Source organism: Phyllostomus discolor, chromosome X, assembly GCF_004126475.2.
Source record: "Phyllostomus discolor isolate MPI-MPIP mPhyDis1 chromosome X, mPhyDis1.pri.v3, whole genome shotgun sequence".
Lineage (NCBI taxonomy): Eukaryota > Metazoa > Chordata > Mammalia > Chiroptera > Phyllostomidae > Phyllostomus > Phyllostomus discolor.
The window spans coordinates 26754197-26826285 of NC_050198.1; the positions used below are offsets into that span (position 1 = coordinate 26754197).

The 72089-nt window shown below is 36.9% G+C and overlaps 1 protein-coding gene and 2 long non-coding RNA genes across 3 annotated transcripts in view; 2 read left to right on the forward strand and 1 right to left on the reverse strand.

The window, feature by feature from the left end:
• Positions 1-2320, forward strand: part of LOC118498426 — a 12905-nt gene extending 10585 nt beyond the window's left edge. Inside the window, exon 4 of the long non-coding RNA XR_004900919.1 lies at positions 2190-2320. This is a non-coding gene — a long non-coding RNA (uncharacterized LOC118498426). The remainder of the gene's footprint in view (positions 1-2189) is intronic.
• A 32130-nt stretch (positions 2321-34450) lies between these two features.
• Positions 34451-35056, reverse strand: PPP1R2C (PPP1R2C family member C). Its single transcript, XM_028523456.1, has one exon. The coding sequence runs from the start codon at positions 35054-35056 to the stop codon at positions 34451-34453; it is 606 nt and encodes a 201-aa protein (XP_028379257.1).
• A 31916-nt stretch (positions 35057-66972) lies between these two features.
• LOC118498486 overlaps positions 66973-72089 on the forward strand; it is a 13792-nt gene continuing 8675 nt past the window's right edge. Inside the window, exons 1-2 of the long non-coding RNA XR_004900971.1 lie at positions 66973-66983; positions 70258-70260. This is a non-coding gene — a long non-coding RNA (uncharacterized LOC118498486). The remainder of the gene's footprint in view (positions 66984-70257; positions 70261-72089) is intronic.

Sequence of the window (72089 nt, forward strand, 5' to 3'; positions counted from 1 at the left end):
CCAGAGCTCTGCAAGTGAGCTGCATTGTTGCCTCTCTGACGCCTCCTCCACAGACAGTACCACATTGTAGCAAAGAGGGTTGCCTCACCCTGTCAAATACCTAAGGCTCTACACCCTTCCAACAAAACAGGTTCACTGAGACAAAGAAATATGGCCCAAATGAAAGAATATATAAAAACTCCAGAAAAGGGGCTGATGAGGAGAAAGCCAACATATCTGATGCAGAGTTCAAAACACTGGTAATCAGTTTGCTCACAGAGCTGGCTGAGCTCAGTTGCAAAATGAAGGAACAAATGAAGGCTACCCAAAGTGAAATAAAGCAAAATATACAGGGAACCAACAGTGAAGGGAAGGAAATCGGGACTCAAATCAATGATTTGGAACAAAAGGAAGAAATAAACATACAACCAGAACAGAATGAAGAAATAAGAATTCAAAAAATGAGGAGAAGCGTAGGAAACTCTAGGACAGCTTGAAATGTTCTAACATCTGAATCATAAGGGTGTCAGAAGGAGAAGAACAAGAGCAAGAAGCTGAAAACTTGTTTGAACAAGTAATAAAGGAAAACTTCCTCAGTCTGGCAAAGGAAATAGACTTCAGGAAGTCCAGGAAGCCCAGACAGTCCCAAAGAAATTGGACCCAAAGAGGAACACACTAAGGCACATCAGCATTAAATTACCCAAGATTGAAGGAGAAAATCTTAAAAGTAGCAAGAGGAAAGGAGACAGTTACCTACAAAGGCATTCCCATAAGACTATCAGCTGATTTCTCAAAAGGAATCTTACAGGCAAGAAGAGGCTAGGAAGAAGTACTCCAAGTCATAAAAGGCAAGGACCTATATCCAAGATTACTCTACCCAGCAAAGGTATTATTTAGAATGGAAGGGCAGATAAAGTGCTTCTTGGATAAGGTCAAGTTAAAGGAGTTCATCATCACCAAGCCCTTATTATAGGAAATATTAGAGGGACTCACTATGAAATAGAAGAATATAAAAATAAAACTATGCACAGTAAAATGACAACAAACTCACAACTATCAACAACTGATCCTAAAAAATGAAAACAAAATCTTAGCAATGAACTATAACAGGAACAGAATCAGAGAAATGGACATCACATGGAGGGTTTTCAGTGGGGATGAATTGAGGGGTAAAGGCAGAGGGAACAAGAAGCATAATTGGTAAGCATAAAATAGATGGAGAGAGGTTAAGAATGGTATAGGAAATAGAGGAGTCAGAGAACTTATATGTACAACCCATGGACATAAAATAAGAAGGAGAATGCTGGAGGGTTGGGAGTTCAGGGCAGAGGAGGGTTAAAGGGGGGACATTGGGGAAAATGTAATAGCATAAACAATATAATATACTTTTAAAAAGTGCTTTGATGGTGTTATCTCAGTGCTTCAGATACTTGACATAGACACTGGCCCGCAGTGTCAACGGCGTTATGGATGAGATACGAGACAAGTTCACATGGACTACCAAGCCCTGTGTAGGAAAAGGGACAGCACGGCTACCCTCTCAAGGGGAGGGTGCCTCAGAGTGGCCTGGACACTCTCTCTAGGGGAGAGTGCCCCAATCCTTTCCTTCACAGGTTTTTTATTGGCTTTTAATTTGCACAAGAATACAGGTAAAGTTCATTATTCATTGTCAGTCAGTAAGGATCAAACAATAGATAGCATACAAAGAACTACAAGGGCTTATTCTGAGTCAGAGTCTGTTAGTTAAAGGTCTACAAAACTTCAGGAAACAAACTTATTTCCTGCCTGGGCCTTTATCATTTAATTAAGAGCATTCTTAGCAAAACTGGTTTCACAAGAGTTTATGTACTCTTTCTCAGGCCCGATCACCGGGGGAAACCTGCCCTTTCCAGCACAGGGCTGCACCACCCTTTGTCATTGTTTAGGATTAAGTCAGGCAGAGGAACCAAGGCAGCCAAGAGATTAGGAGACTTCTCACATGCAGACTGAGGACTCAGGCTTTGTCAAAGCTGAAGGGTGAGGGTCCATCACCTCCTTTTGCTGTAGCCCTCCAAGTCCTTTCCTGGGGCCTCCACATGATCATGCCTGTCTTAGATCGTTCCCCACTTGGGGACTCTTTCCTGTCATTGGCTAACTGATCAAACATTTGGAGGCCAGTTATGGAAAAAGGAGCAGAGGGAGGCCAGTTATGGAAAAAGGAGCAGAAGCAGCACTCCTGCCAGGGAGGTAAGCTTTCTCTCCTTAGTGGCTTAAGGTCCGTAGGTCACTCACTCAGCCTTAGCCAAGGGGTGGGGTGCGGGGAGGGGGTTGTTACAGCTCCTGAAACCAAGCAGGGCAGCTCCCAACAGATACTTGCTAAGCTCTTTTTTTAGCTTTTTTTTTTAAATTCTAGAAGGCCTAAGACAGTGATTTCAAATATAGAAGGAACTCTATACTACATTTTTCGACCATAAGACACAGCTAGGTTTTAGAGGAGGAAAATAGGAAAAAAAAATTTGAAGCAAAAAAATGTGGTAAAATATTTAATAATATAAATAACATAATATTTCACCAATGTAAATGTAAACAGAACTCAAAAGCAGCATTAACAACCATTATTCCTCCCAAATTTGGGGGGAAAATAGTACATCTTATAGTCTGAAAAATATGGTAATTTTTAAAGCATTTTAAAAACAGTTTCTTCCAGCCTCAGTCTTAGAAGTAGGTATAAAATATTTTATTCTGTGGTTTAGAATACCCCTCTTTAGCCCGCTTCCTAGCCTTAATATCAACCATGGATATGACATATGGTAGTCCTTAATTTCCTTATTTAGCTACCAAACAACAACTAATTTGTGGATTATAATTTTCAGTTTTGTGTGTAGGAAATATAACCATCACAAATGGCAGGGGGGAAAAAAAGGAAGATGCTTTAGCCTATATGTAGGAACTAAGGGTTATAGACGGAGAAATTCCCCTTTCTTTCCTTTTCCTTTGAACACACATGATATCTATTGCTACCGGATTCTGTGGCTAAAGGAAGCTTGAAAAAGAAATTCCCTCATGATCCTGACCACCTTACCACATCTTCCTGAGACCAGAGATTCACACTTTAATGTATGAATTATTTTACTACTGCATGAAAAGCAGAGAAATAATTGTAACTATTACTTCTTTTCAGGACTGTAATGTTGGGTCCCATGTGTTCGGTCTGTTTTCTATCTTCTCTTCCTTCAAGAGCTCTCCAGAACAGGTAGCAAGCATAGAGTTTACCTTTACTACTGCTTTCCATTTTTTCTGTGTCTCTTAGAGGGTGTGAGCTTTGAGAAAGCTTTGTCTGTTTTACTTAACATCCAGCTCAGCTACATCATTATTATAACCATACAATCACTTATAGCAAAGAGACATGAACAAGTCAAAACCATCTGTGGAAGTCCTACTATGTGTAAAATTTTGTATTAACATGATTTTTCTTCAATTACTAACAAGCTCTGACATAGGAACAGATTCTCATTGAACATTCTTGTTGTTGAGCACTTCAAACTGCAATATCCTAAAAATGTTTTATACTTGGCAGTAGCATTTCAAGACCCTTCTTGTTGCCCAAAATAATCATATTTGTATCTGATATCCAGCTTGCTTCATTCTCCAGGTATTTTTTTTTAATTTTACACTATTACTTTCTAACACTTACAAGGTGGGGCATTTTGTCCCTTAATCAACCCTCTTAGCTGTGCTTCCTCCTAGGATGCTATATTAGTTATCTACTCACATTGCTGTATAAAAATATTACCACAAACTTAGTGGCTTAAAAAAACACACACATTTATTGTCTCACTTTCTATAAGTCAGGAATCCAGCATGACTTAGTTGGGTCTTATGCATCAGGGTCTTTCATGAGGCCTGGGTATTGGCCAGGGCTAGAGCCTAAATTGAGGTTCAAATGTGGAAGAGTCTGCCTCTGAGTGCACACAATTGTGACAGGATTCAGTTCCTTGGGAGCTGTTGGCTGTAGACCACCTTCACCTTGGACCATTTCAACATGGCTTATTTCCTCAAAACCAGCAAGGGAGAAAATCTGTTAGGAAGACAGAATTCACTATTGTATGTGTCATAATTGTGGAAATAATATCCCATCAATTAATCTATTAGTTGGAAGAAAGTCACAGTTCCCTCCCACACTAGAGTGGAGGGGAACACACAAAGATGTTAATATAAGGAGGCAGGGAAAGTTGAGGACCAGCCTAGAGTCTGTCCACAACCAAAAATGATCTTTCAAACTTTACTTATAAAAATTAAAAAGTAACACATGTACAAAATTAGTCCAGTTGATACAGAAAGATCTGTTCAGATTACTGGGGAGGAATATGGGGAGGTTTCCTGAGGCAGTGGTAAACAGTATAAGATGGGATTGGGTGAGAAGCTGAATGTCACCGGTGCACATGGCATTATGGGCCAGAAGATTTAAATTGAAGGAGGGCAGAGGCTGGTTCTCTTTCTCTCCCTCAAGGATGCTCATATGTCATGTTATAGCCACCTGTGTTTCCAAAGGACAGTATTTCAAATGGTAGAAGGAACTCTGTGCACAACCTAGGATTGGTCTGGCCTAGCAGAGGGTGGAAGGGTTATTTTCCTTTGGGTGTTTTAGAGGGAACAGGCCCTGAGGCACAAGCCTGCCATTCTTCCAATTGTGTAGCTTTTAAACTTATGTTGTTTTAAACTTATGTATGTATGTTTGTAAACTAACATTATAGAAATAAGATAATTAAAACTTAACAGGGGAAAGGAAGATAGGGAAACTCAAGAGTTAAATATTTTAGCCTTAATTGATAGGCTTAAGTAATTAAAGCTGAAATTCAAGAGTTAAAAGGGTTTCAGCCTTAGCTCATAAGTTTAAGTAACTAATGCAAATGGAAAGCTGTTATCCCCAAATTGTGTAGCTTTTAAATAGGCTCCTTTCCTTTTTCAACAAACCTTTGCCCCTAGAATTTTCCTTAGAGGGTGGTAGTGGGCAGCAAGACCTCACTTGCTGAAGAAAATATTGGTAATATCTTCTTCATATTCTCCTAGGTTCAACCAATTTTTGTGCATCCTGGTTTGACTTTCAACTGCTGGCATCTGTATCTCTGTGTTTGAGTCTGTTGAGAAGGAAGACATTTTGCTGTACCATTCCAGGTTCTTTTAGCTTGCCTAAGAATTAAATTGACAAGCCACAGATTAACAGGAGAAAATCCATATTAATTTTGTATGTACAAAGGTTCCACCAGAATATAGAAGAGTTCAAAGACAAATGGGGCAATTGAGGTTTATATGCCCTCTTGAGCTAAAGAGAAGGGTAGTGATTTGTAACTCAAAGAGGAAGAAAGTAATTCACATGGAGATGGGAAAGAAAATGATTAGTAAAAAAAAATGTTTGCTGGGCCACCCAGAGACAAGGAGATATGGAACTACTCTAATCTCCAGGACTTGCTGAGTCCTCCCCACTCCATCTAGCTCAAGTTCTTTTTAGATCTCTTCGGTGATAGCTCTATTGTTGGAACAAGTCCTTTATCTAAATTCTTTTACGCAGTTTAGGAGATATTAAACATAAAATTTCCTGTCTTTTCTTCTTAAAATTTATCAGCTTAATTAATCCTCAAAATGTGTCAAAGTGACATGTTTTGGGCTGGCAAATTTTGCTCCCCTATCAAACCTTCTCTCATGCAGGAACCTGCTCTGTACAGAAGGCACATTTTTCTTTTTCCCACCATGATGGACTGTTGTTAGACATACAAGTTCATACAGCCTTTCTGTAGATGCCTCATAAGACTGGGCAGGCAACTGGCTACACTTGTTGCACAGTGGTGGCCAGCGTGAAAACATATCCTCTAATATTTTCCTCCTGCCTTCCCTACATCATTATTCCATTTCTCTTCATTCCTGCTTGCTTGGACTTCATCTTCCCAATTAAGTTTGTCATGTAAGCTTTTTGCTTAAAACTCTGGTTTCCAGGTAACCCAGGCTAAGCCCTGTAAAATTGAATATTTAAAATTTAGCATGGACCTTGCATAAGATTAGGATGCTGGAGCATTCAAGGGAATAAGGACATGTTCTTTCTATCTTCCTATTTCCAAACCCAGAGCATTTTTAAATATACTCCTCCCTTTCCTCTAGGTATCTATCAAGTTTAAACTCTGCCCTGAGGTTACTGTGAAATATTAATACTTCTGTCCTTCTTGATCCCATTTTCTCACAAACAAGATAGAATGTATGTCCTTCTTCCTGAGTCCCTGTTTCAGTTCTGGGAAGCATATTTATTATATATGATACTTTTTTCATTTACCCTCAGGGTATTCCTGTTTATCTTTTATAGTCAAGATTCACCCTGTGAGTTATAAAACTATCAAGGGAGAAAGGGTAGTTCTAGCCAAGATACAATTTTAAGGAGGCACACAAAACAAATGGAGAAAAAGGAGCCCCAGGCTGCTCTGCACTTCTAAAGTAAAGCTCCAAAAAATAAAATAAGCAGGCCACACACAAAGAATAAGGAAAACTTTGTTTTGCTGAGAGGGCTCTTTTCTTTGGGTTAATTCCAAAAGGAAACATGTGCTGAGTGAGTCACAGAATAAGTAGGGCAGAGTTTGCTTTGGGGGGAATGCAATAGTGTGGACATACCCATGGCCCCTTGAAGATGTTCAGCAGGCACTACTTCCTGAATCCCAGACTATGTCAGAAAGAAACATGCCATGCAGAATTCTCACATCCTCATAAACTTGCTCTGGTTCTATTTCTGTGCCTACCACAAACTGAGTTTTCAGAGGGAGCTCATCTGTTTGCATAATCTGCCCTCTTAGTGAAAACATTGGGTGGGGCAGAGTTATATCTGTGGTCGATAAGAGATTCCCCCATCCTGGAGGTGTGCTAAGCCTTGGGGCAGACAAAGTAGAAATTTGTGCAATGAGGATTGAGAGCTACTTAGTGGAATGTTATAGCAAAGAGACCCAAAGTGGGTCCTGAGATCAGTGTAGAGAACCAAGGGTTGGATGTGCTAGAGGAGGAATTCCAGGAGGAGAAGATTCTAATGATTAAAGGAAAGTGGTCCTGTATAGTACCAGTTTCAGAATGCTGCTGTCCATGGCTGGGCATTTATGCAACTAGTTCCATGTGATTCAAAGGACCAAAGGCAGCAGAGACACTGCTCTAAAATCAACCAGTACATCTAGATTTCAATGTGAAAGATAGGCTCACAATCTAATAACTCATGACTTATCAGTTATTCTGTGGCAGTTGTTTCCCCGCTAGAAGCAAACTCTTTCTTCAAATGCAAGCTGGCAGGAAAATGTAATAAGTGCAGCAGATAACAAAGAAACTGCTCTAGTTAAGAATGAGTTAGTAGAGATGGATGAATTAAATGTTTTCCCACCCTCTCCAAAATCTGAACCTCTAAATTTCTTTTATGCCATTTCTAGTACTCCATGGGATATTATAGGAAATAAAAATTCTATGTCACCTGAGATCAGAAGAGTAAGGAATTTAAATTAGAGCATTTGTGAGGGCCCAGGAAGAGTTGAAGCAGACAGTTCTGATTTTTCCTGCCACTGATGAGTTTGAGTTGAATATTCTAGAGTGAAATTTCTACCTCCACAATGCTCATCAAGAACATGTTTGAGTGTTCAGAGCTCTAGTCATTGTTTAGAAAACACTGACAGTCCTCATTAACCAACTGTGAATGCATGTGTGTGTGTTCCATAAAATAGATTTTTTTCTTGCCTTTTATGTCCCAGATAAATTACTCAATACTTTCATGCCTCATCAGCATAAGACATTCAGAATACATGATCCTAGAATTTCTTCTTCTGCATCTGGCTTTAGTGCTTTAGTGCTATTGAATTTGGCTTTAGTGCTAAGTGAATTTTATTATATATCATTTCATTTTAAAAATATTTTATTTATTTACTTTAGTGAGACAGAGAAGGGTGGGAGAAAGAGAGGGAGAGAAACATTAATGTGTGAGAGAAATATCAACTGGTTGCCTCTCGCAGGCCCCCAGGTGGGGACTTGGCCCATAACCCAGGCATGTGACCTGAGAATTGAATCAGCAACCTTTCAGTTTGTAGGACAACACTGCATCCACCAAGCCACACCAGCCAGTGCTATTATATAGCATTTCTTTTAAATGACTTGGTCAATATTTATGAGGTACAGGTAGTAACAGTCTATTTCTATCTAGTGGCCATTAAGTTCTCAATATTTTAAATGAAAGAAAATGTAATAGCACTTTTTAGAACACTACCACTTCATAGGTCTTAATCTCTCCTCTAAAACACCCCTAACCCTTCTGCCTTCATCAATTTTATTACCTTATTTGGTAAAATTTACATCACATTTTATTTTACTTTCTTGCTTTGACTAAGTTTTTTTTATTGTTTATCCCCAACCTCACCCCATGGGATTTTTAATTGATGATTTTTTCTCCTTTTTAAATAAATGAAGCATATGCTATCACCTAATTGCCAAGACCACCTACTTCAAAATCATACATTTTTAAAAAATGAGTCCATATCTTTAAAGAAATTCTTTATAAAGCCCATATATATCTGTGTTTAATGCTGGAATTTCTTTTTATTTAGGTGTGTCTTGACTCTCATGTTATCCTTATTTTCCTCATTCTTGGATTGCTCTGTTTTTGGTTTTGCAGAATCACATTTTTAAGTAACTAATTTGTCTTCAGAAGTGTGTGTAGTTATTGAACTTTCTCAATCTTTACCTGTCCAAAAATGTCTTTCTTTTAATTATAGACCTTGTTAAAGACTTCCCTGGATATAAAATACTGTGTTGAAAAGAATGTTCCCAGATACAAAAGGAAAAATGGCAATGAATAAATATCTTTCAGTTGTAACATTAAATGTGAGTGGATTAAACACTGCAATCAAAAGACATAGGATAGTTGAATGGATAAGGAGACATAAACCAGTCTATGAGAGACCTACCTCAGAACATATATGTTGTCTACAAGAGACCCACCTCAGAACAAGAGACCTACACAGACTGAAAGTGAAGGGCTGGAAAAAATATTCCAAGGAAATGGACAGGAAAAAAAAGTCGGGCTACCAACACCTGTATCAGACAAAATAGATTTCAAAACAAAAGCCATAAAAAGAGACAAAGGCCATTTTATAATTCTAAAGGGGGGAATCCACAAGGAAGCTATAAACATTGTAAACATATATACATCCAACATAGGAGAACCCAAATAGATAAGGAAAACCTTGGAGGACTTCAAGAAAGATACAGACCACAACATACTCATAGTATGGGATTTTAACAACCCACTGTCAACAATGAAGAGATCTTCCAAACAAAGAATCAACAAGGATGTTGTGGCACCAAACAACACACTAGATCAAATGGCTTAACTGGTATATACAGAACTTTTCACCCCAAAGAAGCAAAATGTACATTCTTTACAAATGCACATGGAACATTTTCAAAGATAGACCACATGATAGGACAGAAAAAAAAAGCCTCAAAAAATTCAAGAAAGTTGAAATCATATCAAGCATTTTTTTTTTTTTTGGATCACAAGGGCTTGAAACTAGAAACCAACCTCAAGGAAAAAAGTCAAAAATAGTCAAATACATGGAAACTGAATAGCATGCTATTAAACAATGAATGGGTTAATAATGAGATCAAGGAAGAAATCAAACCATTTCTAGAAACAAATGAAAACAAACACACAACAAACCAAAACCTTTGGGGCACAGTGAAGACACTCCTGAAAGGAAAGTTCATACCAATACAGGCCTACCTAAAAAAGATGGAAACATTTCAAACAAACAACCTAACCTTACATATAGAATAGCTAGAGGAACAACAACAATCAAAGCCAAGAACAAATAGAAGGAAGGAAATAATCAAGATTGGAGCAGAATTAAAGGACATAGAGACTAAAAGTACAATCAAAGGATCAATAAATCCAGGAGCTGGTTATTTGAAAGGATAAACAAAATTGACAAGCCTTTAAGCAGACTCATCAAGAAAAAAGAGAGAGGACCCAAATAAATAAAATCAGAAATGAAATGGTGAAATTACAAGTGATGCCACAGAAATGCAAAGGATCATAAGAAATTACTACAAACAACTATATGCCAAGAAATTAGAAATCCTGGGCAAATTGGACACATTTCTGGAAACATATAATCCTCCAAAACTGAGTCTAGAAGAATCGTAAAGCCTGAATAGACTGATATCAGCTAGTGAAATTGAAACAGTAATCAAATAATTCTCACCACACAAAAGCCCTGGGCTGGATGGATTCACAGGAGAATTTTACCAAACATTTAAGGAAGAGGTAACTCTTGCCCTGTTCAAACTACTCCAAAAATTCAAGAAGTGGGAAGACTACCAAACTCTTTTCATGAGGCCAGTATTATCCTAATTCCAAAACCAGATAAAAACACAACAAAGAAAGAAAACTACAGGCCAATATCGCTAATGAACATAGATGCTAAAATCCTCAACAAAATATTGGCAAACAGCATCCAACAATACAGTACAAAGATCATATGCCATGATCAAATAAGATTCATTCCAGGGATGCAAGGATAGTACAATATACACAAATCAATAAATGTAATACACCACATAAACAAAAGGAAAGAGAAAAATCACATGATTATATCAATAGATCCAGAAAAAGCATTTGATAGGGTACAGCACCCACTTATGATGAAAACATTCAGCAAACTGAATAGAGGGAGCATTCATTAACATGATAAAGGCTGTATATGTGAAACCTACAGCCAACATCATACATAATCAATGGGCAAAAACGAAAAGATTTCCCCTTAAGATCAGGAGTAAGACAAGGGTGTCTGTTTTCACCACTTCTATTCAATATAGCATTCGAAGTCCTAGCTAGAAATCAGAGAAGAAAAAGAAATAAAAGGCATCTAAATTGGAAAGGAGGAAGCAAAACTATCATTGCTTGCAGATGACATGATAGTGTACATAGAACATCCTATAGACTCCCCCCAAAAAAACTACTCAACTCATAAGTGAATTTGGCAAAATTGTGGGATACAAAGTCAACATTCAGAAATAGAAGGAATTTTTGTACATCAACAATAAAATATCAAAAACAGAAATTAGTGGAAAATCCCATTTACTATAGCAACAAAACAAATAAAATACTTGGGAATAAATTTAACCAAGGAGGTAAAAGACCTGTGCTCAGAAAACTACACAACATTGAGGAAAGAAATTAAGGAAGACACAAATAAATGGAAGCATATACTGTGCTCATGGATTGAAAGAATTAACATCATTAACATGTCCATACTACCCAAAGTGATCTACAGATACAAGGCAATCCTTGTCAAAATGCCAATGACATATTTCACAGATATAGAATAAATATTTCAAAAATTTATATGGGGCCATAAACAACCCCAAATAGCCTTAGCAATTTTGAGAAAGAACATAGTTGGAGCAATCACAATATCAGATATCAAACTATATTACAAGGCCACTGTAAAACAGGCTGGTACTGGCATAAGAACAGACACATAGGCCAATGGAACAGAATAGAGAGTCCAGAAATAAACTTGTGTCAATACGGTCAGTAAATATTTGACAAAGGGGGCAGCAACATAAAATGGAGTAAAAATAGCCTTTTCAATAAATGACATTGGGAAATATGGACAAATACATGCAAAAATGTGAAACTAGACCACCAACTTACACCATACACCAAAATAAACTCTAGATGGATAAAAGACTTAAATATGAATTGTGGCACCATAAAAGTCCTGAAGGAAAACATAAGCAGGAAAATTTCAGATATCCCATGCAACAACATTTTCACTAACATATCTCCTGGGGCAAGGAATATAAAGCAAAGAATAAATAAATGGGGCTACATCAAACTAAAAAGCTTCTGCATAGCTAAAGAAAACAACAAAATGAAAAGAGAGCCAACCATATGGGAAAATGTATTTACCAATGATACCTTGGACAAGGGGTTTGATCTCCAAAATGTATACAGAACTCACATGAGTCCACACCAGGAAGACAAAGGATCTAATTAAAAAATGGGTGAAAGACCTGAACAGACACCTCTCCAAAGAGGACGTACAGAGGGCCCATAGACACATGAAAAAATGCTTGAAAAAATTATCGCATTAGGTTCTTTTATTGTGACTTGTTGGTTTCTTCAAACATCATCTAATCTTAGGTTGTACATTTGAACTTAGAAATGTGGGAACATGTTGATTTTTTTTAAGTGATATTGATTTTCTCTAGTGTTGTGTAGATCTTTCTCCACCTGAAGGAGGTTTAACATTCATGGGGGAGCTTTATTTGGAGAGCAAAGGGACAGAAATGAGGGAGGCATGTTGAACATCCTCTATAGTCGAAACAAAGGGGCCCAAAAACCATAATAGGACTCCAGGTCTCAATTCCTTTTTATAACCATTCTCCTCTTTGAAAGTAGAGGTAGTCTCTGCACATGGGGGTCTTAAGGTAGAGTACGTCTTAGAGTATTTTTTACAATGTTAGCATTAGTCATTCTGAGTTTCACCTCACTTCCCAATACAACTCTTTGTAGCTGATAGCTCCTGTCTCAGAATCTCTCCACCTTTAGAGGAGTTTCAGCTGCCTCTTCCCTTTCTGTCTTCTGTGTTGTGAGTTGTTGCATACATTGCTATTTTATCTGTCAAAGTAACCACTTATGTTTTCAGTATTTCATAAGTTTTTCAAATTCTCTGGTTAATCCTTGGCTATTTATATCCCTTTTAGTTATATTTTAGATATATTATCTTTTATGCTTCTTTACTGTTATTTCAGAGAGGTATGGAAAGAATAAGTAAAACTCGCCATCCTGGAGAAGGTTAAAGAAATTTTAAATACACTTTATTCTACAGAAGCCTGTTCTAAGGGGAAGAGAATTATTTTAAAAAGTCCACTTATGCTAGTTTTTGTATAGTAGTTCCATCTTTCAAAATTTGTTGCCAAATTTTGGAAGTTTTTTACATTCTAAATGTTATAATACTGGTTGTCATGCTCTATTACTAAATTATGCGTGATGCCAATTTAACGATTGTATGCAAATGTTAATTCTTATTAAACTACACATACTGTACAATTATAATCTGTATATACATATTCAATATTTACAAAGCTTATACTTTGCAAAGTATTTACATATTATAGTTGAAATTCATTACCAGCCTTTAAGTTAGGTGTATCAGGTTATATTAGCTACTGCATAGTGAAAACTATTAGACTGCTTTGTTTCTAGCCTTGGAGTTGCCAGTAAACTTGAGGAAAATTATCTTAATCTTCCATAAATTACTCAACTTTTCTTTTGTCCTATTTTCTTATCTATAAACTTAGATTAATAATGATAACTTATTATGACCCTTGAGGGGGTCATAATAAGAAATTATAATATCTATAAACACTTAGAACAAGCCCTAGCACATAAGTGCTCAAGAAATATTACCTGTTATGGTTATTATAACAAAACTGTGTGCCATCCATCAGTGAAGTAACACTTAAACTCAGTTAATAAGAAGCAGCTCCTAAATACAAATTCATGTGTTTTGACCCCAAATTCAAGTTTTTCCAATACACCATATTGTTTCAGCCTGCTAAGAAAATTGAAGATGGAAATGATCATAAAATTTTCTTTCCTCTGTTTAACCACTAACCAAAGATGTGATGCTATGCAAATTCTATGGATAACAGTTGGGAAAGGTAGTAATCTATTTAAAACATACATTAAATGTTTGCCACGATGTGTTACAGTTATTAAGCTCATGTTTGACCCAGTTAAAGGAGCTTCTTGAGAACATGAAACATCACTTTTTCATTCCAAATGAAGAATAAACAAAATTTATATAAAATTTCAAGCTCAAGGATATTTGATTAAAGTTACTTAAACAAAGGGGTATTAGTGACAATACCATACTTTTGTACTCACTTCCATATTCTTGGGCCCTCTAGAGACAATGAACTTATAAAGGTGAGAGGCTCACTGCATTAACATCTTAGAATAGTTTGTACCACTACCATTCTTCAGATATAAGATGAGCTGAACTATCAGCACATCAATACATAGAAAATAAATGTTTAAACAAGTAAACAAATGATTGGAAGCCTATATGGTCAAGAACCTGCCAATTCATATATTATTTTCCACTAGTGGTCACTCTCATTTCTGATCCTGAAATAAAATTTGAAAATATAGATTCTATAATTTCTTTGCTTTTGTTTTTTTTTCTTCTTAAAAATATTTTCTATCCTGCTTGCATGATGCTTACATAGTGCAGAATGTTTGCATTCATTCTTCTCAAGCTTCAGAGCAGTGGAATCAAAACCTTTCAGGGCATTGAAGTTTTGTTTGTGACAGGAATAAAACAGATCAGATATAAATAGGTTGTGATACTCTAGGGATATTAATGGTATTACATGAAAATAAATAAGCAATACTAAATAGCATGCACATTACTTTTATTCATCTCCATTATATTTTCCAAAAATCCAATGTCACAGACAGAAGATAATTTTTAGCAATAGAAGATGTAGATAGAAAATTAGAATATAATTTTTGTTCCGTACACAGGGCACCAGAAGGGCACAGATTACAGTCTTGGATGTGATATACCAAAACTATATATAGCATCCAAACTATGATAAAACCTTAGACAATTTCAAAGTTAACATAAAATAACTTTCTTCTTATGATGATAACTTGCATGTATTTTATAACAAATGAAAAGGCCATCTACATTTTTAGGTATCTTGGATGGATTTTTAAGAATGTAGCTGGTATGTATTTATCAATGGTTGGACTTGAGATTGTCATTAATCAGTGTTCTTACTAAGAATCATTACTGCTCAGCATCTGATGAACTAATGGGCCAGAAATTCCTAAGACATTTTAGACAAAAAGAGATTTAGGGGTTCTGTGGAACCTTAAGAAAAGCTGATTAAAGTTCCAAAAGAGCTGGTTGGGCAAGATCAACCTTGGTTCTTCCCAGCTCCCATGTCATAGCTTGGGGTGAGAAGGTACCCTCAAAGCAATACCTAAGTGTAGCAGTACTTAAGGCGGGTGTTCTGTTCCCTGTTTATTTCTCACTGTTAACTACTCTCTGTCACTAGCTTTGCATGCTGGCCTGCCAAGAAAAAGCTAGTAGCCTGACATGTCTATAAAATTTCGGCAGCTATAGTGAACTTAAGATGGCCCAATTTGAAGACTGATTTGGCAGGGAGGTTTGGGTTTGACCTTAGATCATACCCAGCTCAACAATTTTTATGCTACAGGTATGTCATATGTTGGCTTTCCTGTGAAACAAACTCTGAATTGGAGATTAGCATACAGAAAGTTATTAGAAGGGATTCTGGGAGTAACACTGGTAGTAAGGAGGGGAAGAGAGAAGTACTGGGGAGAGGAAGAAGTCCAGCTCTGATGATGTTTCAGTGGTAAGTCTCTCAGTCAGCTCCATAGGGAGCTCTGAAGTTGGAATGTCCTTTTAGAGTTGTCCTATTCAGGGTCCAAGTAGACAGGGACCTTACATCTCCACATTAATCAGTCATTGAGTTTGGGCCACCCCAAGAAGGAGGCTTGGTCTTGACACAAATGTTTCAGGTGAGGCAGTCCTGGAGAAGAGAGGGCTGGCAATTGAAAGATATCTGCTGAGGACATTCTTATCAGCTATAATCCTGAAGTGGGGAGTCTGGATGGTGGGTCACAGTGCTTACCACAAGGTTTAATTTCAGTGTAGCCAAGTGTCAGTTCAAGCACCAAGCCTAGCCTATGATTTCAAGGGCAGGATAGCTACTATGATGCATCCTGTCTATCTGTAGGCAGAAGAGTTTGCCCTAGTTCAATGTGAGGTCTAAAGGTAGGTCCTTAGCTAGCTGAGATTAATCCTAGAGCCCCATGAAAAGCTTCAAGACAGTGTTAACAGAGGAGGAACATTAAATGTGGCTGGCAGTGCCTGACTCTGTTCTAAGACCTCTCCATGCATTACTTAATCACAACAGCCCCATGACATAGGTAGTAGAACTCACAACTGAAGAAGCTGAGGTGACAGAAGCAGTGAAGGGACTATGAGTGCTCCCTTTTCTGTCAATCACAGAAGATGAGGAATTCAACCTGGGTAGTGGTTTGTCTTAGGTGCACCACTGATCTTTCTTATTTTTCCATATTGTCTTTATGCTCATTTGCTCCCAGAGGAGCAAGGTGCTTCTCCATATAACTAGAAAAGAAAATATATCAACCAGAAAGGACACTGGCTTTCTAGAAAAGGATAGAATCTCCCTGGGGGTTTTTCTGTGTTCTAAATAGAAGTAATTCTCAAATCAACTTGAAAACACACTTTAATTTGTCTTCAATTTATGTTCCCCATATATAATGACAGAGATTGTATGGCTATATATGAACATTGCCTCCCATTGGCTTCATAAATCCTGGATGACCTTTTGGTCTCTGCTGCTTATGAGACAGAGAACCTTACTTCTGAAGTGAGACTGTTGGATTAAAGGGTCTTTAATGTACTTTTCAGGCCTGGAAATTTATGTTGCTATCAAAATTAGTAATAGTAATTAATAATGAGGATTCAGAAGAAAAAAAGAATTAGAAACATTCTGAGAATATAAACGGTCATATATTGCTACAAATACCTGAATATGGGCTTTACCTGTAGTTTGGATTCATGAGACAAAATTAATTCCTTTATTTTGTAAACTTGGCTGTGTCCTAGACATTTCAATGCACTTAAAAATTAAAATGTAGAATGGATTTACATCTTAAATCTTGGTTGCTGTCCTCCAATTTCATCTTTAATTTTGCAAACTTAGTGGTAAGGAAAACACCAAGGACGACTTGAAAGAGGTTACTTGAGCAGCTGCTACTCAAGCTTTGTCTTTTCAGACTGTCACCTTTTCACTTATCTTCACCTGTGCTCTTCACAGCTCATGGCACTGAAGCTTGAGGGGCCTCATTGAAGAAGCTGTATTTGAGTAGGTAAATCATAGGGGGATTATAGAATCCAACTCAACAGGAGAAAGAAATGTTCAAGTGCAACTTCTTGGTTCTATTCTACAACTTCTATAAGGTACTGTTCTGGGAGACATCAGACATGTAGACACAGATCCTACCAACAGACTCTTTGTGTCATGGGAAAAAACAAATACATTCAGAAATGTCTAGCACTATTACAGAAGTAGTTGGCAGTTTAACAGATGTAGAGAAAATGTGTTCAGATAAGAAAAATAATAATAGCTACAATTTATTAACTACTTGCTAGAGGCCATGTGTTTTACTAACATCTTTTTATTTAACCCTTCAACAACCATAAGGGAAGTGTATTACTATTGTCCTCATTTGATATTGGGTAAACTTGGCTTAGCGTGGTGACATACTTTGCCTCAGGAGACTCAGATAATATATAATAGAGTTTGGATTCAAGTCTAGATCCTTTTGACTCTAAATCTTTTATTCTCAATTACTATACTCTTCCACTTCCTGCAAGGCAGTTTTCTGACTAAAAAGTCTGCGGTATGATTTGCATCGAATGTGGAAAACTGAGTAAAACATTCAGTAAAAACAGAAAGACACATATTCTGGAAAAATGAATAGCCAAAGTAAAGATGGAGATATAGAAAAGTCCTGGGCCTCTGCACTAGTGAGTGTGTGTGTCAGGGGAGGGAAGAAGTGTTCAAGAGAATGAGAAGGAAGAACTAGAGAAAGAGTAGCATGGGGAGGTATTGGGAGAGATTAAGTATAGCTGTAAATTGAACAAGGCAGCATACTGTAGGAACTTCTCAACAAATCTGTGTGCAGTATTGACATTCAGTGTGATGAATTTTTCCAAAATTGTATACATATCACACACACACACATCACAGTAACAGTGAGATCTGTCCCACAGAGAACTGAGTTCAGCTAGTTAAAAGGCTATATTATTGTGAAGATATTAAAACAACCAAAGAATCCATTGACAGATAATTGAATACAGAAGATGTGGTATACTTAATATATCATGAATATATGTATTATATATCATGCACAATACAAATACTATATATTATATAACATGCATCATACATAATGCATTAGATTATATAATACATTATACACAATATATAAACACATTACATAATACACATAACTTATATATCATAAATATTCCACATACAATAATATATTATATTCATACATTATAATATATATCATATATTAATACATGGTACATGCCATACATTAATGCACATGTCATATATAACATATTAAATTATATTCAAACATAATATACATACATTCATATATGTTATATTATAACATACATAACATTGTATATGGTATATCATATCATAACATAATGTATGTCATGTATAATATATAAAAACCATATATTATATATAGTATATAAATATATAATACTCAATATGATATATTATGATATATGAATATATTATATAATTATAACATGAATATAACATTAATATAATATGTGCACCTGATAATGATATATAATATATAATTATATACTCTTATATTGCTCTACATATGCTACAAATATGTTATATTTGTGTGATTTATATAATTGATATTATATAAATATACATTTTATATATGATATATGGGAATACATATATAGTATAAAATTAAGATTTTATAATTACATATACTATGATATATCAATAAATTACATCTGATATATAATATATTATATACCACATACATTATTATATATGATACTATAATGACATATAATATACACAAGGCATAATAAATTCTATAGTATACATTCTAATATATTTTATACAATGCATATTATATTTAATAAATGTATATCATATACAATACTTTTTATGTATTATAGATGTATATTTATATTATATTTGTATACATATTTGTATATAACATTTATATATTTGTATACTTGTACATAATATTTGTACATATTATATAAATATATACTATGAAATTATTATTTTTATTAATATACCATCAACTATTATATTTTATTAACCAGCATATCATAAAATACATTAATGTATTATATTAATAATATTACTTATCTCCTGGCTGGCATAGCTCAGTAGATTGATTGCAGGCTGTGAACCAAAGCATCGCAGGTATGATTCCCTGTCAGGGCACATGCCTGGGTTGCAGGCCACATCCCCACTGGGGGCCACGTGAGAGGCAACCACGCATTGATGTTTCTCTCTCTCTTTCTCCCTCCCTTCCCCTCTCTAAAAATAAATAAATAAAATATTTAATAATAATTATTATTATTATCTATTATGTTAGTATTATATTTTATCAGCATATTATATCAATATAAATATTTAATAAATATAAATTATATACAACATATACATATTCATATAACTGTATGTAATCATATACATTATATATTATAATAATACATAATAGTATATATAAGGCATTTACATATATAAGCATATGCAATCTACATAATCTATACAGTTCTATATTTATTAATATAGAGTATATATTGAGCACATTTAATATATCTACATAAAATATATGTGATGTATATTCATATATATCTGTTAATATAAGTATATACTACAATATATAGCATATAATATATCATATATTATATATTTTAATTGTAAGTAATAATATAGTTAGATAATTATATTATAATCATCATATATAATGATTACCTTGATCATCATATTATACATTTATATATTATATGACATATATAGAATTAAATGTATTATTATAAATATATGTTATATGATAAATGCATCTATTACTTATAATACATGCAAAATCTAATATATAAATTAATAAATATCAATATATAATAAAAATCAATGTATCTAATTAATATATATTGATATATAAATATTTGTTATAGTTCTATATGATTACACATAATATGTATATAACTATATATTATATATTATAAAACATATAACCACATATTATCACTATTATAAGTAATATTATACACATCAATATATATTATTTGTATATTACATGTATAATCATATGTAAATGTATATTATATTTAATTTGTATTATATGCGATCCATGTAATATATATCTATATATCTATATAGTATATATGATTGTATATGCAATATGTATCTATACATAAATATGCCTATGCTTGCATGCATACATTATATATTAAATGATATTTATTAAATGAATATATATATTTATGCTAATCATATATATTGTGCTGCATATGCATATGTAACATATATGCACATGTATGGGTGTATGTACATGTATAGATGCATATGTAGACATAGATCATGACATATTAAATATAATAAATATCTGCATAATACACAGATGTCTATAATATATGTATATGTAATATATACATTGTACAATACATGATATGTGATATACACACATGAACTTTTATTTGTATTTTTGTATGTTAATATGCATATGATATATTTAATATTCCATCTTATGATATATAAAGTATTATTATATCTGTAATATATTATTTTATAGATGTTATAGAATATTCAGAATATATAACTAAATATATATAATGTGAATTAATACATACATCATAATGTGTATGTTATATAAAATATATATGTCATATTTTATGTAAATTTTATGTTGCTATATGTGATATGGTAGGATATGAAATATATGAAATATATATTATAGATTATGTACTATATAATATATAGTCCTATATAAAAATATATATCGAATTTTATATTGTTGGGGACCAGTTTGTGTGGTTTTGCTGACTAGCCCTGCACAAGCAGGACTTGAAGAGGCCAGTAAGTCTTGCCTGGAAAGCCAGGAATAGAGGAGTCAGGCATGACCTGATGCTAGCACGGAGGGTTCCCATGGGAAAACAGGCCTAATAAATATATTGTATCCTTTGAAGCTTACTTTGCTTTGCGATAGCCCTGTTGATATAAACTAGACATTTAAGTTCAAAGCATAAGGAGTGATTTCCTTGCATCATGAAATATGCCTTTACAACCCTATGTTGTCAGCATGTCTCACAAACCCTAACCTGAGATGATCTCTGTGTTTCTTCAATTGTTATCTATAGGTAATATTTAGTTCCACAACTACAACCTTTGGACATTGATTGATAAGCTATGCATGTATGCTGTATATGCTTGCACATACTGAGCCCAATAGAAGCTATTTCAGAAAAGGGCTCAGGGCATTCTTCAACAGAGAGAATCACCACCCCCTTCACCGCTGGAACAGAAAATTGTGTCCGGGATGACTTATTCTCATCCATGGTGGCCAGGAGAGCTATGTGGGACAGGGCATCCCACATTATATATTATACATTATATATTATGTATGTATGTATGTATGTATATGTTATAATATATATTATATTTCTTAAATATATAAACATATATAACAATATAGGATTTATACACAATGTTCTACAATTTATATGATTATATAATTGTAAATGTATATACAATTTATATACAATACACACATATACTATATGTGTTCAATTAATGCATATTATTAATATAATCTATATATCAACATATCATTAATGTACAATTTTATTAATATGAGTATTAATATATACTATATGTATAGTAGTATATATTAGTATATAATATATTATAATATATATGATATGATATATATGCTTATATATGAGAATATTATATGAAATATATATTTATATGCATGAATACTATAGGTATATAGTATATATAATATAGATTACATAATATAAAGTATATATGATATGTAATATATAGATAGATAAATAAATATTTAATATAAACATTACTTCTGAATATAATGCAAAATATATAAATTATATATAATATATGTAACTATATATTAATATAAGTATATGCAATGGATATGAATATATAATTAATGTATATTCAATGTTATAATAAGATGTATTTACTATATAATAATATATGTTTATATGACATGTGTTTCATATATACTTATGTATAATATTTCAACATGCATTATAAATGTATATTTTTATTTGTATGATATAGAATTTCTATATATTATGCACACACAATATATAATATATGAATATATAACCTATATAGAATATATGTTATATGTCATATCACGTGGATACATTTTATATGCATATAATAAAATATGTATGTTATGTATGACATAAATCATAAATCATATGACACACAATGCATATTATGGCACATGTAATTATGCCATATAGTATATGGCATATAATATACAATGTATTGCATATAATAATTATTATATATTATTTGTTATGTGTTGTGTATTGTGTGTTATGTGTATATATGATGTATGTGATATGTGATGTTGTATATGATATTTTGTATTAAATATTTACATGATTAATATTATTTATTATATATCATATACATGTGTAATGGAATGTCACTTAGCTATTTGTTATAATGAAATATTTCTACTTACAAGGTGGATGAATTTTGAGGTTAATAGAGTAAGTGAAATAAGAGATGAAAAAGACAAAGATCATATGATTTCACTTATATGTAGACTATAAAACATAAAGAAACAAATGAACAAAAACAAACCAAACCAAAAACAAACTAATAGATACAGACAACAGACAGGTGGTTACTAGATGGGAAGGGAGGTGGTGGAGGGTAAAAGGGGTAGAGTGATTGAAATATATGTAACAAGGAAAACTAGACTTTTGGAGGCAAGCACTGAAACTTACACAATGTTATTAATCAATGCTACTTCAATAAGACAAAAATGCTGTATTATAGAGCAGTGTTTCTCAAATGTGAATATCTATTAGGATCCTATAGGAATCCTGTTAAATCACAGAATACTGTGGCACTAGCCTAAGATATTGGTTCAGTAAGTCTGGGATGGGGCCTGAGAATTTGCATTTGTAAACAGCTTCCAGCTGATGCTGACAGGGCAGTTCTGGGTACCAAGCTTTTCATGGCACTGGTGTAGAGTATGGTATGACTTTACTGTGAGTGAAAGGTGAGAAGTTCAATATATGAACATTAAAATTATTAGTTTTCTGAGACCAATGCCATGTTTATGTTCATGCCTCCAGCTATTACCTTCACACACTGTTTTGTTCCAGGCTCTACTCTGCAGCCATACAATCTTTCAAAGACAGGAGTCTAATTGTGTACCTCTTATGCTTTAAAATATTAGTAGTTCCTTTTGTCTTTGTGTGGTACCTGAATCCTGGAAGAGCCCTTCTTACCTCTTTAATCCCTCACATTCGCACTAGTAAGACACCATGAAGCTCCCTGAAAACAGCTACATTACCTCTTACCTATATCTGGAATACCAATCTTCCTGGGCCCACGCCTGTTCCTTTGGTTAAATTCTATTTCTCCTCCAAGTGTTATCCTAGCAATCAACCCTACAGGAAGGTCTTTCAAGACCTCCAGCAATGCCCCTCAAAGGTCTCTGTAGAGCACTCTTGCATAGTACAGAAATGACATGGTGATAAAGGCTGAGCTCTCCATTAATCTGGGAGCTCCTTAAAGGCAGGATCTGAGTCTTGGCACCTAGTGAATGAAAAAAAACAAGTTAATAAATTATAAATGAACTAACATTATTCCAGACCTGACAAGAATTATCCATCACACCTGTTCTTCCTGGAGCAAAAGATTGTGTTCCTTTTTAGAGTCTGAGCTACCAATGGAAAATCTCACAAAACCATAAGGGAATGACAACATATCATTAATAACACAGAAGAATCTGTATCTGTTTTAGAACTTTTCCATCTGGGCATTACAAACCACAAAAGCAACTGTTTTAGCTCCATAAAAGACATATTTTTTAATAGCATACTTCCCAAAAGGACACTCCTTCGGTTGCATTTTGATGTATCTTGATTTAATTTAAAGTTTGGAGATGGGGGTCTGACCTTATCTATCAGTGGTTGTTGTATCATGAAAACGTAGTCTCAAACTTATTAATAGGGTACCCTGTATATTATAACTTTGAAGCTCTGGGTTATCACTGATGCTTGCAGCTGCTATGGAAACCAGATTTATACACACCTTTCAAAGAGTCTGCTGTAAAACGGGGAAAAAGAAAAAATGGAAAGAGGCTTCTCGAAAAAATTGGGTATTAGTACCCAGCATGCATAGGCAGGTACAGTGATGCAAAAATGTTCTTCCTACACAATGAGAAAAACAAATATTTATATTTTAGAAGCTAATAATGTATAACCTTGTATTAGAGAACTGTATTTATACTGGTGAAGAAGAATGCCCAAGGCAGCTTTTAACCTGCCCCATACCACCACCACACACACGACAGATGTACACACACAATTTTTCTTTCTCTCCAGACTTTTTGTAGCCTTCATCCTTAAATACCCTAAAAGCCCCTACACATGCAGCTCCAACTTCTAAAGTTTAAACAGTGTGGACACTGACAAAACCTCAGTGTCCTCTGAGTTCCCACACCCCTCAAGTGTGTATAAATGCTATAACCTTTAGCTGATGGACTGCCTTTTTCTAATTTTAAAATAATAGTGCTAATTTGATCATGTTTCTTATAAAAGATTTCTCATTGTATTCTCCCTAAATTCAAGTTTTGTAAACTCCATTCAATATTTTTGCCTAATAATCTTAATAATCAAAGTGTGGTACTGTGTTTGGTAAACAATAGTGTGAACAGTCATCAATACATAGAGGGAGATTTGACAGCCACCTGAGACTAGAGTGGGGACAGAAGATAGAGAAAAAGGCGAAGAGAGGTGGTAGTGCACAGAAGTACCACCTGAGTTGTGTGGCCCTACACATGATGTAGGGCCACACCTACATTCTTATTCCCAAATATCTGATTTTCTGGCCACCTTATTTTGTATGTATTTGCTAGATCCTACTTGTTACTACTGCTCGCTCACCCCCTCACCCCCTGCACAGCCTCTAGCACAGGTGCCCTCTCCAAGCCCTAATTTGTCACCAGGGTAGCATAGGAGTGGCAGGACTCATAACACATTTGTAAAATAGACAGGAACTGGCTTAATAACCCAAGGCATAGATATAAAATTTTTAAACATTAGAGAAATGCAAGAGATCTATAATGTTGAATGTTGTCATTTTTTCCCAAATATCCCCCTACAGAGCTTGAGTCTTATGTCTCCTTTTTCCTTCCCTCTCTCTTTTCCTTCCGTTATGCTCCAGCTTGACTTGCCCCTCTTCCTCCCACTCCCTTGATCTTCCTCCATACTTCCTCCCCAGTAGTCAGGCCATAGAGGATTGAAGATATAAGACTGTGCACCTCTATCTGTACATCACAAACCAGCACTTTCCCTCACCCACAATTTCAAAAATAGGATCCATATTCCATAGGAAGACAATTCAAAAGGAAACATGGTTTATAGTTTACATGTTATATAACTGATTTCCTTCTGGCATGAAGTGTTTATAAATTCTCATTTTAATAACATAAAAACAAAACTCTGAGCATCATCTTGAAGGAAAGGATTCTCTAAGTCCACACTCCCTACTCAATGCAGAAGCATTTGTTATTCCCTCTGATGTCTTCATCTCTGTCTCTATTTATTTCCCCATTTGTGAATCTCCTATGGTTTTCCCCTTATCACTTCTGCACTGTGCTTCTTCACTAACCTTAGCCAGGTATGATTTGGGTATCCTTTTCTCCTATATCAGAAGAGGTCTCAAGGGCTAGCTCCCTCTGTCCTTTCTTTCAGATAAAATTACTCAGAAGAGAGCAGACTTCCTGTGCAGGCTAGTGCTTGCTCCACAGGCATCTGGAAACCACTTCTTTGCTTTCAAGTGGTTATGTAACTTAAACAGGGGCTCTTGTCCTTCTTTAAAATATAGATATCTTCTTCCCTAGAAGGCTTCATAATGATCATTTCAGAACCATTCACGTGTCTCTTTTCCTATCACTAGCTAGTGGTCCTGACATATGGCATGCTTGGTGTAGGGTAAGTGGAGGCAGTCTGACTTCCTCACCCAGGTGTCTGGGTAACTAAGGGAAGCAGTGTTCTCATAGCCTTGAGACTGGGTCTGATTAACTATTCCCATAACATGAAGTGTGCTCACATGTGCAGAATTATATTATGTTATATAATTTCTGGTATCTTGCCAGCTTTGTTCCCCTCTAGTACTTAAACAGGTAGGGACTCCTTGCTGGGGGTGACAATGGCAGACACACCAAGGGGACAGGTGCCATGATGGGTGCCACACTGGGGAGCAAGGGCCATGCAGGGAGACATGCAGCTTGCAGCATGCGTGGCTCACCCACCCATGAACAAAGGCATGCCAGACATCCCAAGGACTCTGTGAATATTATTCTGTCTGCCCAATACCATGGATCTGCCTGGCCTTGAATGGTCACAACACCCTTGGTATATGTTTATTTACTTGTTTAAATTACAATGAACAAATATGCTACTTTCATTCAGTGGCATCTTTGTATGAGTGAATGATCAGATTCCTCGCTGAGCATAGTCTCAGAGAAGGGGATGGAAAGAGGACTTGGGGTTTGGAGCAGTGTTGCAGAGAGTGGGAGCAGCTCATAGATTGAACATTTCATTAGATCACTTGCACTTCACAACTGTACAGAAAAGCAACTCCTGTTACATTGCCAGGGTAGACATTTGTGCTTAGGAAGGAATGAGGGGAGAACCTTCAATCATATCAAGAGCTTGAACAGAGCCACTGTTGTATAGTGGGGAAAATACTATGTCTGAGTAAGCTAGATAGGCCTGGGCTTTAACCCAGATTTCATCAACTAGCAGCTATGGATTTGGGTAAATTATACAATTTCCTTTATTTTAAATCTCATAATCTCTTAAAGGTAGAAAACAATACTATTTCATAAGATTGTTAGCATAATTGAATGAGACAATTCATTTTAGACCCTGGTACAGTGTCCAACACATTTCATATACTCAGTAAATGGCGATTGATAGTAATAGCAGTGGTGGTAGTGTAGGAGGGTACAACCAGGGGGCCCCCAAAAGATGGATTTGTAATGGGGTCCAGAACTCAAGATGTCCAGGGAATATTAGAAAGATATATAGGATGTTCTCACCCCCTCCACAGGTGTGAGTTGGGGGAAGAGACACATGGAGCAGGGCCAAAGAGAGCTGTTTTGCATAGCAACAGCTTTGTAGCTAACCTCTGGCATGGTCATTTAACATATCTATAACCTTTAACTGGTTTCATGGATATGTTAAATAGCTGTGGCCATGCTTTGAGCCAGTGAGAAGGGAGTAACTTCCCCCCAAGATGTAACTGGGCAGCAACTCCCCCTGGTTACAGCACCTGCGTGACAGCTTGGAGATGGTTGGCTTCATGCCATGGGGCCATGCCTGCCCAGACTCACTATGGCAGCCCAGTAAAGCTGGAAGGATATGGGAGTTCTGGCAAGTATAGTTGATTGTGGGAGGAGTGGGAAATGGGACTGCAGAGGAAGACTGGCTCGGGGATTTAAACCAACACACAGCAGCCATTGAAGGGAGGACCATGCAGCTGTGGTAGTGAGGAGAACCTTGAAGCTTTGGCCAGAGTTGGGATGCCCACAGCCATGGGAAGATCACCACATGGCCAGCTAAGGCAGGGAACCACCACTTGGCTTTGGCAGAGAACCATGTGGTTTTGGCAGAGTGGCGACACTCCCCCCCCCACACTGAAGCTTTGATGTGAGGACCCCTATGGCCTTGGCGAGAGCGAGGACCCCATGGCTTTGGGGTACTCCCTTCAGCCATGTGGCTTAGGAAGCAGAAGAGACTTTGCCTGGAAGAAAAATGAGAAAGGACTTTTACCAATGGGCAATGAGATGGTGCCACATTACTTTGGATTAATTGGAGATCTGGGCGCCACAGCTGATGGTGCCGAGAACCCAGGGAGGCCTACCAGCTGAGCATGGATTACCGGGAAGAACCGGGGGATGCCTGAGCCATGGACTTCTATTTCTTTTCCTGAGATGCAGTATCCCAGACCAGACAAAGAGGGGAAGGAAGTACTGTGTGTGTTTGTGGGTGTTTTAAGGAACTTTGGGACTTTGATGAAGACATTAAATTATTACTCTTAAATCTGTATAACTTGGATAAATAATTCCTTTCCTTTTCACCAATCTCTAACATGGAGGGTTATAACTCTCTGGTGAAGGGAAAGGTGAACCTAGTACAGGAGGACCCCAGGAGAAACAGGGGTCAATTCAGTAACATTGTGGGGCCCCCTCCCCTGGCGGCCAATTAGAGAAAATCATGGGAGACCACATGTGCAGTAGCTTTAAAGTAATACAACTACTTGTACATGTGCAGTAAAAGCCCACCAAAACTAGCCAGGAAGGATCTTCCCTATAAGAATAGAGTCCCTCCAGCCCATGAGGTCAATCTCCGCTTGGAGTTGGCCTGCTCCCATGTTCTCTGCTATAAACTCTGGGTGTTTGGTTCAATTCTTTGTCCCGATCACCAAGAACCTGGTTGCCCATGCCCACCTGTGACAGTAGTATTACTATAATTATTTGGTTGGGTGGAAAAGAGAATTATCTTTTTTCCTTATTATTTCATCACTAAGATTTTGTGTCCACTTTATTGTTGGGAACCGCCCTGACTGGTATCAGAAGCTGAAACCCCCACCTGGGCTAAGGCTAAGGGAACACCCTTGGAACCATAAGCCAGCAAGGAGACAAAAGCTTATCTCCCTGGCAGGAATGCTGCTTCTGCTGCTTTATTCATAACTGAACCCCAAAGCTTGGTCGGTTAGCCAAAGACGGGTAAGATTCCCCAAGGGGGGAACGACCTAAGACAGGCACGATCACGTGAGAGGCCCCCCAAAAGAAGGACTTTGGGGGCTGCAGCAAAAGGGGGTGATGGACCCTTGCTCCTCAGCTTTGACAAAGCCTGAGTTCTCATTGTCTGGGAGAAAGTCTCCTTATCTCTTGGTTGCCTTAGTTCCTGTGCTCCACCTAAGCCTGAAACAATGACAGGGTGGTGCAGCTCTGTGCTGAAAAGGGTGGATTCCCCGGGTGATCAGACCTAAGAAAGAACATGTAAATTACTGTGAAACCTCCTTTGTTTAGAATGCTCTCAGATGAATGAGAAGGGTCCAAGGAGGAAGTTAGTTTGTTCCTCAAAGTCTTACAGTTCTTTGACCCAGACTCAAAATAGACCCGCAGAGTTCCTTGTTATCTATTGTTCCTTACTTCCCCTAATGAGTACTGTACTTTACCTGAATTATTATGCAAAACAAGCCCAATAAAAGCAGGTATGGACGGTAAATCGGTGCGCTCCCCACTAGAGGGGGTGGCCATTCTGTCCCTACTTCTCCACAGAAACTAGTCTGTCTCTGTGCATGTTTTTTCTCACGTGTTTCAATGAGCCATCCACAGCGTTCTGTGATCACTGCTGGCTGGTGACCCACACATGACTTTATGACAGTTCAGAGTTAATAACTCATTGAGAGCCAGCCATAACTTTTAAAGCTAATGAACTTAATGCTTCATTATTTTTCTCTCAATCTTTTCTTTCTCCCTTCCCAACTCCTCCCTTTTGGGTACCACTTTCTTTCCTTTCATTTTTATAACCACCTCAAATCTGGCTCATTCCCTTCCTAATTAATAATTTTTACCATGTTCTTCATTTATTCTAAGGTGAAAGTGGCAGATAAACTTCTACAGTGTTACTCCCAGGTGATATTTATACACAAAGAACAAAATATTTTAACTGAAAATATTAAGATTCTTTGGTTTCAGTGTTGGTAAAATTGGAGGTTGCAGTTTAAAGGAACCAATCTAGTGACTCTTGATACTTATTCTTTTTATATCATTGTGCCTTCTTACAACATGTTTTTTAGTGTACTAGTATAGAGAAAAAATATAAGAAATTTCAAAATCTAGGGGGGAAATACATTTGCCTTAACCTTCAAGTGGAAGTTACTTAATCCATTTATACCACATGACAAACATAAAACCCACAGACCAAATCCAGCCCTCCACTGTGTTTTATCCCGCCGGCACCTTGTTTCTACCCCACAGGAGCACCAACCTCCTTGCCCCTAATTAAGGAGAAGTTACATATATACAGTCCTAAAATTACATTGGCTCTGTGAAGGCAACCACAAGACTGATGTGGCCCCCAGTGAAAATGAGTTTAAACCCCTGGTATATTATAAAAATTTACACCCTTGGTATAAATTTTATACCATTATGTGTCTCACGTTTTATTTTTTTTTAGGATTTTATATATTTATTTTTAGAGAGGGGGGATGGGAGGGAGAAAGAGAGGGAGAGAAACATCAATGTGTAGCTGCCTCTTGCACACCCCATACTGGGGACCTGGCCCACACCCCAAGCATGTGCCCTGATTGAGAATCAAACTGGTGACCTTTTGCTTCACAGTCCAGTGCTCAATGCACTGAGCCACACCAGCCAGGGCTATGTGTTCCAGGTTTTAAAAAACCAACCTGTAACAGGTGTGGAACTGAGTCCAGAACTTGAGGTGTCCAGGAATATAGGATATTCCCTAAAAACTTGGCTGGGGGATGGGCGACATGAGCAGAGCCATTGAGAGTTACTTTGCATATCAATAACAGCGGGCTAGCTTCATAGTAATGCTGAATAGTTTGCCTGGGCCAGGGAGATGGGTCTGACTTTGATTCATGATGTAGCTGGGAAGCAGCTACCCTGGTTACAGCACCTGTGTGAGAGCTTGGACCAGGTTTGCTCCACACCATGGGGCCAGGCCTGCCCAGACTAACATCTGTGGCCAAGAAAGGCTGAAAATTAGGAAAGCTAGTAGGTGGAGCTGATTGTGGGAGGAGTCAGAAATGTGGTTACAGAGGAGGATCCAGGCCAAGTTTTAAACTAAAAGCAGATCGCTTGTGCAAGGGACAATGCGGGACCATGTGGGTCAAAAGGGGGTGGAAGGACCCTCACTGGCTAGCCATGAGGAGGTTCCACATGGTTTTAAAGAACTGGAGGTTATGGGGACACAGCTGATGGTGCTGGGAACTGCGGGAGGCCTGCCCAGCTGAGCATGGATTACTGGGAGGAACTAGGAGAAGTGAGTTGTGAACTTCTGTTTTTTTTTTCTTTTTCTTTTTTCCCTGAAAGAAGGCAGTACCTCTAACTGGCATGCTCTGAGACTAGCCTGACTGGGCAAAGAGGGAGGGGCAGGACTGTGTATTTGGGGGTGTTCAAAGGGAGTAAGACCAAATGACAAAATTCTGCCATTACTCTAAATCTGTATAACCTTTTTTCCCCAATTTTTCTATTTATTCTTTTTTTAACTTTTTTTATTGTTGTTAAGTACAGTTGTCTCCATTTCCCCCCCCACCACTCCTGCCCACCCCAGCCATCCCCACTCCTACCCCTGATCCCACCCTCCTTGGTTTTTTCCATGTGTCCTTTATACATGTTCCTGGAAATCTTTTCCCCTTTTTCTCTGCATTATTCCTCCCCACCTCCCCTCTGCTTACTGTCAGTTTGTTCTTAATTTCAATGTCTCTGTAAACTTGTATAACTTTTTTTTTAATTTTTATTCATTGATTTTTAGAGAGGGAAGGGAGGGAGAAAGAGAGAGAGAGAAACATCAATGTGTGGTTGCTGGGGGTCATGGCCTGCAACCCATGCATGCATATACCCTGACTGGGAATCGACCCGCGACACTTTGGTTTGCAGCCCGCGCTCAATCCACTGAGCTACACCAGCCAGGGCAAACCTGTATAACTTTTAATTAAATAATTCCTTTCCTTTTTACCAAACTCTGGCATTGAGAGCGAAGTTCTTATTGGCAGTGAGCAATAGAACCCAGAGCAATAGACCCACAAGGGTTCTGTTACTAACCTTGCTGAATTTCACACTGAAAAATAAGTAAACAAATGATGATATCAAAGGAGTTTAGCAGAGGAGGTGGTACTGAAAAAGAGCTGAAACTAAAACTAAACATTCTCATATTTCTTTCTCCACAGGAAAATCAAATTTAAATAATAAAGGTCCTTTTTTGACATAGCTTAGTACCATGCAACTTAATGAAGAAATCATCATGTGGGAAAAAAAAATATCTTTCTGGATTACATTTGACTAGCATGCCCAAAGCCCCATGAACAAAAAGAAAAATTGATAAATTGAACCACATCAAAATTAAAAACTTTTGCTGTGTAAAAGTCTTTGTAAGAGTATAATCTACAAATTGTGAGGAAAGATTTGCAAATCAAATAATTCTCAAAATTCAGTAAAAACAAATAATTAAACTAGAAAATGGACAAAAGATATTTCACAGATTGCAAATAGCACATGAAAAGATGTTCAACATCATTAGCCATTAGTGAAATGCAAATTAAGATATCAGTACATATAGGGTAAGTGGAGGCAGCCTGGCTTCCTTACCCAGGTGTCTTGGCAACTACGGGAAGCAGTGTTCCCATAGCCTTAGAGGGGCCTGATAACTAGTGTTTTCATAGCCTTGAGACTGGGTCCAATAAACTGTTCCCATAACATGAAGTGGGCTCGCATGCCCAAAATTATGCTCTGTTGTATAATATTATGACAGTTTTCTGGTATTGTTCCCCTCTAGTACTTAAACAAGTAGAGGCTTCTCACTAGTTAGACACACACAAGGGTACTGGTGCCACGATAGGTGCCATGCTGGGGAGCAAGGGCCAGGACATGTGCCACACAGAGACATGCAAATAGACATGCAGCTTGTAGCTTGTGTGGCTCACCTACCCATGAATAAAGGTATGCCAGGCATCCTAACAGCTCTGTGAATATTATTCTGTCTGTGCGAATACCATGGATCTGCCCAGCCTTAAATGGTTGCAACACAGTACACGTTTATAAAAATTACTTAAGTAAAAAATAGTCACAATACCAAATGTTGGTGAGAATGCAGAAAAACTGGAATGTTCATACATTGCTGATGGGACTGTAAAATGGCACAGCCACTCTGGAAAACAATGTAGCAGTTTCTTAAGAAACTACAACTACCACATGAGCCAGCAATTGCACTCTTGGACATTTACCTCAGAAAAGTGAGACCTTAATGTTCATACAAAAACCTGTTCGTGAATGTCCATAGCAGCTTCATTTGTAATACCAAAACTTGGAACTAGTCCAAATTTCTTTCACTGTGTTAATGGTTAAACAAACTATCATGAATCCTGAAAGATTTATACTATGAGTTCATTTATATAACATTCTGGAAATGACAAAATTATGAAAATGAAGAACAGATGTGGCTATAAAAGGGCAACATGAGGGGTCCTTGTGGTGATGGAATGTTCTGTATCTTGATTGTATTAACATCAACATCCTGGTTGTGGCACTGTACTATAGTTTTGCAATATGTTACCATTGGAAGAAGCTGGGTAAAGGGTACACTGTTATTTCTCAAAACTGTGTGTGAATCTACAATTAGTAAAATTTTAAATTAAGAAAAAAGGGATATACACACACACCTTTGGGTTTACTTCTGGCTGTGTACATTCAGGAACTATAATCATGTCACTAGTTGCCCAGGATTCTATCATGAAAAAAATCCCAGTTGTTTTCTAAAAGCTAACTTGTTCAAATGATAAACTAATAATAGCAAATTATTTAGCAAGCTATAAGGTAAAAAAGTATAGAAATTTAGCAGTGGAATTCTATTTCTGACTCTAGTACTTTTGCTATTCAATCTATTTACATATAAAACAACTGAATAGGCCATGATGGTCAAAATAGAAATGAAATTGTTATATCAGGTGATAGAAAATTTGAGAAGTATCAATGTCCTGACAATATGATACTTCATAAATGATTGTGTGGGGGGTCTGAGGACACAAAGAATAGAAATTAAGACAGGTGTGAGAACAGCCTACTGAGATAACATTAAACTTTAAAAAGTATTGGTATCAGCGTGTATTTCCCAGAGTGTACAAGAAATAGAACAGACACTGGTGTAATTTTAACCTGATAATTCATAAAAAGGGACTATTTCTGATAAGAAAAACTGCAGTCATTTCCTTATAAACACTTAAAGAAACTTAAGAGAAAATTTAAAGATTCTATGCTAAGAAAGTGTAACAATAACTTATATTCTCTCTCGATTAAACAAGCAAATCACTCTAAAACAAGTGTTTTGCACTTTGAATATTTATCTGACTATATAACTTGCTGTGTCATTTGCATTTTGGTTTTGTAACAAAAACTTTTCTATAAAAGCTGGTACATCTATAAGTGAATATAAATTAGTCCTCCTTTAAGATCTTAACACAAAACCCTAAATAATACATACATTAACTAAGTTTTACAAAAGTAATAATGGTTTTGGACTGATGTCAGGATCTGTATTTGTGGAAAAGTACCAGACAAGAATATCAAGCAGCCATTTTCCATTTACTCTACTTAGAAGTTTACTATTTAATCATTACAGCACAATTTAATTGATGGTATTTCAGTACTTGAAGGACAGTTCTACAGAACTAGAAACAGTCTATTTTACTAACAGGGTTTGACAACAGTTGCAGCATGGATAGATGTTTTCTATGCTTAGCCTGCTGAAGTTTACAGTTCATCACTTACAGGGCCATCGTCTGATTCTCCTGCTGTAGTCATCTTTTCATTGGTAACAGGTGGGCTTTCTTCGTTTTCATCACCCATTTCTTCACCTTGGAGTTCTTTTGCAATTAATTCCCTACCTAATTTCATGTGCAGTCCTTCGCTGTAATGCAGCTTCCTTCTCAATTCGAACTGCCGCTGCCTTTCTTGTTTATCCATGAAGATTCTGCTGTGTATCTGCTTGTTCTCTGGCTCCCCCATGAGACCCTTCGGCTCAGAGAAATCAGCGGCAGCTAATTTCTTAGCTAAGTTATCAATAGCGGTGTCTCCAGTCTGGTCTTTTGCTTCTAAATCACGCGCGGTATCTTCTCTGCCATCTTGAAACCTCAGGTGACGGATGTTAGGCTCATTTATCTTCCTTAAATCATAGTCTCTGTATGCAGAGCAGCATGTGGCAAGCATATTTGACTCATCCCACCTCTTAGACTTTTTAGTCTGTACTTGATTAGGCCCTCCAGACTTCTGGGCAGGGGCCACCACAGAAGAATCCATGGAGTCTTTGTTTTTCAGGATCCCCTTGATGGGTCTGTGTGAGTTGGTGGAAGTAGCCATGGTGGGGATTTGAAGAAATCCTGAGCGATCTCTGGGCCACAGCTGCCTGAAGCGCTTCAAGTTGATACTGAAGCAACGTTCGTTTGGATCACGTCTCCAAGACCCCTAGGAACCTTACTGAACCGACGTCACAAAGGACGTCATCTACAATTGTTGCCACTGCAGTTATTGCCAACATCACTGCCTCAGGGCTCACACTGATATCTTTTTTTCTAATGGAGTAAGACAAGAAATATCCCTGAGTTTCATATGGAACAGAAAAGCACTTTTTTTATGAATTTCTATATACACTGTGTATGAGGAGGCTATGAAAAATGTATTTCTTAGTGTGGATCACTGTCAAAAATTCCAAAGCCAATATTTTGGTTAGAAAGATTGGTGGCATTGATACTGCAAGGCAGCTAACATCTCCTCCTCCCTTCTGTTGCCATCCACACCTTGCTCTCCTCCCACCTACACACACAAAACTCCTTGCCCCCCTCTCCTGCTCTGCCTGCCTCTCAGTTAATAACCACAATATTCAAACAAAATTCCAGCTGGGAACCTGTGCATTAATCCCGATGCCTTCATGTTGCTACTCTCCTGTACAGCCCTCAGGTACTGGCACAAATATTTCCAGAAACTCTCCAATTCTCTCTCTTCTGCTACCACATTGTTCCCTTATAACCACTCCTGCTGATGTCCAACCTCTTACCCTCCAACCAGAGTAGTCTTTTAAAAACACTCATCAAATCTGGTCACATCTCTCTTTTAAACAGTTTACTGGCTGCCAACTTTCTTTAACATAGAGACCAAAATCCAGAAGAGACCAAAAAGCAGCTCCATTATCTGCTGCAGCATCCTCCCTCTAATTCTCCCCACACTCCTTCCAACTTTCTGTTCTGGACTTTTGGTTCCAGGAACATTCACCTTCTTTCCTGTTCCAGAGCCTCTTTCTACATTCTTCCCACAGTCTGGAGTACCCCTTCAGATTTCAGCTCCACCATTACTGCCTTACAGGGGCCTGTTTCCTGACCCCCAAATAGATAGAACTTCTTGTGCTTTCATAGCCTTTCTTATCCTCCTTGGCAGCACTCAGAGTGGTTGCAATTATATTATCTGTGTACATTAGATTGTAGACTTTAAGAGATACAAGAAGGTGTCTATTTTGCTCACCATTATCTCCAGCTTTGTATCTTCACAACATTATGCTGGACATAGCACACAGTTGGTATTATAAAAATACTTATTAAATGAACAATAAATGATAGAGGATAGGAAATTGGAAGAATGAGAAGTGCAACTAGAGAAAAGGGGGCTCCAGAACTTTTATAGTCAGTTATAATTTGTCCAATCAGTCATGTGGGAAAAACTGGTTGCATGTGGAATTTGGAGTCTGTTACAGCAAGTGACTTTGGAACATTATTTATTTATTTAAAATTTTAATTTTTAGAGAGAGGGATAGGAAGAAAGAGATGGAAACATCAATGTATGGTTGCATCTCACACACTCCCTCCTGGGGGCCTGGCCCACAACTCAGGCATGTGCCCTGACTGGGAATCAAACCAGCGACCTTTTCATTCATAGGCCAGCACCCAATCCATTGAGCCACACCAGCCAGGGCTGACTTTGGAACATTTTGCCCTTCACAGGCCACAGACAGTGATATTCTTCTGAAAAACAAAAAGGAAATTTAGATCTAGTTTCACAGTTTTCCCTCCAGGTAGCATTCACAAGGCTTTTTCCCCTTCTAATACATTTTGCTTCCTCTTTTCTCCCTCAAGGTCTTTCTGTATTTTAGAACATGAAAGCAAAAGCATGAAAGAACCATAAAATTTTACAAGGGGCTTAAGCACCTAAAGTTCAAGTTATCCTGTATTCTCCAAAGTTCTACTAATTTCAGGGGCTGCAACCACTTTAAAACCATGTTATTCATCTCAGAAAAAGAATTTCCTAGTGACATACTCTGAAAAAGACCTGTATTGTGTGGTGAGGGCTTTCAAGGATTCAAAAGCTTATATTCAAGGCCATAGGAAAAACCTCCAGTATGTGAGGGGGAAAAAACAAACATTATTATTCAGAAATACTCCAGGCCACCTCTTAAAAAAACCTAACTGAAAGGCAGCGCAGACCAGCAAAAATGCAATTTGTCATCCTGGCTAGCAGACATGGTGGACCTGTGAGTGTTTAGCTGTAAACAGGATGTTAAAGGAGACGCTTATTTCAGTGCATTGGGATTTTGCTTCTCTGTGTACACAGCACCCAACCCACATACTGTGATCTGAATATGCAGGCTGCTCAATATATAATCAGTCAGTGATCCAGTAGTTGTTGAATATTCTGAAACTCATCATTCAGTAGCACAATGACAGTTCATATGTTAGGGCAGGAACACTGTGATTGTAATCTATGACATGGTCTATAACTAGTCATTTCAAACACGAAGTCAGCAGGCATTACAGATTTCAGTTGCACATTACTTAAAAGTAATCCTTTTTTACCTACCATTTGCTAATTATCTGCTTAATGAAAGTTGCCTTAAGAAAGCCCTGGCTGGCGTAGCTCAGTGGATTGAGCGCAGGCTGGGAACCAAAGTGTCCCAGGTTCGATTCCCAGCCAGGGTACATGCCTGGGTTGCAGGCCATAACCCCCAGCAACCGCACATTGATGTTTCTCTCTCTCTCTCTCTCTCTCTCTCTCTCTCTCCCTCTCTCTCTCTCTCCCTCTCTCTCTCTCCCTCTCTCTCTCTCTCTCTCTCTCTCTCTCTCCCTCCCTTCCCTCTCTAAAAATAAATAAATAAAATCTTTAAAAAAAAGAAAGAAAAAAAGAAAGTTGCCTTAAGAAAGAAAAAAACCAAATTTTGAATTCTTGTCATCATACTAAAAATTGTCCATTTAGTCCAAACTACTACAAGCCTGAAAGTTAGAAATGATCATCAGTCTTTCCAATATTCCTGTTTACAGGGTTCCCTTGTTATTACCCTAGAACAAGGGCTGAACAGATATGTCTGAAGTTCTATTATGCACACACACAGTCCTACAGGTCTAAAATTTTCCCAGTCAATGACGCATTATATGAAATTAGCTACAGGCCTAGAAGATATTTATTTCAACAAATACTTAGTTGCCATTCACTATATTTCCAGTAAGAGAGCCTTTACTTTGTTGTGTTTTTAAAAAGATTTTATTTATCTTTAGACAGAGGGAAAGGGAGAAAGAAAGAGAGGGAGGGGAACATCAATGTGTGGTTGCCTTTTGAGTGCCCCCTATTGGAAACCTGGCCTGCAACCCAGGCATGTGCTATGACTGGGAATTGAACCAGTGACCCTTTGGTTCCTAGGCCAGTGCTCAATCCTCTGACCCATACCAGCTAGGGTGAGAACCTTTATTTTGAGTACACAAAAAATGAAGCTGTGCTTCAGAATCTTCAATGGGTTTATATTTGGCAACTACATCTAAGTATGCATGATGCTTTATCATCACAGTTTTAAAATACATTAAAAATGTAAAAATACACCTAAAATTTCTCATGAATTTTGTGCTGTTTGCACAGGATCAGAGTATTTTTACAGGGTATTGTTTGTTAATCATGGCAGTAGATTCCTCAACCACATCTTTTCTTCCAGTGAGAACCACATTTCTTCTGTGGAGATATTGTCCAAGTGTTATAAATACAGGAGTAGGATCAAAAGGAGAACCAAACTAGGAACACGGACATTCTCAATTTCCATAGGAACAAAAGTGGAAACACCTAAGATATGAAGACTTACCAGAAACAAAGCAGGTATCCAGATGTCCCACTGGGTGCCCATAGTGAGAGATTAATAAAACACTGAGAAAACAGCAGGTTACTGTAAGACACACTATGCTGTCAGAAGTGAAGACTGATAGTAGTTCACCCATGCGGTATCTGAAGTCATGCATCAAGCCATCCAAGAATTGTCCACAGTACTTAGAGAATTATGTTAGGTACCGTGTGGTCAGAAATAAAAGTACTATTTGGTTTTGAATCTACTTTTCTTGCCCAGCCTCTCTCTCTCCCTCTCCCTCTCTCTCTCTCTCTCTCTCTCTCTCTCTCTCTCTCTCTCTCTCTCTCTCTCTCCCTCTCTCTCTCTGTTATATTTTAAACCCCAATTTCTGATCTTCTACTAAATATCTCTCTTAGATTGAGCTCTTTTAGAAGCCAACTCTGAGATAAGGATTCAAGTCCAAGTAATTTACTTGAGAGAAGATTAACAGAAAACACTGGCAGGGGTTTGGGGAAGTGGGACAGGGAAGGGCAGGAGGCAAAGGCTGTGTTACCTAAGCAGTTCCTAAGCTCTAGTGGACAACTGGAGCTTAACCTTGCTGGGAAACTCTGGGAGTCAACATAGAACAGTTACTCTTATTGCCCACCCCCACTACTCTAGCAAGGGAGCTAGAGTATATTTACAGATCAATTGCTACCATCTTTACATTAGGCCTTCTGGGAGTGGGGAATGGTATTAATTCTCTGTCACTCTGGATTCCTGTGGGAGTATCAGGAATGGATGATCAATTTGCTGATGCATCCTTATATTGGCTTTCTCCCTTCCCTGCATTGCAAAGTCTCTACTGCTATCCTGCTCTCAAGGATCACAGTCCCAAAGGAAAGTTTTTATTTTTTTAACATTTTTAAGAACCCCATTTTATTTCTTCTTTTCTTTCTTTTTTTTTAATATGCAACATGTCTTGGTTTAGATTTAGTGTATTTCATTTTATTTTTTTAAAGATTTTATTTATTTATTTTTAGAGAGGGAATGGAGGGAGAAAGAGAGAGAGAGAGAAACATCAATGTGTGGTTGCTGGGGGTCATGGCCTGCAACCCAGGCATGTACCCAGGCATGTCAGGGTACCCAGGCATGTACCCTGACTGGGAATCGAACCTGCGACACTTTGGTTCGCAGCCCACGCTCAATCCACTGAGCTACGCCAGCCAGGGCTCTTCTTTTCAATATAGTGTCCTTTCATGATGACGTGGCAAGTCTTGCACATTTCAAATATACTTCATTTGCTTTTTGTTGTTGTTGTTTGAGTAAAGTTGTCTCCATTTTCCCCCACCATTCCCCCCAACCCACTCATCCTCACCTTCCACCCTTGGTCCTACCCACTTTGGCTTTGTCCATGTGTCCTTTATACATGTTCCTTGACAGCCTTTCTCCTATTTTTCTCCATTATCCCCTCTCACCTCCCTTCTGGTTACTGTCCATTTGTTCTTAATTTCAATCTCTCTGGTTATATTTTGCTTGCTTGTTTGTTGTATTGATTAGTTTTCACTTATAGGTGAGATCATATGGTATTTGTCTTTCATTGCCTGGCTTATTTTACTTAGCATAATGCTCTCCAGCTCCATCCATGCTGTTATGAAGGGTAGAAGCTCCTTCTTTCTTTCTGCTACATAGTATTCCATTGTGTAAATGTACCACAGTTTTTTGATCCACTCATTTGCTGATGTGCACTTAGACTGTTTCCAGGACTTGCCTATCATAAATTGTGCTGCTATGAACATTGGGGTGCAAAGTCTTTTTCTTTAGGTCTGCTCTTGCAAGTAGAATCCAGATTAAGACAAGTATTGTGTACTTTATCTTCAATTCCCCTACACCTAATACAGTAATTGGCATATGTCCATACTCTGTGGCAATGTCCATATTTCTGTAAAGTGAGTGAATAAACTGAGGAAAGTGTATAAAACTCTTTTGAAAGGAGTGTAACGACATGGGCAGATCTAGAGAGGTTCAGTGAGGAAGTGGTTTTCCATCTTTTTCATTATAAGTTTTAAGCAGTTAATTTTTTTCCCCAAATGAAATACTACATAGAACTCCAGGATAAAAACTGATAAAATTGGAGCTAGGAAGCAGTGGAACTGGTCTGTTTGAATGTAGGTAGACACCCCAGTGTTCTCACTGCCAGGTATCACAGAGGTGGCTCCTGAGGCATCACAGGGACCTGAAGAGGGAGGCCAATTTGAAAACCATTGCAAGATAGAATTATTGAGAAAAGCAGGAGTGTTTAGTTACTACCAAGTATCGATTTTCTGAGTGGTCACTTGTTTTGAGAATGGGGGTAAGGAGATTTCCTACTCTAGTGATTCAGATAAGCACATTCATTGAGAACAGTTTACAAAGGAGACAGGATATCAGTGAGAATTATGATGTTACATAGTAAATATCAACTTACCCCCTCCAAAGGGCTCATGTAGTTTTGGAACATTAAATGAAAAAAAAAAAAAGTCTGCCAGAAGTTATGCAAAAAGTAATGCCAAAGATATCAGAAAATAGGCCTAGCAGGGATTGGCTGAAGAGTTTGTAGTCGAAAAGTGTTATTTCTGCTCCTTAAATTAAAACTCATTATGATGTTTCATTGTTAGGAGAATGAAAGGGTGTTGTTGTTCATGTTCTTGTTCTTGACCCTAGTTGCTCAGGGAAAGCTATTGATAAAATAAAATATGCAAAATTCTCTTATAAACTATTTTTGTATATAAACATTATAAAGTTAGATTCCAGGAAGCAGTATTTTGGCTTAGATGGGAATCCTGAAAGTCATAATATCCAAGCCCTTCATTGCCTAGCTGAGAGGACTAAGGACCAGAAATGTACAGTAGCTTGCTAGGGTCACACAAATGGTTAGTGGCACAGCCAAAACTAAAAGCCCATGTCCTTTGGGACTGTTATGGCAGTGTGCTTTCCTGTTTTCTGCATGTCCTCTCTAGAAGTGGCAAGAGTCATGGGTCTCAGTATGTTATCATATTCAAATCAGTTATCTACACAAATTTAGACAAAATCCCCTTCTCATGTCTGTGTCCTCAGCCTGCACCATTCTCCAGTAGCACAAGCATTTTTAAAGAAGAAAGAAAAAGCAACAAAACCATCATTTTCAGAGGGATTAAAAGCCTGAACCTCATGTCCTCTGAATAGCAAGTTAAAATATGAGGTGCAAGTTCAGCCTGAGGCACAAGTGGAAAAAGTTTTCTGAGCAAGGAATCAAAAGGCCAAATGACCAGGTTTTCTAGTTCTGGATGAACCATAGTCAAACTAGAAAAGCAATAATGTGGTCCAGGGTAGCAAAATTCAATTTTGCCAACAACGCTGAGATTCCTTGATGCAGCCCTTTGAAGATAACATTATAGACAAGATTATTTCCCATGTGTACAAATATGGCTGTGGAGAAAAACACACATATAGAGATATAATGTGACAAGAGATGTATTCTATTCTGGAAGCAAATTTTTTGTTATTATATAGCTATATTTTTGAAAGAGTATTATAAAAATAGTGAAAGAGTATAATAGAAAAAGAAATGAAACACTGCAAATCTTTTTTATTACATTTCACCCACAAAAAGAAAAATAACTCACAGAGTTGTCATATTTCTTAGAAGATGCAGTAAATATATTATTAGTATCCCCATGACTTACAAGATGTTATCTGCAGGGAGGTGGAGCAGGAAAATTGTCACCAAATTCCAGTCAGTGATTTATAGTGTTTGTGACTACCACATGCAAAGAGTGTCAGCTGGCAATTTATTCTGGCTGATGTAACTCGACAGAATCTTCTTCATTTCTGACAACCAGTCCAGTAAGTAAGGTTAACACATTTCAGCTCTAGTGAACAGAAGTAAACCTAACTGTGGAATTTGGTTCTGTCTTAGTCATGCCTAAGTGTTTGGTTTTGTTTAAACAGAGCCAGCAAAACAGTTCATGGCTGCCACTTAGACACTGTGACAGAAAAGCAGAAATCACAGAGAGCAGAAGAATGGTTGTCAAATTTCAGTGTGCATGAGAACCCCCTAGAGGCTTGTTAAAGTACAGAGAATCACCCCCCACCCCCCCGCCCCCAAGCTTATGAATCAGGAGGATTGGGGCAGACAGAGTCTGAGAATTTGCATTTCAAACAAGTTCCTAGGTGTTGCTCTTGTCATTGGTCCAGGGACCACATTAGAACAACTAGAGTAAAACAAGGTCCCTGCCCTATCTGGCAGGTGACTCAGACCAATGGAGGTCCACAGTTACAGACAGCATTCTCTACTCTCTGAAAAGCCAAGCAAGAACAAAAGTGTGTAGTACAGGAGAAGAATTTATTCACCAGAGGAGGACCAGGATGGAGTTGTATAGTAGGCATTTTTTTTTTTTAACTAAGCACAAGGTGGAAAAGGGCCAGAGGATGGTGAAGATGACTTGTGGCAAATGAGTACATATGGTCTTGGGATTGACCAATAATACACTATAGCAGTAGGATTGTGACAGGACATAGCTGAGCAGTAGCTATTCTTAGGTAGGAGCTGACCAGCAGCCTTTCCGAGACAGCAGCCATTCTCAGATAAGCCGTTATCTCAAGGTTGTACACTAAACCCCATGATAAGCTCCTGTGCTCTGTAGCTTCTGCAAATTTCCTCCTGCGCTTTGTTCCTTTGTTTCCCATATAAGGTAGCTAGACCTAACTTTCGCATTTGGCTTCTGTAACCTCGCTTCGCCAGGTAGGTAGGAAGCCCAGGGCTATTTAAACCTCAGGAAGATAAAGTTCGGGGCTCAGAATTTGGAGATTCTCCTCTGAGCCCCTGTGTGTAACAAGGATCATGCTCCACCCTCTCTCCCGTGTGTGTTATTTTCCACAACAGGATGGCTACTACTTTTATAATTATATACAAGAAGGGGCCCATTACTCTTTGCTTAATCACGCATTCACATTGACTACTTTAGATGACTGACTATATAGAAAGAAAACTAAGAGGAGAAATTGACAGGATGGGTTCCCTGGCATTCCCTCCGATTCTCCACTGTTGTCTGAACTTTCTTAGTGCAAAATAGAGTCACATGAATTCCTCAGAGGTAACTTTTCTTAGCTAACAGTTTACATAAACCTATACATATTTAATGAGATGGTGGGTTGGTGGTACTTTAGGCAACCGGTAGTGGTTGCAGGACATATTCTTTTGGGCAGTACAACTTTCTTGGCATCCTTGAAATCTCATCTCACAGTTAGTCCCCAGCAGGTGAGACCGGTCATATTTGTCCAAGCATGCTTCACCTGACAGCCAACATTGCTAGATGAAAAGTACCTCACATGTAGGGATCATGTTTTTGATGTCCTGTGTGCCCTCTGTAGTTCCTAGTGCACACAGTAGGGCTTGATAAATGTTCTCATTAATAAATGGCAGGGATCAATGCAGGCACATCCATCAGACAGTGAGTGTTTGGGGCTATTCCAGCTGATGGCTGCTTAACCTTAATAGAAAATTCTCCTGCAGTAGATGGACACAAGTCTTCAAAGAGGTTAGCCTCCATCCCAATGTAAAATGATCACTTTAGATAATTGTGCTCAAAATTATATATTTTATCATCAGGATTTTTAAGAAATATTCACTTAAAAAGACAAAAGGAAATATTAATTCATGATTCAGGCAATATATTTCTGTCTCTATTGTTTGTTTAACTCTTACTAGGTTCACTTGTGTCCTAAATTATTTCCTTTCCTATTTCTCCATACCATTATACTTTCAAATATTTCAGAAATAAGGTCACTTTTTCCATTTTACTTTTTCATGGAGAAATATTGAATATGACAGGATCTGTCTGAGAAACCACTCTTGGGCCACTTATAACTATTATTAAGATGATGTTTTTCCCTGTGAGTGTCAACTAGAAAACTGAGATGCATGGGCTCTAAAACAAAACAATGAAGGACGAAACAGAACAAAATAGCCAAAGAAAATAGAAGAACCATGTTTATGAATTTAGGCTTAGGCTGGTAACATTTTCAAAACACCTTGAAAATTTTCCTTTGGAGAAAAACAGAGACAATAAAAGAGACACCAGTGAAGTGAAATTCAATATGTTATGAGGTTTATTACTTTTCAGTAGGCTTCTTGCAATATTTACCCAGAATTCTCACAAAGAGAAGAATGCGTGCCATTGTCTGTTCATCAAGGAAGCTGTAGTAAAAACAAAGCCATTTCTTTGTGGGTTTCTAACTCAAGATGAAAATCATTTGTATGGCAAGCATGTATAATTGATCCTTGAACAACACAGGTTTGAACTGTGTGGGTCGATCATACATGATTTTTTTATGATAAATACTGCACATATATTTGATCTTTCTTATGATTTTTAAAAAATTTTATTTTAATCAATGTTCAAGTACAGTTTTATCCCTTTTACTCCCAATCCAGCCCACTGTCCAAACCCTCCCCACTTCCCTCCCATTACCACCCTCCCCCTAGTTTTTGTCCATGTGTCCTTTAAATTTGTTCCCGAAAACCCTTCCCTTTGTCCCCTGAAATTCCCTATTCTCTCCCCTCTGGTCACTGTCAGCCTCTCCTCCATTTCAGTGTCTTTGGTTATATTTTGCTTGTTTCTTTGTTTTGTTGTTTAGGTTCCTGTTAAAGGTGAGATCATATGGTATTTGTCTTTTACTGCCTGGCTTGTTTCACTTAGCATAATGCTTTCCAGCTCCATCCATGCTGTGACAAAGGGTAGGAGCTCCTTCTTTCTTTCTGCTGCATAGAATTCCATTGTGTGAGTGTACCATAGATTTTTGATCCATTAATTTACTGACGGGCATCTAGGTTGCTTCCAGCATCTAGCTATTGTAAATTGTGCTGCTATGAACATTGGGATGCAAAGGTTCTTTTGGATTGCTGTTTTAGTATTTTTAGGATAGAGCCCCAGCAGTGGAATTGCTGGGTAGAAAGACAGATCCACTTTTAGTTTTCTGAGGAAGTTCCATACTGCTTTCCATAGTGGTTGTACCAGTCTACAGTCCCACCAACAGTGCACTAGGGCATCCTTTTCTCCACAACCTCTCCAACACTTGTTGTTTGTTGCTTTGTTTATGATGGCCATTCTGACTGGTGTGAAGTGGTATCTCATTGTGGTTTTAATTTGCATCTCTCTGATAGCCAGCAATATTGAACATCATTTCATGTGTCTTTGGATTTTCTGTATGTCCTCCTTGGAGAAGTGTCTGTTCAAGTTCTTTGCCCATTTTTTAACTGGATTCCTTGTCTTCTTAGAGTACAGTCATGTAAGTTCTTTATATATTTTGGAGATTAAACCCTTGTCTGAGGTATCATTGGTAAATATGTTTTCCCATGAAGTTGGTTCTCTTTTAATTTTGATACTGTTTTCTTTAGCTGTGCAGAAGCTTTTAATTTTGATGAGGTCCCATTTGCTTATTCTTTCCTTTATGTCCCTTGCTCTAGGGGAAATGACAGTAAAAAAGTTTCTGCATAAAATATCTGAGATTGTCCTACCTATGTTCTCCCCTAGGACTTTAATGGTGTCACATTTTATATTTAAGTCTTTTATCCACCTTGAATTTATTTTTGTATATGGTGTAAGGTGGTGCTCAAGTTTCATTTTTTTTTTTTGCATGTGGCTGTCCAGTTCTCCCAACACCATTTGTTGAAGAGGCTATTTTTACTCCATTTTATGTTGCTGCCTCCTTTGTCAAATATTAATTGACCATAGAGACTTGGGTTTATTTCTGGGCTCCCTGTTCTGTTCCATTGGTCTATGTGCCTGTTTTTATGCCAGTAGCAGGCTGTTTTGATGACAGTCGCCTTGTAGTATAGTTTAGTGTCAGGATTGTGATCCCTCCTACTTTACTCTTCTTTCTCAAAATTGCAGCAGCTATTCAGGGTCATTTATGATTCCATATAAATTTTTGAAGTGTTTGTTCTATGTCTGTGAAGTAAGCCATTGGTACTTTAATAGGAATTGCACAGAATGTGTAAATTGCTTTGGGAAGTATGGCCATTTTGATGATATTAATTCTTCCAATCCATGAACACAGTGTATGTTTCCATTTGTTTGTGTCTTCCTTGATTTCTTTCCTCAGTGTTATGTAGTTTCCTGAATACAGGTCTTTTACCTCTTTGGTTAGGCTTATTCCTAGATATTTTATTTTTCTTTTTGCTATTTCAAATGGGATTTTTTTTCTCAATTTCTGCTTCTGCTGTTTCATTGTTGGTGTACAGAAATGCCTTTGATTTCTGGATATTGACTTTGTATCCCGCTGTTTTGCCAAATTCGTTTATTAGGTCAAGCAGTTTTTTCACCGAGTCTATAGGATTTTCTATGTACCCTATCATGTCATCTGCAAACAGTGACAGTTTTGCTTCCTCCTTTCTGATTTGGATGCCTTTTATTTCTTTTTCTTGTCTGATCACTGTGGCTAAAACTTCCAGTACTATATTGAGTAGAAGTGGTGAAAGTGGACAGCCTTGTCTGGTTCCTGATCTTAGTGGAAAAGATTTTAATTTTTGCCCATTGAGTATGATGTTGGCTGTAGGTCTCTCATATATAGTCTTTATTATGTTGAGGAATGCTCCCTCTATGCCCACTTTGCCAAGTGTTTTTATAGTAAATGGGTGCTGTACCTTATCAAATGCTTCTTCTGCATCTATTGATATGATCATGTGGTTTTTGTCTTTGCTTTTGTTTATGTGATGTATTACATTTACTGATTTGCGAATATTGTACCATCCTAGCATCCCTGGAATGAATCCCACTTGGTCATGGTGTATGATCTTTTTAATGTATTGTTGGAGGCGGTTTGCCAGTATTTTGTTGAGGATTTTAGTGTCAGTGTTCATCAGTGATATTGGCCTGAAGTTTTCTTTCTTTCTTGTGTCTATATCTGGTTTTGGAATTAGGATGATGTTGGCCTCATAAAAAGAGTTTGGAAGTCTCCCATCTTTTTGGATTTTTTGGAATAGTCTGTGAAGGATAGGGGTTATGTCTTCCTTAAATGCTTTGTAGAATTCTCCTGTGAAACCATGTGGTCCAGGGCTTTTGTGTGTTGGGAGTTTTTTGATTACTGCTTCAATTTCTTTTGTTGTTATTTGTCTGTTCAGGCTTTCTGCTTCTTTTTCAATGAGTTTTGGAAGATTTTATTTTTCTAGAAAGTTGTCCATTTCACCTAGGTTTTCAAATTTCTTGGCATACAGTTCTTAATAGTAATTTCTTACAATCCTTTGTATTTCTGTGGTATCTGTTGTAATCTCTCCTCTTTCATTTCTGATTGTGTTTATTTGTGTCTTCTCTCTTTTTTTCTTGATGAATCTGCTTAAAGGCTTGTCAGTTTTGTTTATCTTTTCAAAGACCCAGCTCTTGGATTCATTGATCCTTAGAATTGTGCTTTTAGTCTCTATGTCATTTAATTCTGCTCTGATCTTGGTTATTTCTTTTTTTCTGCTTTCTCTGGGCTATCTTTGTTGTCGTTCCTCAAGTTCTTGTATACATAGGGTTAGGTTGTTTTTCTGGAATGTTTCTAACTTTTTTAGGTGCGCCTGTATTACTATGAATTTCCCTCTCAGGACTGCCTTGGCTGTGTCCCATAAGTTTTGGGTTGTTGTGAGTTTGTTTTCATTTGTTTCCAGAAACCTTTTGATTTCTTCCCTAATATCATTCTTGATCCATTCATTGTTTAATTGCATGCTATTTAATCTCCATGATTTTGAGTGTTTTGGTTTTTTTCCCTTGGGGTTCGTTTCTAGCTTCAGTCCCTTGTGGTCAGAGAAAATGCTTGGTATGGTTTGAATTTTCTTGGAATTCTTGAGGCTTGTTTTGTGTCCTATCATGTGGTCTATCTTTGAAAATATTCCGTGTACATTTGAAAAGAATGTGTATTTAGCTTCTTTGGCATGGAGGGTTCTGTATATATCAGCAAAATCCATTTCATCAAGGGTATTGTTCAATGCCACAATATCTTTGTTGATATTTTGTTTCGAAGATCTGTCCATTTTTGATAGTGGGGTGTTAAAATCCCCCAGTATAATTGTGTTGCAGTCCATATCTTTCTTGAAGTCCTCTAAGATTTTCTTTATGTATTTGGGTGCTCCTATGTTGGGTGCATATATATTTACAATATTTATGTCTTCTTGATGGATTCTTCCCTTGAGTATTATGAAGTGACCTTCTGGGTCTCTCTTTATGGCCCTTTTTTGGAAGTCTATATTGTCTGATATGAGTACTGCTACCCATGCTTTTTTTCCCTGTCCATTTGCTTGGAAGATTTGTTTCCTGTCCTTCACTTTCAGCCTGTGCAGGTCTTTTATCCTGAGGTGGGTCTCTTATAGGCAGCATATGTGTGGGTCATTTTTTCTTATCCATTCAGCTATTCTATGTCTTTTGATTGGAGCATTTAATCCATTTACATTTAAGGTTATTATTGATAGGTTCTTATTCATTGTATTTCATATATGTGTGTTCCTCTCTCTCTCTTTTCCTTCCCTTCCTTAAAGCAGTCCCTTTAGAATCTCTTGCAGAGCTTGTTTGGTGGAGGTATATTCTTTTAGACTTCTTTTGTCTAGGAAGCTTCTTATTTGACCTTCCATCTTGATTTAGAGACTTTCTGGATAAAGTAGCCTTGGTTGAAGACCTCTGGTTCTCATTACTTGGAGTATTTTTTGCCATTCTCTTTTGGCTTGAAGTGTTCCCATTGAGAAGTCAGCTGTTAGCCTTATTGGGACTCCTGTGTATGTTACTTCCTGTTTCTCTCTTGCTGCCTTTAAGATTGTCTCCTTGTCTTGAAATTTTACCATTTTAATTATGATGTGTCTTGAGGCAGGCCTCTTTGGGTTCCTCTTGAGTGGGACTCTCTGTGTTTCCTGGATTTGTGTGACATTTTCTCTCATCAAATTAGGGAAGTTTTTCTTCATTACTTTTTCAAATAGGTTTTTGATCCCTTGCTCTTCTTCTTCTCCTTATGATTTTCTTAATAGCATTTCTTTTCTCTAGATGACTTTATTGTAAGAACACAGTATATAATACACATAACATGCAAAATGTCTTAATCAACCCTTTATGCTATTGGTAAGGCTTCTGGTCAACAATGTACTATTACTAATTATGTTTGGGAGTCGAATTTATACATGGATTTTCGAATGCACGGCGTGGGTGTTGTTTCTACTAACCTTATGGTGTTCAAGGTCAACTCTATATGTGATTCATTGCTGCAAAATTAATGTTGGGTATCACACTGCAGACATGGAGTGATGTATTAGAAAACTATCATGAAGCACTGAATACTTACTAACAATGTTTTTCTTTTTGATGATGTAATAAAAGGTTTCAAAGCACTCTTGTCTTTCCAATTATACTACCATTTATTTATGGTTTCATTTCCTAGTAGATTGTTATATGCCAACAGTCATGGGGATGAGGATGGGTATGAAGATGAATCACAAACTCAAAACTGTCTCAACTAAAGCTTGGAATCCTGAAAGTTAGATGAGATGCCTGAGTGATGAATTTCAATGGAAATGAAATTCCATTGTGTGGAAACGATCTGTCAGCAACTTAATGCTGAGTAGCAACTGTTCTCCAGAAATTAGCTTGTCTCCTTTGGTAGCATGGCTATGCTTGAAGGGTGAAAAGTTGTCCAACATTTTGGACACAGGGAAGCAGAGATATAGGATTAGGATTAGATTTTTTTAAGATTTTATTTATTTATTTTTAGAGAGGGAAGTGAGGGAGAAAGAGAGAGAGAGAGAAACATCAACGTGTAGTTGCTGGCGGTCATTGCCTGCAACCCAGGCCTGCGCCCTGACTGGGAATCGAACCTGTGATGCTTTGGTTCGCAGCCCATGCTCAATCCACTGAGCTACACCAGCCATGGTGGATTAGGTAGATTTTATTGCAGATGCTGACATCATATCTAGTCCTGTCATTTTTAGTTCTACTCCCCAAATCTCTAAGTTGGAGGGAACTCAACATTTATTTAGGCCACTGCTTTTCAAACTTTAATGTGCTTATGAGTCATCTAGAAATTTTGTCAAAATGCAGGTTTTGATTCAGCAGGTCTAGAGGAGGATCCTGAGATCTGAGATTCTACAGTTCAAATAAGCTCCCGGGGAAGGCCAATGCTGCTGGTCTGTGAAATACATTTTGACTACCAAAGTCTAAGACCAGTTTTGTTTGTTTGTTTGATTGTTTTCACCAATAGTTTTCAGACATTCTAGTGTTTTGTAATTATGTCACAGGTAATTTGTTATCAATGCTAGTTAAACACTGGGGATTTTTTTACACTGTAACTATATGAATAGTTATATCTATTGCATATTTCTATTTCTATTTCTATCTATGTTTATGAACAAAATTAATTTAAGGTTATCCTCATAATGTTACCCTTCTCAACATATAACTTCTGACATGCAATCCTTAATGGAAGAGAAAAAGGTAGATTCCTGCCAGGGAATTACACATAGACCTGGTTATACCTTTGAGAATATGCTATATGTATGAATGCCATATGCCATGAGTGCAGAAAAGGGTGATAATTCCTAATCTAGTTCAATCTCTCAACTGATGTTTTAAAAAACATGTCGCATTGGTACTGGCTGATGTAGCTCAGTGGATTGAGTGCCAGCCTGTGAACCAAGGGGTCACTGGTTCAATTCCCAGTCAGGGGACATGCCTAGGTTGCAGGCCATGTCTCCAGTGGGTGATGCATGAGAGGAAAGCACACATTGATGTGTCTCTCCCTCTCTTTCTCTCTCCCTCCCCCTCTCTTAAAATAAATAAATAAAAATTAAAAAATGAAACCAAGTATTTTCTTATTTAACATTTCAATCAAGTTAAAAATAATTTCCTTGGGCCCTGGCTGGTGTTGCTCAGTGGACTGAGTGCCGGCCTGCAAACTAAAGGGTCATTGGTTCAGTTCCCAGTCAGGACACATGCCTGGGTTGCAGACCAGGTCTCCAGTAGGGGGTGTGTGAGAGGCAACCACACACTGATGTTTTTCTCCCTCTCTTTCTCCCTCCCTTCTCCTCTCTCTAAAAATAAATAAATAAAATCTTTAAAAAAATAATAATTTCCTTGAGCTTTAATTCCATTTTTGTGGTGCATAAACTGCTTTTGCTAAGAGGAAGATGAATAGCAATCCAAACATTTTCCCAGGACCCTAGAATGTAAGTTCTATGAATGCTAAGATCTTTGCCTAGATCAGGTGTATCTCAAGATCCTACAAAAGAGCTTTATGTATAGTAAGTTCCTGATAAATATGTATTTAATAAATCAGTGTCAATGTCAGGACAATTGGGAGATGGGTGGGGAGACCAAGATAGTCTGTCAATGGAAGGGGTTGGGGCATATGCCATATATCTATTAAATATTTGCCCTTGATACCACCGGTAAGAATTAACATATTTGGGCAAATTGTGTCTGTGGACCCCTAGAAAGTAGATAAATATTAAGAAGGGTTCCCAGTGGCCAACTGGGATCAAGTTTTTTAAAAAAGCCATTTCTACGTAGAGGCCTCGCACACAAACTATACTTCAAGGAGAAGCCTGCACTGAACAGTCTACCTCCAGCACTGAACTGCCTACTTGAAATCTGTTCCTGCTATCTGAGCCAGCCCTTATAAAAAAAAAGTTCCTGGAATCCTATTTCAACCAATAGGACTGAGACTTTCCCCACCCAATCAGAACTATAACTACATCTCTGTTACCATAATACCCTCATTAACATAATATCTTTATTAGTATATTCATCAACCAATCAGAGTGGCTCCATTCTAACCAATCAGAACAGTGTTTATTGGCCTTGGCCATTGTGGCTCAGTTTGTTGGAGAATTGTCCTGTAACCAAAAGGTTGCAAGTTCAATTCTGGTCAGGGCACATACCTAGGTTGCAGGTTCAATCTGCAGTCCTAGCTTGTGTGATCCCTTGTTGGAGCTCATGCAGTCCCAGGTTCGTTGTATGTACAATCCCTGGTCTGACCACAGACAGAAAAACACTGATGCATGCTTCTCTCCTGCATCAATATTTCTCTCCTTTGCTCTCTCTCTCTAAAAGGCAATGGAAAAAAAAAGAGCAGTGCTTTTTTGGACAAAACTGTGAGGATTTCTGGCCCTCATTTACATAAGAACAAACCAATTAGAGATGAGGGACAGGATTTCTGTCAATATAAATCAGCTACCCTCTGAATTGGGGAGCTCTGTTCCCTTTCTACTGAAGACTGGGCTATCTTTACCCAGCTAGAGATGAAACACCAAAGACTTCTTGTTGGAGCAGAGCAGAGCAGCCCAGTGCAGAGCAAAGCAGATCAGACAGGGCCACATGGAGCACAGAGCAAAGCTGTCTAGCCCGAGAGCCACCTCACATCAGGGCTGCCTTGCAGAAGTGCTGTTACATGGCTGTCTGCTTCATAATTGAGCTGTAACACTATTGAGCTGTTTCACAGTCATGCTGTACCAGAATTGAGTTGGTTGCACCAAATAAAGTTACCTTCTATATCACACCACAAATTGGGGATTCCTTTTGTCATTGAATTGGCACTAACAACCACTGGTTGAAATATCTGTGTCTAAATTTTGTTTAATGGCTGGTCACATAATAGAATGGTTCTTGACGCAAGCAATGTGATAAAATGAATGCATTTTCTTTGCCCCTTTATGTACTAAGATTACCTTATGGAGATTAGTTGATTTAAAATAAACCTATAGAACACTATATAATTGATTAATTAAATTCTATCATGTGATTCATTGATGTTCTCTTCTCTGATAAAGAGTTAGTTTATATATGTTATATGACACACACACACACACACACATATGCTTATATGCTTATATAAAGGCTCTTACCCCTAGTTCTTTCTAATTTTCAGAAAATAATTATTGATTCATTAAACAAGTATTTCTATACCAGTATCTAGGGGTCATGTATATAGATAGCAGTGCAATTAAAGTGTTAGGGCAGGAGGGAGGAAATACCAATATAATTTAGGGCTTCATCTTTAGCACAACACTATCCTTTAGAATGCTGGAAACCTTTACAGCCACTCAGTAATTACCATGCTCAACTTCCAAGTAAGAGAAATCTGAGTATTCATTTTGTGAATCAGGAGAAAATTGACTTGGCCATATTTTGTACTGTAATGATAGCCCTTAAATGCACTCTTCCATGGTCTTGGCTCTATTTGGGGACAAACAATTATCAAGTCAGGTGGTTTTCAGATGATGTAGGACATCTAGAATCTTGAAGTTGTTATACAAAGATGGCAACAAAACCTCTGCTTCAGAGGAATTAGTTGTAAAGATTAACTCAAGCTTTGAAGTTGTTCGTGTGCAATTCTACACCTTTTAAGATACAAATCATTTTGTCAGATAAATCAGAAGAGATCTGTTGAGAAAATACTCTGGACTGTGGCAGTTTAATTAAAGGACTATTTCAAAACATTGTCTTATGCAGTGTGGGTCATGTCAGGTGATCTCATTTTGATACTACTCGGAGTTAATGAATGAGCAATAACTTCTGACAAATGGTTTTGCAATCTAATAAAGTAAACATAGGCAGGATAGAAAAGGCCAGATTCTATCCTTATTTCTGTAGTTTAGAATCTTTGTGGACCTAAACAAATTACTTAACCACTCTAAGCCTTGGTTCCCCCATGTACCAACAGAATAAATGCTAATAACTTCTTGACAGGATTGTAGAAAGGATCAACTGAGATATTGCTTGGAACATTAGCTCAGGACCTCACATGCAATATGTGGTCAATAAGGCTAATTAATATTATTACTAATAAGAATAAAACATATATGCTAACCATGAGTGTATTTGTATTTGTTTTTCTGTAAATTCCTTATACTTCTCTGTTGGAGTAAGATCTACCCACCATAGGGACTCAGCATCCTGGGTTCATTTGGCCAGCACTATACTTTGTTTTTAAACTTTTCTTTTGGCTGAAACTTGACTTCCAGAAAACTTGAAAGGGAAGAACATGCAGAAAAGAATATTATATTTAAATTGCAATTTCTTGCAATCTAGCCTTGAACCTATTTGGCCAGACTGGTCCAGAGCAGTGCTAAAAACATTTTTTTTACCCTCTAATTGACCTGAGAAGAGCTGCAAGGAATTGATTTTCTAGATCCACTTTAAGAAGCTAATTCTGAATCATTATGGCTTCTTGGTTAAGTTCTTCTGAAACACATATTCTTTAATCGACAGGTCATTTCAACTCCTCACAACCATTGTCATCCATTATGCTAAGCGATCTCAGTATTCAACAGCCATTAAATTTATGTATATGTCAGAAACTGATCTGAAGAAGTGTTACTACACTAAGGCTTGTGATAGGAAAGCACAAATTTCAAGTGTGGCATAGTTTGACTGGGCGGTTATAACGCATGGCATTTTTGGTGTATACTTTTATGGTTACTTATGGTTACTTTTGGGATACTTTTATGATTACTTTAGTAATCATAAGCTTGTATCTCCCTGCAATAACATGAGTCTTATTATTGTCCCACAGACATATATTAGTCCCTCTTTGCTATTGGTATTGTAGGGAATGAAAGAATTTAGCCTTCAGTTTAGTCTTTCCTGTTACATCTATACACTGAAATAAACCTGAAATAAACAAAGAACAAATACAACTATGTACAACAGAAATAAGATCACTTCTGTCTCTTTTAACACCCACTTGCTAGGCAGGAGCCAGAATGATTTTTGTAAAAAATAAGTCAGATCATGTTATTCCATTGCTCAAAAAGGCTTTAGCCTTTTGAGCAATGGAATAGAAAAATAATCCTTCTTCAACAGGTGTTGTATCATTTGGGCTCTGCCTCCTCCCTCTTTGTCCTCATCTTCCATAGTCTCCCCTCTATCACTGTCTTACTTTGCTTTTAAGTGAAATTTGCTTCAGTCTTGTGGACTTCATAATTGCTATTTTCTCTGTTTAGAGAGCTTTGTCCCTACTCTTTCCCACTGCAAGGCTTTCAAGTCTCAGACCACAGGTCACTTCCTCAGTGAGGGCTTCCTTGCTATACACACTAAATTAGCACCTTCACCTTCCACTCTTACCCATCTATTATTGTTGTTATTATTTAATACGGTACTCATCATCACCCAAAATTATCTTTATATTTGTTTTCACATTTGCTGTTTTTTCTTTCTAGCATAAAGACAGGACCTTATTCATTTTATACATTGATATATCTACAATGCTTCAGTTAGTACCTGGCAGAGAGTAGGCACTAAATAAATATTTGGATGAATCACACAGTAATACCTCAGAGATGTGGTATGTCTCTCTTAAGTGTCTAACAAAGTGCATTATAACTTAAAATGTGTTATTACTCATTTAAGTTCTGCATTTGCTTAGCTGTGTTATCTTAGGCTATACTTGGTTCATCATTAAAAAGAATAGAAGAATATAGCTGGGTTTTTCAAACTAGAACCAAAAATTAATAATGGATACTCTTTATTTTTAATATTTCAAAAAGGTTGATGAAAATCTGACATTTTACCCATATATTTGTAGATGGCAAACACAAAATCAATGTTTTGGCTTTGTTTAAAATTTCATTAGTTCAGAGTAATTAGCAATTCTATATCTTTTATTTATAAAAAGGGTGAACAAATCAAGGATAATTCAGTTTTCCAGTAATTTTTTTTAATGGAAAAATAAAAGAATGGGCTATTGGGGCTGAAAAGTCATTGGAGGGAATGATCTGTAAGTGTGTTATCAGCCTCAAAATTCTCTGATTCATAATACATAATTTAGGAGTCTTAGTTGCAAACAACAGAGTGCATTCTATCCAATTACTAAAGAAGGGGATTTAATAAAAGAATGGCAGGTACCTCACAGAATCTATATAGCAGCAAGTAGAAATGACAAAACACATTCTGGGGTTACAAAATACCTTAATTTTATCATTGTGAGATCAAATTTTTACATAGAACTTCTTGGTTAAAACATATATATTATTGGCATTCAGGAGAGTTCTGACCAAGATGGAGGCATAGGTAGAAGCCCTTTGCTTCCTCGCACAACCAAAAGGAGGATAACAACCCACTTAAAATCAATAAACAACCAGAACTGCCAGAAAATCAAACAGCATGGGACTTCGACAAGCAAGGAATTAAAGAAACTAGACCTGGAAGAGAGAACATGAGGCAAAGCAGTGGACTTCAAGGATGAGGCTGACTGAACGGGGAAACAGACTCAGAGCTGACTGTGGACTATGGTGGACATTGCTGTGGTGGGAGAGATTCCCAGTCTCACACAAGAGTTCATTGGAAAGTGGGGTGAGAGCTGAGCAGGCGAGCTGCATTGTTTCCTCTCTGGCTTCTCCCCCATAGGCAGTGCTGCAGTGCAGCAAGGAGGGTTGCCCTGCTCTGGTGAATACCGAAGGCCCTGCCCCCTTACAACTTAACAGGTGTGCCAAGACAAAGAAATATGGCTCAAATTAAAGAACAGAGCAAAACTTCAGAAAGAGAACTAAGTGATGAGGAGATAGCCAACCTCTCTGATGGAGAGTTTAAAGCCCTGGTTATCAAAATGTTCACAGAACTGATTGAGCTTGATCAAAAAATGAAAGAACAAATGAAAGATATTCAAAATGAAATAAAGCAAAATATTCAGGGAACCAACAGTGACAGGAAGGAAACCAGGACTCAAAACAATGATTTGGAACAAAAGGAAAAAATAAACATCCAACTGGGACAGAATGAAAAAAAACAAGAATTCAAAAAAGTGATGAGAGGTGGAGAAACCTCTGGGACAACTGTAAACATTCCAATATCCAAATTATAGGGGTACCAGAAGAAGAACAACAGCAAGAAATTGAAAACTTATTTGAACAAATAATGAAGGAAAACTTCCCCAGTCTGGTGAAGTAAACAGACTTCCAGGAAGTGCAGGAAGCCCAGAGTCCCATAGAAGTTGGACCCAAAGAGGAACACACCAAGGCACATCTTCATTAAGTTATCCAAGATTAAACATAAAGAGAGAATCTTAAAAGCAGCAAGAGGAAAGGAGGCAGTTACCTACAAAGGATTGCCCATAAGGCTATCAGCTGATTTTTTAAAACAAACCTTGCAGGCAAGAAGTGGCTGGAAAGAAGTATTTGAAGTCATGAAAGGCAAGGACCTACACCCAAGATTACTCTATGCAGCAAAGCTATCATTTAGAATGGAAGGGCAGATAAAATGCTTCCCAGATAAGGTCAAGTTAAAGTAGTTCATCATCACCAAGCCCTTATTATATAAAATGTTAAAGGGACTTATCTAGGAAATAGAAGAAGATCAAAAACTATGAATGGTAAAATCACAACAAACTCACAAGTATCAACAAGTGAACCTAAAAAAAATAAAAACAATGAAAATAAAAACAAACACCTGGAACAGGAATAGAATCACAGAAATGGACATCACATGGAGGGTTTTCAGTGGGGAGGAGGAGGGGAGGAATGGGGGGAAAAGGTACAGGGAAGAAGAAGCATAATTGGTGGGCATTAAATAGATGGGGAGAGGTAAAAAATGGTACGGGAAACAGAGAATTCAAAGAACTTATATGTACAACCCATGGCCATGAGCTAAGTGGGGGAAATCCTGGAGGGTTGAGGGGTGCAGGGTGGAAGGGGGATGAAGGGGGAGAAATTGGGAGAACTGTAATAGCCTAATCATAAAAAATATACTTAAAACATTTCAAAAAATAAAAACATATACATTATTTATGTTGATAGCTAATATCAAATTTATACCAACAAGTTATGTGACCAACAAAACTTTTGAGAATATTCTCTCTCCCTAGCATCATTGCCAAGTGCCAAAACATTGGTGCATTTTTGGCCATTCATCTATTCAAGGAAATACTGAGATACCTCTTCTCTGCATGGTCTCTCCACAATGATTTGCTCTACTAGAATTTGTTGTAACTCTAGGAGTCCAAACAAACATTTATGGTATAAATCTTTTTTGCCCTTTGGTCCTCTAGTTTCCCATAGGGTTCTTCCAACTCCCAAGACACAAACCCAAAATTATTTCTCTCTCTTGCAATCACAATCATCTGGGTGCCTTGCTTCCCCTTTGTCTCGCCTATTTCCCTCCCAATCCAGATAATATTTTTTCCAATATAAGTAGGAGTGTTCTACCACTCACATGTTCTTCCAAACATTGTCTATGCTCCAGATCTGTTTTAATTCCCCTAAAACAGAAGTCACAATATTGTGGCCAAGAGGCCATATTTGACCATAGATTAACTTTCATTGTCAGGGTAGTTTTTTGTAAAGAAATTAAATTTAAAAACTTTTAATTAGGGTATACATTTTTGACCCAGAAAGCATGCTGTAACAGAAACAAAAAACCCCTTTATAAATATTAAAAATATTGAGTTCTTACTTGTGTATTGTCTTTAACCATTGCCTTGGAAATTATTGGAGCCTTTTTTGGAGATCAACACTAGGCTCTCTTCTCTTTCCCTCTTTGCTGTGACTACAGGCCATCTCATCCATGCTCAAGGCTCTAATCCCTATCTATGTGCACTGATTCTCAAATTTATATCCTCTGACCCAGATCTTTGATTTTCAGCCTCTTCTTTAACATCTCTACTTCTATGTCTCAAATATTTTCAAGCTTAACAATTTCAAAACCAAATAAATGCATGATCATTTTTGCCTGGTCTTTTTCTTTAATTCTGCCCTATTTTGGTGAATGGTACCATAGTCCTAGTAGTACAAAATCAAGCAAAAGAAAACAAATGAACAAAGAAGGAGTAAAGTCACCCTTGACATCTCTCTTTTTCATCCCCTGCATTTATCAATCCTGTTACAAATTCCTTTATTTTTTAAAGATTTTATTTATTTACTTTTAGAGTCGAAGGAAGGGAGAAAGATAAGGAGAGAAATATCAATGTATGGTTACCTCTTACACGCCACCCACTGGGAACCTGGCCTGCAACCCAGGCATGTATGCTGACTAGGAATCGAACCTGCTAACCTCTGGTTCATAGGCTGGCACTCAATCCAGTGAGACACACCAGCCAGGGCTAAATTCCTTTATACTGTTACCTCCAAAACATAATGGAGGTAACTCATAATGTTCACTCTTCCCCATTTGTACTGTGGCCTCTCCAGTTCAAGCTATCATCACCTCTTACTTGAACAGCCTCCTAAGTGACCTCCTTACATCCATTACTTTCCCTTTAATTAGTTCTCCACCAAACTGAGTGACCTTCTCAAAATGAAAGTCTGATCATGTTAACTATGTCTCCTCTTCTTCAATTACCTCAAACAGTAGAAAGACTTTTTGTAATTCTTAAGAAGATGACAAACTTCACAGGGTCTACCCAGATTTGTGTGGCCTGGAGACTGACTTACCTGTCCCATTTTGTGCCATGATTCTCTAATCACAGTGGCTTTCTTTTGGGCTCACCCACTAGCCATAATCTCTCCTATTTTGAGACCTTGACAATCCTTCCCAGATTCCAGTCTCACTGTCAGGTTAAATAAGTCCTACTTCTCATGCAGATCTCAGCTCAAGTATCACTTCTTTAGGGAGACTCTCTCCAAATCCCCAGACAACCTCAGGTCCCCATGGTATGTGTGTCATAATGCCAATGACTTTCTTTCAAAACTGGGCAGACATTTGTCCTTTTTGTTTCATTTTTCCTGCCACTAATCTAATTTCTTAATTAAGAAAATTCCCTATTATAGATACCATGGCATCAACATATTTTGAGAAAAAACTCAGTTGATTCTTGGTAAGCATAAAACACAACTGATGGGGGGAGAAAGATCACAGGAAAACAAGAAAGGGGCTATAGGTCTCTAACATGCAGTGTTCCATGGGCACCTGTTAGCAAGTTGCACAGTGGAAATGGAGAGTCCTACCAGATGTCTACTGTTTGTGGATTTATTTGAATAAGGTCTCTGTATTAATGTCCTATTGCTGCTGCAACAAATGCCTGTCAACTTGGTGGCCTTAAACCAACATACGTTTATTTTTCTCCCAGTTCTGGGGGCTAGAAGTCTGAAACCAATACCAGTGAGCTGAAATTAAGGTGGCTACAGGACTTCACTCTCTCTATAATCTCTAGGGGAATATCAGTTTCCTTGCATTTTCTTCTAGAGCCACATACTTTGCTCCAAGGCCTATTCCTCCATCTTCAAAATCAGCAATGTAGAATTTTTCTACAGTTCTTAAATTTGTTGTCTTTTCTTGTAGTAGTACCTTCTTTTTATAGGACATGTGATTATATTGGGCTTGCCCAAATAATCCAGGATAATCTCTCCATATCAAAATCCTTAATCACAACTGCAAAGTTTCTTTTGTCATTTAAAATCACACATAAATAGATTCTAGGAATTAGGAAATGGATTTCTTGAGGGCCATTACTCGACCTACTATAGTCTCTCTCTTGTATTAGATTTTCAGTTTTAAGAGGGCAAGGCCTACATTTATTTTTATTTATTATTGTGTTTAGCAGATTCTTTGACCTGTACTAGAAACTTAGCAAAATGTCTTTTGTGTGAATAACTATTCAGCATCTTTCTGAAGGATTATTAACCATATTTAGCCAAATTTTGAAAAATTTGTTTTATATTTTTTTGTTGGAATTAGATTAGAGCACTTTAAACTTTCATGTACTAATCCTTTAGAGAATAAATGCACACTTGGCACTAAGATTAATTAATATTAGTATTAATATTTAACAGGTATTCAATAAATGATTTATATAAATTTAGGGCTGTAAAATAATTTATTCTAATACTTATTTTATAGAAAATGAAATGAAGATCTAAGAAGCAGAAAATGATTTATTTCAGAGCAGACTGTGAGCGAGGTCTAGTTAGGATTTGAATTGAGATCGTGTTTATTAAACCAACTGAGATCACGTGATACATTGAGGCCCTTCATATCAGTTACAAGTTGTAAAACTAGGAGAAACTTAGTTTTTCTTTCCATGCCTTCCATACAAGTTGTAAGACTAGGAAAAAGTTAGTTTTCTCCATTCTTTAGTTATACATTTTATAAAGTGAAAGCAATATTTAACTTTAATATTTATAATAAAGATTAAGTTATACCATACATGTAAGTACATCTAAGACACCTCCCAAAAAATTTTACTGACTTTTTTCTTCCCTGAAATCATTGATGGAATATTAAGTATCTGAAGACATTTCTTATCTGTGACTTTCTTTCTAAAATAATCACTAAACACAGAAAGGAAATACTATAAAAAGGGACTTCCCAAAAATGATATAATGCAAAGAGAATTATAGATTTTTAAAAAATTCTCAAGAATAGATTATTAGTACTTAAATGCTGACTGACTTTAGTTGTAATGACTAAAACAGGTAATTTACCATTAAAGTCCAAGTTGCTCAATAACTCAAAGATAACATAAAAGGTAAAGATTTAACAACTTGATTTTACCTCTAAGTATTTTCCAAGAAAAGCATTTTAAGGAATTTATTCCTACCTTTGTCCCTCAAGATAAGAAATCATTATTCTACTGAATAAATGTCTTAGTTATAAATGAATTATAAAAATAATAATTTAGAGATTTCTGTTTAAGGTCCCTTACTCTTACTCATCACAACACAGAAGGTAAAAAAAAAGACCTTGAACCCTGAGTAACATAACAAAACTTGTTATACTCATAAAAAACTAAAATGGAAACAAAGCCTTGGGAATATTCATCATAAGCATAAATAAATAAATGAGTATTTTTTGCAGAAAATTAGAAGCTCCAGCACTAGAAGTTTTGGACAAGGGTGTTCACTGTTGCATTGTTTATAAAGGGAAAAACAACTGGGCAGAGTTTAACTGTCCACTAATAGATGAGTGATTAAATAAGTCATTATGTGTTTATACTCTTTAATATGACACAGCAGTTAAAAATACAATAATGGAGGTCTCTATCTGCATACATACATAGAAAATGAATACTCTTAAGTTGAAAATGCAAACTGTTATTTATGTTAAAAACAAGACAAAAAAGAAATTATTTATTCTGCTTTGTTTATACAGAAAAACACCTAAAACCATATATACTATAATGACAGAAGTGATTGATAACCTGTTTTTAGCTTTAGAGTGAGGTAATTCTGTAATGGGATTAGTGAACAAGAAGGCTTTTAGCTTTATCTATGTCATGTGCTTTATAAATATCTATAAAACATGTTTATGCCATGTTAATTATTAATTATTATGCTATGATAATTTGATTGAAATAGAATTCTACTTAGAAATCATTACATAATGGTACTTTTAAAAGATTGTTCCATTCTGCCCTGGCTGGTGTAGCTCAGTGGATTGAGTGCCTGCCTGTGAACCAGAGTGTCACTGGTTCAATTCCTAGTCAGGGAGCATGCCTGGGTTGCAGTCCAGATCCCTGGTGGGGGGTGCACAAGAGGCAATCACATTGATGTTTCTCTCCCTTTCTTCCTCCATTCCTCTCTTTCTAAAAATGAATAAATAAAATATTTAAAATAAAATAAAATAAAACATTGCTCCATTCTCTTCTGATATCCAATGTGGATGATTATGTTAGAGTTAAAGTAATTCTCGTTCTGATAGAAATGACCTATTTTTATCTCTCTGAAAGGTTTTAGAACTCTCTTCTTTAATCTCACTGTTTTCAAACTTAGAATGTTTTTAAATCTCACATGGTGGACCTTTAAGTTAGACCTTCTAATTGAAGCATCACTTCTCTCTTCAGGTTTTGGAAAGTTTCCTATTTATTCACTATTATTTTTTGCTTTGTACTTTCCTTGGCATATAGTTCTAAAACACATAGATTATTTTTCTATATCTGTAATATTCTTTTTCATAATTTTATGCACTTTGCATTTTGGGGGTTAATATTCTGGGAAATTATCTGAACTTCAAAGAGATTTTTATTGATCTTGAATTATTTGTTTTACTATTGCATCCTCTTCTTGTTTTGTGCATGCAATAATGCCACAAATTTCTTTCTGCACACTGATTTTTTTAAAGTTTTCTAAAATTATCACTTTCTCTAGAAAGCTAATTTTCTGTTTCTCTTTTTTTTACTTATGTGTAAGTTTTCCCCCCAAATATCTAAAGATTCTTAGCTTTTAGTGCAGATAAGAATGGACAGTTATAGAAACGATAACTGTAATGGTTAATTTTATATGTCTACTTGTCTGGGTCACAAGATGCCCAGATATTTGGTCAAACATTATTCTGGGTGTGTCTGTGAGGATGCTTCTGGATGAGATGAACATTTGAAACGCTAGACTGAATAAAGCAGAGTATCTTTCCTAATTAGAAGGGAACTCTTGCTGGCTCAATTGGGACTGTGTTTTCTCCAACCTTTGAACTTGAACTGAAACATTGACTTTTCTTGGGCCTTAGGCCTGCTTACTTTTAGACTGTATCTTACAGTATTGGCTCTCTTGATTCTCAGGCATTGAGACTCAGACTGGAAGTACACATGAGCTCTCCTGGGTCTCCAGCTTGCTGTTGGCAGATTGTGGGACTTGTCAGCTTCCATAATCATGGGAGCCAGTTCCTTATAATAAATGTCTCTCTCTCTCCACATATTTATATAGCATTTATATCAGTGGTCCCCAACATTTTTGGCATCAGGGACCATTTTCATGGAAGACAATTTTTCCATGGATGGGCAAAGGAAGGGGGCATTGAGGTGGGGCAGGAGTAGCAGGAAGCTCAGGAGGCAGACTTTAGGCAGTAATGCTGTAAAGCTAGTGAAGCTTTGCTTGCTGGCCTGTTGCTTACATCCTGTTGAGTGGCCCACTTCCTAACAAGTCTGCAGCCTAGAGGTTGAGGACCCCTGCTTTATATATTTGCAAAAAGTTCTTCATTATTATATTAGTCAAGGTTCTCTGGAGAAACAGAGTGTATATCTATCCTAATCACCAATTTATATATGTCTGTTTTTCTGGACAACCCTTATGAAAACACTGACCAAGAACTTTTTGGAAATGGTTGTGGTCTGTCAGCTGTGGCTTTTACATTAAAAGAATCAGATGGGGTACTGTCAGAGAGGTAACTATCGTGCTGGGATTCCTCAAATTTCAAAGTAGAAGGATTGTGTTCTGGGGCACCTGAATCCATCATAGACACCATAATGTATCCCAGATATCTTTATTTCTTTTGTTTGGGTAGCCCTTCTTTATATTCTGGGAAATGAGAAATGTATAATAGCATGTTGTTTGGTGTTTTCCATGCACTTATTGGAGAGAGACTGAGGAAGCCATCAATTACAACAATAGATCTTGCTTTTATCATGACTTCTTACTCCTGCATCTGTCATGCCTGAAGCTTTCATGCTCAAGTTCTTTCTAGGGCTCTTCCAAGTCAGTTATTCCTCCTTCCTTACCCTGTAACACATCCCTGTGTATACAGTCTCAGGCTCAGTTTTCTTTTCTTTGTTTCATGTTTCATTTTTCTGTTTTCTTTCTATATTTTAGAAATTCATTGATAACTGTATCCAATAGTGACCTGAATTCTAGTTTTTTACTGTTAAGAGTTCATCCCTTTTTCAATAGTTTTGCTATTATTTTAACAGAATTTCTTGAAGAAGAAGATAAAAACTTAGTGGTCATTTTCCATCTATAGGAAAATAATGGTTTGGGGATGTTGGGGATTATAGAAAAAGAAGAATGCCAAAAGAAGAGAATTACTTTCATTATTTCTGTTCTGTAGTAATGCTTTTTTTTTTGAAAAAGCTAGTGTGCATCTTTTATGACTTTAAATAGTCCTATAGTAAGGTAAAACAAGGCTTTTTTAAGACCATTCATAATGCGGAGTGTGCCTATAAATGTGTGATAGTTTCTACAGTATTGGAGGTTCATCAAGAACCATAACTCCTACAAATGGAGGATTAGTTTGTAACAAAAGCTTTAACTATATAAAAATAGATATGTAAAACTTGAGATGAATATGATCTCTGAGCTGAAGGTAAGATGGCAGAGGAGGTTAGTTTAAAGAATGAAAGGAAAATAGTGGTCTTGGTTATATAGCAACAATATTACCCTAACCTTGGGTTACAAGTATAACATGATGAGAAAGGGCTAAATATAGATATATGGTTCACATTGTTATTTATGAGGCATAAAAAGATGGGAGGAAACTTATAGGAAGAAAAGATTATTTTTGACCCTATGATCAAATATCTCTCCTTGGCAAATTCAACTGTCATCGATACCCCTTTTGCTCCATCTTTCCTGTTGGCTAGTAACAAACATGATTTTCTGGTCTTTCTTGCTACTTGTATGTACTGGCCTCCTTGATTTTAGAATGTCCTTCTGAAAATTCTCCTAAAACCACTAAAAAGTATGTGAGTATGTGGCTCTTCCCTGTCTGAATGGTTACTTAACTCTCAATTTCTATCTTTTCATATTCATCAGATCCCAGGCAAGAAATAACCTTGTTTACAATTGAAACCATATTTCCAAATAAAATGAGTCCTTGATTTATGTGTGAAACAATACTATGCTTCCAGACTTCCCTGGTCACTTGTGGGCAAGGAGAATAAATGTCTTACCCTCATTGGTCATGGTCTGAGTAACCAAAGTCAATCTTTCTTTTTATGTTGTATAAATTTCTTGAATTTTAGAGTTGAAAAGGTCTTTAAAGGTACTCATTTCACAGAAGAAAAACTTAAAGCCCCAGAGACACGGTACTTTACTCGAGGCTGAATATTTAGTTTGTCAAACATCTGGGTCTAAATCCCTTGTCTTCTGACTATTCACTTCTTCTTCCATAATAATCAAAATAATACTAACAGCCAAACTTCTATAGCTACTAAGTGACAACTTTACATGTATCCTTTTAATATCTCTAAGATAAGTAGGACTGTTATCATTCCCATTTAACAGATAAGAAAGATGAATTAAAAAACTGTTAAATAATCCATCCAAGGTCAGGAAAGATTCAAAGACCTAGGATTCAAAATCAGACAATCTGGCTCTAGAATCTGTGTGCTTTTCCATTACACTATTCTGCTTCATTACATGGCGAGGCTCTCATTTCAGTGGCTGTGTTTCTAAAATGAGGTTTTCCCCACAAACTTTCAGTGTGATAAATAGTATAAATAATACTCTAAGCAAGAAGTACTTCACCTGAGGCTTTTTCAATGATAAATTGGGCAAGGAAACCAAACAACTTAGATAAGAAAATGATAAAGGAGAGAAATAAGGAATACTTTCCAGTTGAACTCATAAATAAGCTGCAAAGACACTGGAACACAGCTGGATATTGCCATTGGAAAATGAAATAATCAAACATGGACAGATTTCACTAGAGTTGCAGAAACTTTTGTATTCTTTTCTCACTAGGCATTTTGCCAGTTTGCTCCTAAGGAGAGCAGGTCATATCTTCTGCTGAACTTTCAGACTCTGTACATACTAATATAAACTGGAACTGAGAAACATTAATCAATGTAAACATTTGCCTTGCAGGCTCCAATGAAAAACTTGGCTCCAATTTTCATTGTAACTATAGATCCATACAGAAACCTGTGGCTAGGAACCTGTTTAGTTCATCCTTGTAAGGGAAGCCAGTTCCCAGCACCTGAAACCTTTGCAAAAAAATAACTATCAGTCATTTACTGCTGCATAACAAAACTACTCCAATATGTGATGATTTTAAACAACAAATTTTATTACTTTTAATGATTCCATGGTTTGGTTGGGTGGCTATTATGTTAGTTTTGCCTGGAATCATTTATGCAACTGTATGATAGACTGGTGAGAACTGAGATTTGTTAAAAAAGCTGGGAGAACTGAGCTTCTCTCTCCAAATGGTTTTTCATCTCAGACTTCAGACTTTTTGCAACATGATTATCTCAGGTTTCAGAGAGAGAGAGGAGAGAGAGGGAGGGAGGGAGAGGAGAGAGAGGAGAGAGAGAGAGAGAGGGAGAGAGAGAGAGAGAGAGAGAGATTGAGAGAGAGAAAGCTGTAAGAACTCATAGGGCTTTAGTCCAGAACTTGGGAAGCATCACTTCTGTCTTGTTATATTGGCCCAAGAAAGTTAAAAAGCCAAACTTCATTCAGTGTTAGAGGAGACTGCAGAAGTCCATGAATTCATGATGTCTATGATTAATTGGAGGTTATTTTATAACAATCTAACACTCAGGACTTTTTAAAGCCAGACCAGCTTTTCTCTTCTATGATTGACTAGGGTAGCAGCAGGTTAAGGCAGAGGAGAAATTAGCATTTATTGCTGAGGTCCCCTTCCAGAAATAGTCATCATACCAAAGGAAATATAATAAATATAATTATTTATTGTTGTCCTTTATTATAAATGATTCTCAGTGCATCTAAGTGACTCTAAGATAGTCACAACCATAAGAGGGTGAGTCAGTGCAGATGTTACCCCAAGATTCACTGGAGTATTTCTGGCTTAAATTTGTTTAGGGCTGAGAGGAGGTAGGGAGGTTGAGAAGAATGTATGGTTGCCAAAGAGCTGTCATATCCTAAAATCTGGGTTAACAAAATAAATACCCATGTAGAAAGGTAGGATGGAATTTCTACAAAAATATTAATTAAATCTTTGTTCAGAAGCAAAGTTAGCAAAAATTCCAGTGATTAAAGATTGGTGCTTCCCAGTCCTTTACTAAGATATGCTGAAGAGGAGGCAGCATGATAAAGAAAGGGGAAGAGGAGAGAGGAGAGGAGAAGAGAGGAGAGAAGAAGAGAGGAGAGAAAAGGAGAGTGGAGGGGAAGGGAGGGAAGGGGAAGGGAGGAGGAGTGTGGTGTTGTGGTGTGTGTGTGTATTGGGGTACAGATGACAACAGATCTACTAGGACAAATGCTCCTCTTCTGGGGTTTTAAATTTTTTAAAATGTTGAATTTATTAGGGTGACAGTGGTTAATAGAATTACCCATTAGTTAATAGTAGATGTCAGATGCACAATTCTATAATACATCATCTTTATGTTGTACTGTGTGTTCACCACCCCAAGTTAAGTCTCCTTCCATCACCATTTATCCCACTTAATAGCAACTTCTACCTCCCCCTTTCCCCCTTTTCCCCTTTCCCTCTGGTAATCCCCATACTGTTGTGTGTCTACAAGTTCTTTTTCTTTTCTTAATCCCCTCATCTTTTTCACCCAGCTTACCAAATCTCCTCCATTCTGACAGCTGTCAGTCTGTGCTCTGTATCTATGAGTGTATTTCTATTGGGTTTGTTAGTGTATTTTGTTCATTAGTTTCCACATATACATGAAATCATATGGTACTTATCTTTCTCTAGCTGGCTTATTTCACTTAGCATAATGCTCTCCAGGTCTATCCATGTTGTCATAAAGGATAAGATTTCCTTCTATGGCCAAGTAGTATTCCATTGTGTAAATGTCCCATAGTTGTTTTATCCATTCAGCTATTGATGGACACTTGGGTTGCTTTCATATTGTAAATAATTCTGCAATGAACATAAGGTTGTATATATTCTTTTGAAGTAGAGTTTATCAAAGAAGTTTTAGGCTTTTGTTTTAAAATCTGTATGGTTTTTGTTTTTTAACTAGTCTTAACATTAATCTTTATTAGAATCATCTCTAAATTTTTAATCTATTTTAATTACTTTTATTTTTTCTCCTTGTTCTTATATTTTCAACATTAGCTATATTTCCCTAAATTTTTACTTGCATTTAGTTTTTAATTTTCTCTCCTTTTCTTTATTTATTAACTTTACTAATTGTGTTCTTAAGAGTTTGTTAAATTGTAGCTACAGGGGTGGTAACATTAGTGAAAGCCAATTCCACAGTTAAAAGAGGATATTGTACTGGATTTGTGTATGTGTGTGCATGTTTCTGCATCTATGCTTTCTACCCCTGAAGCCTTAAAAAGTTGCAAGGAATCTACTCATCTATCTGGGCCTGCATGTAAAACAGTTACCCAAGAGAAATGAGAATCTCAGGCTTATGTAATACATAGTGTAAATGTTGTATGCATAGTCTACACAAGAGAAAGCTTAACTGTAAGTAAGGAAATTAACTTTAAAACCTCATTTGGAACCAATGAGGAAAGGCTGCTGTTGCATTTCAGAGCTGCCATAACAGAGTATTACAAAGTAGGTTAGTGTGTATCACAACTTTCTGTAACACCTTGGCAAAAATGTGAGCCAAAAATAATCTATCCAATCAAATTATACTTAAAATATAAAAGAATAAAAACAGCAGGGAAATTATAGAAAAAAGTTTTAATGAATTTTTAATATATTTAACAGTAGAAACATGCCTAACACATATAGGGAAGAAAGCACAAAATAGAATGTAAAAATGCCTATAATAATAATGAAGCTATAATATAATATGTATGGAAGTCTAGCAGTGCCACATTTCTATCACTGCAGCTTTATCACTTCATTTTGTTATATCTGAATCCATATACCAATATATGTGTCTTTTTTGAGTGCAGCAGAAAAGAAGTACAAAAGAGTTAAAATCTCCCCAGAAAATGCCCTCAATAAAATATTGTTGGTAGTTGGTGAATAAATACTTCAGATGCCTCTATCCTTGGAGAGACAGCTCTGAGGTATGTGTATTAAAATCCTTCCCAGAAATTCTTCACAATATTAAGGTCTAGTCACCCACAAAAATAGTTAGCATAATACTCCCTTTATTAGTTGCTTTGTCTTTTCTTTGTACTTCCTTACATTTTTAACAGTATTTCTTGCCCTTCACAAATAAAGAAGTTATGCTTCAATCATTATTTTATGGTTTGCCTCTGAGGGAAACCAAATGAAGACAATATAAGTAGTCAAAATTGACTGAGGGAAGAAAAAATAAAGTATTGAACATATCTAATGGTTTCATCTGTAACTGATGGGAATCCAAGGAGATAATTTAAAGTTACAAATAAACAAGCATGATTAAACAAAATTGGTAAATGAAATATATAATATAACCAAATAAAATTGAATGGTAAAAGTGAAGCAAAGAAACTAAAAGGAAGAAAGAATTTTCTAAGTTTATCATTGTTCAGATAACAGATACTGGTTAAGGAATGGAAGATTCAGGATATTATGTAAATTTACAGTTTTAAAATAAAAGTGGCAAAGTAAAGCCTCCCAAAATTTATCCTCCATAAAAGCAATGAGAAAACTTGAAAATTATCAGAATCAGCTTTTCAAAACTGGAAATTAACTAAAAGCTTGCAACATCCTGGGAATGTTTATTAAAAAAAAAAAACAGCTGGCAAATCTTGGTAACAACAGCAAGCTTTGGGGCATTTTTAACTTGTCCTGGTCCCCTTCTTTGCTTTCTAGAAGCATGGTGGCCTTTAAATATAACAACTCACATTGGTAGCTACATGAGAGAGCAGAATAGGGCTGAAACTCTTTCAAAGCATAATTCACCAAAATTGTCAATTTGTGACGTGACTGGTGGTTCCTTAGAAAACCATATTGGCTGTTTGCATCTTATGTGACTTTAAGCTTGCCCACTGTGAAAAGCCTAATCCCTTAATGACATTTATCAAAAAGCAATTACAACCTATTGCTGAACTTCATGGCTACCTGAAGGAATGGATAACAGTTGAGGTGAACAATAAACTAACCAAAAAACTTAAAAGCAAAAATTGGAGAAAGAAATTCTGTAGGGGCTTTCAAAAGTTCTGATACATGCCAGGAAATGTATAAGTTCAGACACATGCCTAAGATTGTTTACATATGCAGTGTTGTGCAATGGGCAGAAAGGATCTGAGAAGGACCGAAGCTATTACCTCTTGCTGACCTTGAGGTGCTGTGCACATGGAAAGTGGAGGCCAAGGCTACTTTTTGTCTCTAGATTTCCTTATTCTGGACTTACAAATCAATGTATTCATTAAATATGTGGTCATTTTTGACTAGCTTCATTTACTTAACATGTCTTCAGGGTTCATCCATGTTGTAGCATGTATAAATAATTCATTCATTTTTATGGCTGAATAATATTCCATTGTGTGAATATGCCACTTTTTGTTAATCCATTTGCTAGTTGATGAATAGTTAGGTTGTTTTCGACTCTTGTATATTATAAACAATGTTGCTATGAACATTCATTTGCCAGTATTCATGTGAACAAGTTTTCATTTCTATTGGATGTATTCCTAGGAGCAGAATCGCTGGATCATTTGATACTTTTCTATTTAATCACTTGAGAAATTACCAGAGTGTTTTTAAAGGTGACTGCATCATTTTACATTCCCACTAGTAGTGTAAGAGGGTTCTTTTTGGGAACTGCCCTGCCTGGTTTCAGGAAGCTGTAACCACCCATGGCTAAGGCTGAGTGAGAGACCTCCAGACCAGGAGACACTAAGGAGACAAGCTTATCTCC

Coding starts and splice junctions, on each gene's coding strand:
- PPP1R2C (XM_028523456.1), bottom strand. CDS start 35,056: ATGGCTACTTCCACCAACTCACACAGACCCATCAAGGGGATCCTGAAA.